This window comes from Diospyros lotus, chromosome 4 (genome assembly GCF_014633365.1).
Source record: "Diospyros lotus cultivar Yz01 chromosome 4, ASM1463336v1, whole genome shotgun sequence".
Classification (NCBI taxonomy): Eukaryota; Viridiplantae; Streptophyta; class Magnoliopsida; order Ericales; family Ebenaceae; genus Diospyros; species Diospyros lotus.
In genome coordinates, this window is record NC_068341.1 from 4,591,471 (window position 1) to 4,663,559 (window position 72,089).

The window sequence follows — 72,089 nt, forward strand, 5'->3', positions numbered from 1 at the left end:
AGTCCATGAAGAATTCAAATTTATGAAGAAATCAAACCCATGAAGAAATCAAGCCCATGAAAAATTAAAGTCCATGAAGAATTCAAACCCATGAAGAATTCAAGCCCATGAAGAATTAAGACCCAATTTGAGCAACTCATGGAAGATATTATTTGGAGAAGGCCCAAGGATTATTTTGAATCCTAATGAAGATTAAAAAACCAATTTATAGAAATCTATTTTTATTTTTTATGTGAGAGCTTTATTAGGTGTGTTTTTTAGCTAAAATCCATTTAACTATTAGGTGGATATTATAGCTAAAATCCATTTAACTTTATGAGTGCTTTATTAGGTATGTATTTTAGCTAAAATCTATTTAATATTAGGTGTGTATTATAGCTAAAATCCAATTAACTTTAAGTGTGTGAGTGCCCATTAGATATAATTATGTCTAATTGAATAATTAAAATTGTGTGGTTTGTATTGCATCTTGTGGCCTATAAATAGCTCACTTGATTGCATTTGTAAGTGTGATTATTATTCTTGAATCAAAATTTAGTTGTTTCCTTATAATTCTCTCTTTGAGAATTGTTCTTGTTCTTTACCCTTTTCTTTAGTATTTTCTCTTGTGATCTTACTTACTTCCTTTATTCTTTTAAATTCTTATGTCATTTATTATTACTTTATTATTTACCGCCTAAATGGCCGGTTAATTTATGCTTTTAAATTTCTGCAATTTTAATTCTTGTCATTTAATTATTCACCGCCTAAATGGCCGGTTAGTTTATGCCTTTAAATTTCTGTAATTTTAATTATTGTCATTTAAATGTTCATTGCCTAAATAGCCGGTTAGTTTCTACTATTTTAATTCCCGTCATTTAAATTATGTTATTCAAATTATGTCATTTAAATTTTTGTCAATTAATTTATAAATGGAGATGAGTAGCTAAATCTAATCTTGGGTTAAGGCAATGACAGTGTCCAACGCCAATGATTCCCAAAGAAAGCTGCGCTTTAAATGAGTAATATCAATTTAAATTTCAGTATGAGTGTGTCTTAATTATTGAGAAATCACTAGGTTTGAATTGGAGCGTAAGCCTAACTTAGAGCTTTCATGCTATGTATGAGAGTTACTAGAACTGGAAATGCTATCATACCCAAACCCGGATGATTAATTTAATTGTGTTTGTATATTAATTGTAATTGGATTTATGGTAGTTGCTTAAATTAGAATCCCGCATATCATGTATGGGGATTGCTTAAACTAGAACTATCATTATCTCTAATTGCATTTAATAACAAACCCTCATATTTGAAATTAAATTAATGTTGTTAATCTTTTATGCTAAAATTTGGGAATCAACGGGTTGGTACTGAAATTGTCTTAACTCAAGCACTATCCAAATTCATATTTTTTACGTTTAATGTTTATTTCAATTTTTGCCTTACTTTATTTTCTAGTATTTGTTGTCTAAAAAGAGCCATAAAAAACCTTGTTGCTAATTTGTCCAAATGCGTGTGCGTGTGTGTGACATTCTTTTTCTGTTGCCATAAATAAATCTCTCAGTGGACGAACTGGATTCATCCAGAAAATATAAATTTAAATTTGGACTACAACTGCACTCGTACACTGGCGAGTATAAACCTCTCAATAAAATAAAAAAAATATAAAAGTTTTATTATGATTTGTTTTTATTGTGTTTTAATTGCAGGGTGAGAGTACAGTCAAATTTTGGCGCCGTTGCCGGGGAGATTAAGGTAAAAACAAAAAGAACAAAAAAAAAATAAAAAAAATAAAAGAATAAGTATCTCCTAATAAAATCAGTAACTCTGTTTCTCTTTTACTTTATTTTTGTTTGTGCATTGTATATGAGACTGAGATCAGGTAGAATTCTTAAACAACATTTTGATATCATTTTGATTCTTTACCTGCAATTTGATTGTCAACTTTACACTCATGTCTCATGTCTCAATAAAATGAAATTTGGACTTTTCTTAAGGGCTAAAATGAAATTTCTCAAAAATAAGGGATGGGCTTGGTCGGTTGTCACTGCCATCGCTGGCGGCTCCTACCGACTGTCGGGAAGCTCTCTAGTGGGTGGCCCTCATGACGGTGAGTCGATTGGCTATGACCATTGGCCAAAATCAAGTAAGAATGGTATTTAAATTTTGGCTCAATGTTAACTGAGTGGCCGGATGATTTTTATCAATTTTTGGCTTTGAATTAGATCCATTGTGGCCGAAAGTGGATGGGTTAATGCTTGGGGTGTTCATTTTATCGATTCGTGGCCATTTCTGAGGTCCAATTTTGAGTATAAGTAGGGGTCGAAATTGAGAGTATTTTCTGTACCAAAATTCTGTAAAGGTGTCATTTTCTGGTTTCCACAAGACACTAAGGTGCATTTAATTGCATTTATTTTTTATGGAATATGGTTATTTTTCACCAACTTCAAACTTTTGTAGGGTTTGATTAGCTAAGGTGGTGTTCTCTTTGTGTTTCATTTTTGAGTTTTGAGTTTTGAATTCATTTTGAGTTTTGTGTTTTGAGTTTTTGTTTTGAGATTTTTAAAAACGCATTCTCTTTGTCAATCTGAGAAACTGTTTTTGAAAACTGAAAACGCGTTTACTTTAAAATTTTGAGAAAAAATATTTTATTCATAAAATAATTTTTAGTTAAATTAAAATAATTTAATGCTAGTATACTATTAAATACATTTTGAAATTAGTGAAATATTGTAATATTTTTTCCCATTACAAAAAAAAAAAAAAATACAATCAAGAAATAAAACAACTTTGGTAAAAATAGTAAATGGAGAAATAAAAATAAAAAATTAAGAAAATAAGAAAATATGATTGTTCATGATAAATAATATTACATTCAACAGTTCAATAACAAATGGATTACAATTACAAGTTTAAATAGTCATGATAGAAATCAAAACAGCTTGAACACTAAAGATTAAAATAAGTCTACATAATCATGTACGACTCCTTGAAAAGTCATTCCACATTTGTGTAACAATTTGATCCCTGACTTGTCCCATTTGAGTTGTTTGACTAGCATCAAATTGTATGGCTCCTTGATCTTGACTTGACTCCGGCATATCTTGAAATACCATATTCTCTGATGAAAACTCAGCAAACAAGTTATCTAAAGCATGCTCATGGCGAATATAATTATGTATTGCACAACATGCAGTAGGGATTTGTCTTTGCCTACTAAGTGGATAATTGGTAATTAATTTTAAAATAGGAAATCTTGCCTTTAAAACTCCAATACAACGTTCAATAATGTTACGACACGAGGAATGTCTATAATTGAACAGTTCTTCCTTTCCACGCGGTCTTCCTCGTCCAAGATAATCATGCAGATGATATCTTCGTCCTCGATAAGGGGCAAGAAAACCAGGCATGTTTGGATAACCAGAATCAACAAGGTAAAATTGATCTGCAAAAAAAAAAAAAAAAAAAGACCTAAATACCCAAATATTATAAAAATATTTGACAAATTATTTGAAATATTAGAATATACCTCCGCGTGGCATTGGAAAGTTGTTTGAAGTTCTTGTGACTGCATCAATGAATACTCGCGAATCATTAGCAGTGCCTTCCCATCCAGAATACACAAATGTGAACTTCATATCAAAATCACATGTCAACATCACATTTTGTGTTATATTAGTTTTCCTTCCACGGAAAGATGTTTGTCTTGATGTAGGTGCCCAAGCTGCAACATGTGTTCCATCTATTGCGCCTATGCAATCCTTAAAGTAAGGAAATTTGCGCAAAATCCGCTCATGTGGCACATTTTGATGTGTTGGACATATTATCTCTGTGCCAAGTGAACAAACAGCCCGTAATACTCGTTTAAACCACTTGTGTATCGTGTTGTTAGAATGTTGAAACCTATCACCAATAATACTATATCGTGTAGTGTGCCCTACAATCATCAAAAACATAGCTACGCCCTCCTCAACGCTCACTTTTTTTCCATCTTTCAACAGCTGCTTCTGTTTCAAAGTATCACAAAAATTCATAAACACATGTTTCTGCATACGAAAATTACGATAACACACATCCGGATGTCCATTTAGAATCTCTAATATGTACATTTTTCTCGTAAGTAATGACGTTCTACAAGGTACCCTGCCGATGACACTACTTTTGCTGGCAACAAAGCAATTAAACATTATTACATCCCCAAAATTTGCAACAATATCATCAGTAAATAAAAAATCATCATCACTCGCATCTTCGTCAGTTGAATCATTGGTATGCATATTACCAACCATATTTGATTCAGTTGACATCCTGTGTATAAATATATTTATAATCACCATCAATAGTCATATCATTCATCATTTATTATAATCAACATAAAGAAATAATTCAACATCAGCTAAAACGACAACAAAGCAATTAAGCATAATTAAATCCCCCAAATATAACAAGCATTCAATTCTAAATAAACTCAACATCAAACAGTTCCAGTTGAAACACAGTTCTACAACAATCAACATCAAACTATGAAGATAAAACAGTACTTAAAGCTAATGTAATAAAACATAGTACTTTCAGCTACAACATCACCAATGAAAATAACACGATATTAGAAATTACGCAATCAACCAACCAAGTCAAAGAAGCTCCAAGATAGGTCTTCTTCTAATTTCTGGCATCTTCACAAATGACACTCTAAAATCTGGATCCTTAAAAGCCTTTATCGCTTTCATATAAACCTCATTAGACACATCTTCCATATTGTTCAAGAGGTCTATGCAAACCACATTTGAATAAGGATCCAGACTAGTAGCTTCATTATCTGATTGATTGCATGATTTTCCTTGAAGCTTTGCAAGCTTTTCTTTTAGGTAAAGTGTCCTAAGTTCAGTTTCTTCATTCCTCATACTAACTGTAGATGACCATTGCGCCATACAAGCATCGAGTTTATCAGTTTTACTGATCTTAGGTTCCTTACGTCGACGTTTGCTAGATTCACCAATTTCTTCACGCCGACGAGTATTTGTAACTTCATCAGCATTCTCCACACGTACATGAATTCCTTTGTTCAAAAAATCATCTTCTAACTGCCTTTCTTCCTCTGATGTTGGAGGAAGCTGAGTGGAAGCATTACCTAATCCTCCAGTAGCTGTAGTCCCGCTAAATATCTCTCCAAGAGTTTCATAGTGCTTACATCCTTCTTTCTTGAATATTTTGTACTCGGACTTGTTAATCTACAATAGTAAAAATAAGACACATTATCACATTGTATAGCAAAAAAGGGTAAGATAGATATGATAAAAAATGATGGTGAAAATATTCTTTACTAAAAATATATACCGTATAAAAGTGTTGCCAAACTTCCTCTGGAGCATTAACTGTGTTGGTATTTGGATCCCATGTAACACCTGTATGTCCTAAAAGTTCAGAGAACAAGCGATGAACCTTACGTAAACGGTTCCATTTCCCCTTTAATCTATCTATGCCGTAATCCGTTTTTGTGAGGGTAATCATGGCTTGATTGATCTTGCCCCAATCGTCTTTCGTGAATGTAGAACATTGCAACATCCCTGATTTCACATTCTCGTAAAGAATACCAATAAATGCGTGTTCATTCTCATCGGACCACGACATTGGTTCCTTAGTCTTACCTCTGTGACCACCCATGTTCTATATTGAAGATAATAAAAAATATAAAGATAACACGAAAAATATACTCCAACTTACTAAAATATACTCCACAGGACATTAAAAATAATTCAACATCATAATTTGATAGACCCACATTTGGACCAAGGAAAAGAAAAACAAACACAAGAAAAAAAATGCAACACTAATAGCAAAAAGAAATAGGTAGTAATAATACCAAAATTAGAATCAATGTTATTTCTAACAATGTTAGAATAAAAAAGTCTATATGTTTTATTCTTCTTAATGAAATTTAATTAGTGGGGCAAAACAGTATATCAATTGTAAGCCTCTAAGGTTGTCACCTAGAAGGATTTAGGCAAATTCTGAAAAAGGCTAACAAACACTATTTAATTGATTAAACTCCATTGAGTAGCTAGCCAGTCAAAAGATAGAATCATGTGAACAACACAGACAATTCTAGAATAAGCAATTCAAAACCATAATACAGGAGGTGCAAAAATGAAATTATCAATTTACACATTGCTATTCAAATGCCTGTACCGCCTCCAATGCTTCAGATAATTGAGGCTGTTCTGAAAAATTCTGAATAGGAAGTATGTTTTCACATTTTCTAATAAAAAATGCTATACATGTTAAGCTTTATAATACACTAGGCAACTCAATTAGTATACTAAATGCAAAGGACATCCATAGCAATAAAAGTAATATTACAATGGTGACAGAAGGAATATGAGAAGAACTTAAATCACCTAATTTCTTTCTGATTTGATATGCATTTTCATTTATTGTAAGTGGCTTTCTTAGCTGTTAAAGCTATTTTTTTTTTCTCTTCTAGTAAATTACCTTCATATAAGTGAACCTGTATTAAGTTGAAGAATGGGTATTCCATTCTTTATTTCAGGAAAAATAGCAATCCATAATCTATGTTATCATGCTCTTCCTTCAATTTTAAGAGCTGGAGTATAGAAACTGTTACGCAATGGTTCATTTTGTTATATTCTACAAGCTTATTGGCATAGTGCAACAATAGTGTAGTGACAAAATGCTGAAAGATCTAAGTGCTATAAGGCCTTTGAGAGAGAAAACCCAAGAAGGTTTTCCCTGGTAAGATATTTCACCTCCTTTTAGAGACAGCTTGATACAATGTATGAGATAGAAGAAAATTGTCCAGTTTATCTGATTAGAAATTAAAGAGAAACATGCGTTCTTCCATAAAGCATCAAAATATGTTTTAAAGTGAAACACAAAGATGTTAAAAGACCCAAGAAGCACAAAGGCAACAAGGTCTTCTACAACCTAAGCACAAGGTACTACATAAAGTATAAGAAGTAATACATCACCGAAACATGCTGTTGGAAAAGATTTTAAGGAGAAATATATCAACAAGAACTTCTAAGAAAGATTTTTCACATATAATATTTTCACTAATTCAATTAACAGTCCATGAAGCCCAATTTTGCAGCCACTAGCTTCAAGCCTATTCAAACGTATCTTATAACTATAACTACAAGTTATCCCAAATTGCTTACAAGTCAAATATGTATTAATTCCAAACAAATATACAAAGTGGCATAGATTCCAAGTGACCTGCCAACAACAAACCAAAGCCCTGCCTGCAACTCCATATATATATATATATATATTACATTCTGAATATATTAAATACAGAATTACACTTAAAAAAATTGTCAATAAAAATCTCATCAATCATACCAATAATCATCAAACAAACTCAATCAACCCAACAACCATTCCAAAAATCTCATACAAACAATCACCAAACAAACTCAAACAACCCAACAGCTATTCCAAAAATCTCTAAAAGAATCAAGGAACACATCACATTTTTTAAATCTAAAACCCTACTTAGATCCGGATTTAAGCAAACTATCACAAAATTACTGAAATCGCTTAAATTAGAATACAAATCAAATTATGAACAAAATAATTGAAATAAGAATACAAAGCTTTTAACCTGAAGACCAAATTCGTAGGATGAAATGACGAACGGTGTAGGCGAACGGCTATGGGGAAAGAAGAAACAATCGGTGTAGGTGAAAGCAAGGCGTCGCTGATCTGGGTTGCTGGTGGCGACGACGTGCAGCGGCTGCGATGGCGGTGGAAGGTGCTGCGACGGCCAAAAAAGAAGAAAAGGGGTTGACGATGGCTGGAAGAGAGAAAGAGAGTCGCGATCGGCGACCAACAAGGAAAAGATGCGCAATCGATGGCCAAGATGGAGTCAAATCTGCTCAGATCTAGAAGAGGGAAAGAAATGGTGGTCAACGATAGCTGGGGGCGGTGATGCCTTGGCAGGTGCAGTCAACTATGGATGGGGGCGCTGATGCTGTGGCTGGCGCGATCGACGGATAGGAAAATCTGGGTTGCTGGAGCTTGGATGAGAAAAGAAAGATGGAGTGCTTGAGGGAAATGAGGAGGCAGAGAAGAGATGGAGTCTGGGAGATGGAGTTTGGGAAATGAGGAGGCAGTCACGTTTGCACTGTGTGAGAAGAAACACGGCTGTTTTCCGTGTTTTGAAATTTTAGCCGTGTTTTGGCTGAAAATAGCCAAAACGAGTTTTTTCTGTTTTGAATTTCCTTCACAAAATTTTTACTTGTTTTTTAAAATGTATTTTTAAAAATAACAAAAAAAACACGTTTTGAGTGTTTTGAAAAATTAAAAATAGAAAACGGCACGAAAACGACAAAGAGAACAGGGCCTAAGTTTTCCAAAGAAATTAAGGTCCAACTTTCGGTCAGTGAGGCACAGCGCCTCCCGCTTCTCTCCACCACGATTTCTCTAGGGTTTTAGTCTCCCATTCGAGCCGGCTTCGTCCCCTTCCTCTTCGTCGCCATCCACCGCCGAAGTCGAGCCCCTACTTGGGCTTCGTCGCCATCTCCGACTTCCTGTGAGTCGCCATCCACCGCCGAAGAAGACCATCTTCGACTTCCTGTGACTCGTTATCCACCGCCATCAATCTTGGACTTGGGCTTCGTCGCCATCTCCACAGATGACCAGCTCTGACTTCGTTTTCATCGCCATCTTCGCAGAAGACCATCTCTGATTTCGATTTTCAGACCACCGGCGCATCTGCATCTTCTTCCACGGTAAGGTTTCCGTCCTCGTTCTGTTCTTATTTCTGTAGATCCGGCGAGCGATCTTGGTCTTCGTCCACCGATCTTGGTTTTTCTCTCTGTTTCAGTAAGCGATCTTGGTCTTCGACCATCGATCTGGAGTCTTTGTCCACCGGAAGTCATCTTGTTATCTGTTTCAGCGAGCTATCTTCGTGTTCGCCATCTCCTCTGAAGTCGACCTCCGATTCCGACTTGCAGACCGCCGTTCATCCTCGTCGCCATCTTCGTCTACAGTAAGCTTTCGTCGCCATCTTGGGCAATTTGTCTCAAAATTCGTCTCTCGTTCTGTGTGTAGTAAGATGGGGGTACCAGAGGCAGAGAGCAGCGCCAGTGGCAGCTTAAGAGAAAGAAGAAGAGAAAGTTCCCATCAAAACCAACCTCCTCAACTCACTGATTTGTCTCCGTGGGGGCCGGCGCTGCGGCAGCTACCGCGGCCGGCGCCGCCCCTGCCGCCTCCTCCGCCGCCCCTGCCGCCGGGGCCGGCGCCGCCCCTGCAGCCGCCTCCCCGGCCGCCGTCGCCCCTGCCGCCGCCGCCCCGGCCGCCGTCGCCCCTGCCGCCGCCGCCCCGGCCGCCGTCGCCGCCGCTGCCTATGGAACACCTGCTGGAAAATGCCAGGAATTGTGTGAATGTGCATGGGGATACGTTGCGGCTTGAGGTTGATGAGCAACGCCCAGATCATCATCTGATCTCATTCGGTTTTGATGCACCGTGTGATGGGAGGTACGCAATTTTTGTACCATTTACGTTCATGTATCAATTAAATTTTTGTACCATTTACTTGTTCTGTATTTTGTGACTGGCACACTTGCCAAGTGGGAAGAAAAATTTTGTGAGATGACTATAAAGCCAGCCAGTCTTAAAGTGCCAGGCAGTTGGAAATATATTCTTTTAGGAGAAAAAGTAGTTTAAAAGCAAATCTCAAGATGAAAAAATAAAGAGAAAACCATCTAAAAATCTTCAGGCTACGTGCAAGTGCAAAAAAGAAAAAAAGAAGAGAGTTTTGCTGGAACTTTGAAGAGTGGGTTACATAGCTCATGGTGGCAGAGGTGTTAACGGGAAGCAGTGAGCACCAATAAGAAAATCCAGACCCCAACGAAGAACCTCAACCCCTGTCCAGTTCTGTGACCAAATGGAGAATAGATTACTGTTGATCAATTGAGGGGAGAAATGGATTGTAGAACTTTGTTGAAGAGACAAATGAGGACTAATAAATTAAATCTGCATTTATTTTAATTTATAATTGATTTTCAACTTTTTTTTTAACTTGTTTCATTGTCTAATTTGTTGGATAAATATCTGACAAACACAATACAAAACCTTACAGAATTCTCCGTGCTTCCATGAACAAATGGTTTGTGAATACTCCCATGAGCAAATGCCAATAGTATGAATAAATGCTTATACTCCAACGTTGGCAATGGTTTGTTCAGGTACTAAATGCAGATATAGTGATCGATACCAATGTCACCCCTCCAACATATGGTCCCTCCTCTAACAGGATTCTAGGCCATGACAGATGATGATTCTCTACCTTGATTCCTTCACTATAAATATGGAGTCCCAACCTCAATTGAGAGAGGGGATTGCGAAAGAATAAAGAAAATCCTTGCTGCTCCGTATATGATTTCCACTGCTGCTTGCTCTCTCTGAATTGCTTTAGCTCTCTTCTTTCTGGCTCTGATGGTTTTTGTGCATGGTTGTTGCATCATAATTTGTAGTAGGCCATCAACCAATTCAGGCTTCCTTTCACCATGTCTCACACTCGCTATACTTGGTTTTGTTGCTATTTGTATTGGTTTCATATTTTTTTGTGCTTTTTTTTTTTTTCCAAATTTTATATTTTTCAAGTGAAACTTGGGGATATACTGCTTTTATGGCCATCCTTGTTTTACTACTAGCTAGCCCTTGTTCTATTGGACCTTTGAGTTATTTACAGAAATAACAAGTTCAAATCACTCCAGGTTCAATATGCACACTTGCAGATGGTGTTGAAGTTTGGGTTACATCTGCTTTTGTTGCGCTCTTTGTTAGTATCATGTCTCTCTGGTCAATATTTTTAGACTTTTAACTTAACCTTTATCCCAATTCTTTAAATGAATGTTGTGTATATATTCAGCTGCATGATTGAAGTCATCATGTGTTGTCTCACTTTATCATTTACTTTCTTGTGGACATGATGAAACATTAGCTTCTATAAAACATAGAACAAAGAGAATATGGATTATTTTCAAGACCAGACTACATGACGTTAGGGATATTTATTTATGAAAGTAAATGTGCAGATAAATAAGCTTGCCAAAGATGACTTAATGCTATCCTGGATTTTGATTTTACTCTGGAAGGTGGGGCACTGCAATTGTACAAATGGGAGGATGTTGTTTTGAGAAAGAGACAAAAAAGTTAAATATTTTTTTCATGTGTATTAGGTATATATGCACTCTATTAGGTACAACTTTGGAAGCACAACGCACAAGTCTAAGCATGTGCGATACTATAAACTATAAAGCTAACAGACGTGTACTATTTCTGGAAATCATCAGTTGATAAGAAGAGTTCTATTCCTATTAGCTTGTACTTCTTTACTGCCCTCTTTCAATGAGAGAGTCTTTACAAATGAAAGCAAACTTTTTAGGAAAGAGTGAAGGTGGGATTAGCTACAGCATTGTCCTGTGGTACTGTAGAATGTAGCGTAGTCATGAACCGAGCAGCTGATAACATGGAAAACCCTTTCGTATTACTTTGCCTGGACTTGAATGTTTGTCATGGCTCTGTTAGATACCAGGTGACTCTGTTGTTCTTGCTTGTAATTGAGCAGCTTACAAGTTATTGTCTTGTTCTATCTTTGGAAAATATTTTTATGACTACTGTTTTAGATTCTTCTATTCTTCAAAATACAAAAGCAGCCACCCGAATTCAATCTTCTTGATTATGGTATAAAAACTCAAAAGCCATATTGAGTTTCAATGTTAATGTGTAAAAGAAGCATATTGAGAATTGCCCCAGTGGCAAACGCAGGTGGCCAAATTCAAGATAACACTTATAGGTGGACTAGCTATTGTTTCAAAAAACCATATAATTAACTATTCTGGTGGTGGGCTTTAGATAATCCTGTCCAGTGGAAGGTTTAAGCTTAAGAAAGGAACAGTACTGACGTTTCATGTTTAGCTATGTGACATCCTTACATTTGATAACTTTTTATTAATGACAGAAAGTTTGACTCCAGAAAACTAAATTAAGTAATACTGAATGACAGCTTCCTTGGGTTCTATTATAACTGATGAGTTGGACATTTTCTGACAGTTCTATCTATTTGGAGAAGTGTACATGCTATTGCCCGGGGGGGGAATATATTACTTGGGATCTGAAATCCTGAATTCACTTTGCATGATGTCTTCACTAAGTTGGAATTAGTTGGTGCCACATGCTGATCTTTTTATGTTTCTAATTTTGAAACATAAAAATATTTGACTTCTCTGAATGCGATTTACCATTTTTGCTGCTTAATATCATTTTATGGTTATTTCTGATGGACAGGTTTACCATTTTTTACTTTGCCAAGGAAAAGCCCAATTGTGAATTTATTCCAGTAATTTCTGAAGATTATTATGTGCCAGCTAAAGTCCCTTTTCAGGATGGGCTTGGCCAGAAATTCCGTCAACCTTCTGGAACTGGCATTGACTTGGGTTTCTTCGCATTGGAGGAACTTTCTACACCATCACTAGGAGAAGATGTGTTCCCTCTTGTAATCTTTGCTGAAACATTTGTGCCAAGTTCATCCCCCTGTATGCAAGTTATTCAAGCTGTTATTGACAAGAACGATGATAAGAATGCTTTTGATGTGAGAGTGATCAAACAGACGTTCTGGATTGATGGGTTTTCGTTTAAACGGGAAGAGATGTATGGAATCACAAATTCAACTGCAGAAAGCTTCAAAGATGGGGATTCAGGCACGTGTGTGATTTGCCTGGACAAACCTAATGATACAATTGTTCTTCCATGCGGACATATGGTGAGAGTCCATCTAAAAGTAATTGTTTTGTTATGAGTGGAAATCAAAGGTGTAATTGTGCAATGAACATAGTGATAATGGTCATGGATTCATCGTACAGGACAAGAAGCCAAGCTTTTGAGAGTGATAATGGGATAAGGGCAAGCTCATTGTCTTAAGTACATAATGTGGATTAGTTTAAACCTTGAACTCTCAAGATTACCCAAGACAATTGTAGATTAACTCAACCATGAACTGCCTTCAAGCTCACTATTAGTTGAGCTCCACCCTAAGGCATTTTGCCCATTCTTGCTGTGACTTTCCAATATGGACTTAGCATAGTTCAACTCACATAAAATTTGATGCTCCCCACACTAAGAGCATGGGTTTTCCTGTTCATAAGTCTCTCATTTCTTCTTTTGGTCGTTCCGTTCATTTCTAACTTGCTGTCTTTGCTGACTAATCAACTGTTGCTGAACTTGTGAAGCATGTATTTCAAATGGTTAATGGTATACTGGCATTTTTTTGTCAGTTTCTTGTCTGTTGCTTGAAAGTCTACTAGAAGTATACATTTTTAGCACTTAGAATATCTGTGTGGGTTAAATATGGGAGAAATGACTGATAAAATTTTCTTTTTGTAGAATAATCCGTACAGTCCCTAAAACACTTTGCTGATCCATTTTTTTGCCAGCAAGGACATGTACTGAAGAATCAATTGGGAGTAGGAGGGGGGGGGGGGGAGACTAGGTAGTCGATATTTAATGCTTACAGATTTTTTGTTTCTCATCATTTTTTTCTTTTTCATGATTAATGTTTCCTTTGTTCCCATGGCCTTTGTATCCTTTCCTTTAAATTTTACTTTTTGGGATTTTGTTTGTTGTGGTGTGGGAGTTATCAGGTTAATATTAATGTTGAAATTTTCAGGTTGGCACAACAATTGTGATATGCGGTCTCTGTCTTTTATTTCTTTTACATCAGTTGCTTATTTTTTGACAGGAGAGTTTCTTATTTTGCAGTGCATGTGCAGTGAATGTGTAGAAAAATGGAGGATATATAATGATACTTGCCCTATATGCCGTAAATGCATGGAAAAAGTCATAATCAACAATATTGATCAGTGAGTGATCCCTTCCTTTGTTCTGGATCCCATTGTATGATACTCTTTCAATATTCTTTTCTTCGTATCTAATCCTTTAATATATGTGCTTTCTGTTCTTTTAGTTGTTAAACATATCTTCGTTTCTGTCTGGTCTTTGATCACATGGCGCTGTATGCATAAGGGTGCACTTTGGCATGATTTTTTGCAAAAAAGAGTATGGTATTGGCACCCAGTTCGTTGATAAAGGTAGTTTTTATCTCCAGAAACCTCTCTCTGTCTCCTCTCTTGAAGTTCTCAAGAAATATGATCTGACTAAAGTGTTGAAACTCCTTACTTTCCCTTTAATTCTTCTTTTCCTTTCGACATAGAAAATGAATTCCGCCAGTCCTTGCTTGCAATTTCAGTTCATATAGTCTTTTATCCTTGAGCAAGATATTCAGTTGGATGGTGTACCCAGCAAAAAGAAACAAAAGAAAAAAGAGCTGGGTAAAAAATAGAAAAGAAAGAAAGAAAGAGGGCTGTGAGAGGATGCAGATTTTGGAAGCAAGAGAGAGAGGCAAATCCTATGCCTATAAAGGTGGATGAAGATTCCAGGTGATGGGAAGGAACTCTTTTCAATCTACTAACAGCGAAAAAGAAAAGAGGCACTGAGAATATTTGCCATGGGAGTTGGCAAAAGGAGGAGAGAACCTGAAAATCTTCTAGCATTGGCTGGAGAATGAATAGAGGATGCAGATTTCTAGAGTTATCCTTCAATTTTTTACTAATATGGTGAATTTTTTATTTTACAGTTTGGAAAGTCCTTCAACTATGGATTTTTAAACTCTTGTTAAGAATTATATTGACATCCATGAGAATGCAGCCTAGTCTAATCATTAGGCAAGTCTTAACAAGATTTCTCTTCCTTTCTGTTTTCTATTTGGTCTTCTTTATTAAGCCAAGCCTAGGGTGGAAGGATATCTGGGGTTTTCAGTATTCTATTTTTTGTATTCAGAGGAAAGATAAAAGTATGATGAATGAAAATGCCATAAAGCTTCATATCATCACATAATCCATTCTTTTGTCCCCGTTCTTAAGCATTCATTAATCAACGATTCTCCTGATTGATCAAATATAAGCCACACTTTTGTTTCTCTCTCTCACTCTCTTTTGAGTCTCTTGTTTTTACTTCCTTCTTTCCCTTTGGAGAAAAATATAAAGCCATGGCAACATGAAGGTTGAGAGCCCATGTGGGTGTGGATAATAACGCCTATACTTTTTAGGAATTATTTGTTAAAATTAGTAAGATAAGCCTTTATTAAGATAATTTATTTGTAAAGTTTAAGATAATTTATCCGAAAGTGAGGAAGGGATAAGTTTATCTTGAATGTTCAAGATAAGAATTGTGACATTTTTCAAAAAATTTAAGAATTACAATAGAAAATACTTTTGTAAATATACTTTTCAAATCTCATATTTTTTGATTTATATCTTGGTTAAAAAATACAACCCTTGAAAATAATAATGTTTTAAGTCATCATATGTAATCTTACAAAAGAATGAACTTGCTTGTTCCAAATAAAAACAAAAGATAAGGATATTAATCAAATTTATCAAAATAACAGTCAAGCCCTGGATAAAGAATTGGAAATGATCACGGCTTATTGGAGTTATTGTTTCTGCAAATTGCATTCATACATAGGTCCAAACCAACTGGCTGGTGAGATTTGACAGATCGGAGGAAGAAATATGATGAAAGATCTCTTTCTCCCTCTCTCTCTGTCCAGCTTTATATACTGCCATTGTCAATAATTTTTCATTCTTACAATTCTTTTTCATTTACTCTCAGACCCTTGTGGTTTTGTTGCTTACAACACTGACAGAGTTGGAGAAAATAACAAAATTGCACTGTGTTTCAAACTGTAGCATACTAATCAAATTCATTCAACCTTTCCCCAACCCTATCTTCGTTTTCTTCCTGGCCTCTATCCACACACTATTCTCCCCCCTATAATTGGGGGACAAAGCTGCAGAAGATGAAACATATGAGCCAACCTTTCAAACAATTATAGACACCAATCCTTAGAAGACGTACATTTCTCATGTTTGCTGTGCACTGCGAGAGACAAATAGACCTAGATTATAGGCCAGGCCTATTCTGCCATTGCCATGGGTAAATTAGTTTGTAAAAAATTATTATTATTATTATTATTATTTTTAATTGCTACAATATTTTCTGTACCAAAATTCTGTAAAGGTGCCCTTTTCTGGTTTCCACAAGACACTAAATTCTAAGGGCTACAGTAAAGAGGGGCTGCAAATGCCATGTGAGGATTGGTGGGAGAGAATAAAATGCAAGCTATATATAGGAAAAGGGCATTGTCAAAGATGTGCCCATAGCCAGCCAGAGAGCCTGAGTTTATCTCATTATCAATCACCTTCTAAATTCCATTTGATGCTTGTGTGAAGCTTGGCATATAAATGGCAATGCCACTCCACATTTGGCCCCTATTATAAAATGTTACGGTGGGTAAAGGTTGAAAAGAACATATCTTGATCTGCAATCAAGTTAGTTTATATAGTGATGAAGGTACCTTGCGTGTCGCTGACTGTCGTGGGAGGATAGAGGGTCGAGATGCACGATAATGTTGGGGATTATTCTCGAAGATCTTGGGTCTGATGAGGATCAATGTGCGAGTTATGTGGCATTGATGGAATCCGTTACTAGCGCAAGAATCTCGACTTAGATAGAAATGTTATTTGAGTTCATGGGCCAAGATCTAGCTTGGGGACTAGGTTAGGTGCCAAGTGGTGGGCCTGCTGCTTGGACACAATCCAATGGGTCAGTAAGGCTCAGAGCTCCCCAGGTCAGATATTCGCAAAGATAAATATTTGAGCTCGAAATGTAGCTGAGGTGGTGATAGCGTCCTAGTTTGCCTTGGTCTTCAGGCAAGCTGACTGGAGCCGAGTTTTCATGTAAATAAATTGAGGAAAGAGTACTCTCTTATAAATTTGAAAATTAGCGAACACAAGCTTATTGTTTTCAACTCTGACTCACGAGCAGGCCACCACCATTCACATTATACATTATCAGGAAAAGAGGGGTGGGTTTGGCTGCATAATAAAATAGAATGAGTAAAATGAAGAGATTGATGCACAAAGTCAAAGGGGGGTTTTTAAGAAAGAACAATCATTAGCTTACAGAGGAGAGAGAGTGTTGGGGGGGTGGGGGGGTTCAAACGTAGAGAGCATAACTCCTCAAACATCGTCCACTTGCTTCTAAGGACACAGTTAAATGGGCTGCTTTCCCATTACTATTAGTTGCAGGTGCGCGGCCTAGTGCCCAGCCAAGCTCACGCGCGGCCAAAAGTTCCTCGTGCTGGGACTTATTTTATACAAGTGTGACTAGGGTGTTTAGCTCCTCGTGTATAAATGGCCTTCGTCGAAAGAGAAAAACAGGTCGCATGCTCTGACATAGATTACAATTTCTTCTTTGTGTGGATAGTGTGGGTGACCTCGCGGCAGAAAGATTTAACTATTAAGACTCGATTTTTTCCTGCATGGGATAATTAAAAGGTTGGTTTTTATTTTTGATTTTTTTGTTTATGTGCAAAAAGATTATATATATTTGCGAATTAGATCCGATCTATTTGAGTTTGTCAAAGAGTTTGATTGATAAAAAAAAAAAAAAATAATTTTCGACTACGTTATGTTTTTTGAAACCCAACAGATCTACAAGAAGGCAAGTCTTTCAGTTTTATTAGCAAGTTCCATTGATATATATGTATATACACACATTTGGGTCTTTGGCCGAAAAGTTTAACCTAGTTCTATGAAGATCTTGCTGTCGGATCTTACTAGTTTTTGGATGTGTAGGTCGTTGGGGGTAAGCGTGTCAATGGTTGCCTTTGATCGTCGGAATCCACTGGCCACAGTGGTCCGTGGCGATTGGTAGTGCGCTTTCCATTTTGGCCGAAAAGTTGAAAGCCAGGTCTGCGAAGATTTGGCCGTTGGATTTGCTGGTTTTTGGATATGTTGGTCGTTGGGGGTAAGAGTGTCGGATGGTTGCCTCTGCCGAAAATCATTGATCACAGTGGGTCATGGCGATTGGCAGTGGGCTTCTCGTTTTGGCCGAAAACTTAAAAGCCAGATCTACAGAAATCCAAGTGTTAATTCTTGCCCATTTTTGTGTATGTTGACCCTCTTGTCTTGACGAATTAATGGTTGGCTTGATTGTAAATATTGTTGATAGTTGTTTGAATATATTATTGACTATAAGTTTATGTTTGTTTGAGTGTATTGTGAAACTTATTTATTGTTTCTATTTGTTTGTATTATGTTTTAATTATTTTTTATAATTTTTAATTAAAACTTATATTTATAAAAAATCTTTCTATTTTTTTTAATTTACCCTTTATCCCTTATTTTCGTTTTTTACTTTCTTTTTTTTAAATGTCGTTCCTTGGTTTTCTTTTCGTATCTAAAACTCGAACTAGGCCGAAACACAACTGGATCCACACCAGCCAAGTGTCAGCAGCTTTCATAATAATTCGGCAACGATTCCAAGTTCGAACCGAACCAATCTGGTTGTTTTTTCCTTTTACTATGTCTATCATTTATTTATTCTTTGGCTTTTGTTGAGTTTTTACATGGAAGATTAGTTCTAGAAGTTGAAGAGAAGAACCTGTTAGAATGAAGATGTTTTTTCTGACTGTATTTTATTCTAAGTTAGATTAGTTAACTTAGTTAACTTAGTTTTTTTATTATGAGGGGTATGTTAGTCTTTTGCATAGGCTAAGTTCTAAACCCTTGTAATGGTCTAAGTTAACGCTATCAAATAGGATGTATCTATAGGCAAAGTTTTTCACATTCAAAATGCAAGAAGGGCAGAAACTAAATAATCACATAGATGAGTTCAATAAAATATGTCTTGATTTATAGAACATAGATATTAACTATGATGAGGAAGATAAAGCCCTTGTATTATTGCATTCTTTTCCAAAAACATATGAAACCTTTGTTGATATATTAAAACATGGTAGGGAAAAGTTATCCCTAGAAGATGTTTTCGGAGCATTAAACTCCCAAGGAGTTGCAACGGAAAGTAGAAGGAAAATCTGCTGGAGATGTCCTTACTGCTAGAAGTAGGACTGAAAAGAGAGAGTTTAAATCAAAGGGGAAGTCCAGAAGCAAGTCCAAGAATGGTAAGAAACAGTTTAAGTGTTATCATTTCCATGAAGAGGGTCGTATTAAGAAATTCTGCCCTAAGAGAAAGAAAGACTTTAAGGAGAAATCAAATTCTGAAATTTCATCCTCTATATGTGAGTATGACTATGATAGTGCAGATGCATTAGTTGCATCTTGCCTAGAAGATATGGATTTGTGGTTTTTAGACTCAGGTTGTTCCTTTCACATGACATCCCATAGAGAATGGTTTTTAAACTATCAAGATATTGGTGGTGGAAAGGTGAGGTTAGGGGATAACCATGAGTGTATTATAAAAGGGATAGGAGACATAAAAGTAGAATGCATGATGGATTGATAAAAATATTAAAATCTGTTAGGTATGTTCCAGAATTAAAAAGGAACCTAATATCCCTAGGAGAATTGGATAAAAGTGGCCATTCCCATAAAGGGCATGGTGGATTCTTAAAGTTATCAATGGGATCCCTTATCTGCATGAAAGCAGCCCTTCACAATGGTATATATGTGCTGGAAGCAACCACTTTAAGTGGTGAGGCAGCAGTAGGTGAAAATAAAACCTATGATCAAGCAAAATTGTGGCATTATAGGATGGCTCACATCAGTGAGCAGGTCTTAGAGAACTGTCCAAACAAGGTATCCTAGGAGCTGAAAAATTAACGGATTTGGATCAATGTGAAACTTGTATTTTTGGTAAGTCTTCTAAAACAAAATTCCCTAAGAAAGCAAATCATATATTGAAAGCCCCTTTAGAATATATCCATTCTGATTTATGGGGCCCTAGTCAATCTTTAACACATGGTGGGGTAGGGTATTTTTGGTCAATCATAGATGACTTCTCTAGGATGGTTTGGGTATATACAATAAAATCAAAAGATGGAACTTTTGAAGCTTTTAAATCCTGAAAAACCTTAATAGAGAATCAAAAAGGTATGAAAATCAAGATTATTAGAAGTGACAATGGTCTTGAGTATTGCAACAAAGAATTTGCCCAAATGTGTAAAGAAAGTGGCATCCTTAGGCATCTAACAGTCCCCGGAAACCCCAAGCAAAATGGCCTAGCTGAGAGAATGAATAGGACTCTTTTAGAAAGGGTAAGATGCATGTTAATCCATGCTAGGTTGTCCAAATCATTTTGGGGAGAAGCTGTTACAACAGCTGCCTATGTAATAAATAGGTCTCCTTCAGCTGCAATAGGGTTTAAAGCACCCTATGAAATGTGGCATGGTCATAAGCCAAACTTAGCACATCTAAGGGTATTTGGCTGCATTGCTTATACTCATGTTAAGCAAGGGAAATTGGAGCCTAGAGCCAAGAAGTGTCTGTTCATAGGTTATCCCAATGGAGTAAAGGGATATAAGTTATGGGCCTTAGAAGAAGGATTGCCAAGGACTTTGGTCAGTAGGGATGTGACTTTCAGTGAGGATTCCTTCTTAAAGGATGATAAGGTAGATTTTCAAAAGGATAGGATAGTAAAAGGAAAGGCTGGTGAGATAGATCAGCGAGTCCAGGATGCTGCCATGCAAAATCCCATGGATCTGGCAGCAGATCAGCACACTGACAGTGCTGATTATCCTATGCAAATGGACCAACATGATGCCGATCCTTATTCTCCTACCTTAGAGAGCTTTCCGTAGAGTAGCAGTGATGATCCCTCAAGTTCTAAGAGGTTCCAGCCTTCTGGCAGTGCTGGACATTCAGGTTCGGATAGTTCCTCTAGTGTAGGTAGGTATAATGTGGCAAGGGATAGACAAGGGAGGGAGGTTAGACCTCCTATTAGGTATGGATACTCTGATTTAGTCTCATATGCACTGTTAAGCGCAACAGAGACATCTGGTGATGAACCTCTTACATATGAAGAGGCTATGAGATCAAAAGATTCCAAGCTATGGTTGGATGCAATGAGATCTGAAATGGATTCTCTAAATAAGAATAAAACTTGGGTTTTGGTTGATAGACCCTTAGGTAAAAGGGTAGTACGCTGTCAGTGGCTCTATAAGATTAAAGAGGGGGCAGGTAAGGAGCAAAAACCTAGGTATAAGGCTAGGTTAGTCTCAAGAGGATTCACCCAAGTGGCTGGGGTGGATTTTAATGAGGTTTTCTCACCGGTGGTGAGACATACCTCTATTAGAATCTTGCTTGCAATGATTGTCCATTTAAATTTAAATCTAGAGCAAATGGATGTGACCATCGCATTCCTCCATGGTGAGTTAGAAGAGGACATCCTAATGGATCAGCCTAAGGGATTTGAGGTAAGGGGTAAGAAGGAGCAAGTATGCTTGTTAAAGAAGTTCTTATATGGACTTAAGCAATCCCTTAGACAATGGTATCGAAAATTTGATACATTTATGATCAACCAAGGTTTTAAGAGAAGTGCCTTTGATTGTTGTGTCTATCTTAAGCATATTTCATCTAAAATTTCTATCTATATCTCCTTCTATATGTGAATGACATACTGATTGCTAGTCAATCAGATGTGGAGATTCATAGATTAAAGCTGAAATTAAATTCAGCCTTTGAGATGAAGGAGCTAGGAGAAGCTAGAAAGATTTTAGGGATTGAAATAGAAAGAAATAGACAAAAGAGGTTAATCAAGTTATCTCAAAAGGCATACTTAGAGAAATTGATTAAGAGATTTCAAATGCATGATGCAAAGGAGGTAAAGGTTCTTTTTGCACAACATTTTAAGCTATCCCACAACCAACCACCTACTAATAAGGAGAGCATAAGAGAAATGAGCAAGATACCTTACTCTAGTGCGGTAGGTAGTCTCATGTATTGTATGGTGTGTACCAGGTTGGACTTAGCTCATGCTATGAGTGTTGCTAGCAGGTTAATGGCTAATTCGGGTAAGGATCATTGGACTGTAGTAAAATGGATATTTAGATACCTCAAAGGATCAATAAACATGACTTTAGTTTATGGTGGAGCTTGTGTTGAAGATGAGCCTAATATACTAGGATTCACTGATGCTGACTATGCAGCAGACTTAGATAGGAGGAGGTCATCTACCGGTTATGTATTTAAGCTATGGAATGCTACCATAAGCTGGAAAACAAATTTGCAATCGGTAGTAGCTCTCTCAACCACTAAGGTCGAGTACATAGCAGTTACAGAAGCTATGAAGGAGAGCTTATGGTTAAGAGGTCTAGTGAGTGAACTCCTAGGTAGAAAGGTTAAGGCAATCTTAAATTGTGATAGCCAAAGTGCTATTCATTTGGCTAAAAATCAAGCACATCATCAAATAACTAAACACATCGATATTAGGTATCACTTTATCAGAGAAATCCTTGATAGGAAGGAAATAGATTTGGTTAAGGTAGCAGGTGAAGATAATGCTGCAGACATGTTTACTAAAGCAGTTCCAATGTCAAAATTACATCATTGTTTAAGGCTCTTACATATTTTTATTTGTGAATGATTAGTTGTTTTGTAGGTCCGAGAAGATATCAGATTGATGGAGCTGGATTCTAGAAGATAATCATGCAAAAATGGTGGAGATTTGTTGAGTTTTTGCATGGAAGATTAGTTCTAGAAGTTGAAGAGAAGAACCTGTTAGAATGAAGATGCTTTTACTGACTGTATTTTATTCTAAGTTAGATTAGTTAACTTAGTTATTTTATTATGAGGGGTATGTTAGTCTTTTGTAGAGGCTAAGTTCTAAACTCTTGTAATTGCTGCCTCCCTATAGTTTATAAATAGGAGGCGAGATCTTGCAGTCGGTCATAACACAAACCATTATGATTGTTCTCTATTTGCGAGTGATGCTGCCGAGAGAGAGAGAGAGAAAGGCTTAGAGATAAAGTTAGTCCTTGTATTCTCTTGAGAGTGCAGTGAGCTTGTGTGAGAGAGAGAAAGGAGGTTCTTGTATCTTGTTTCAACTGGTTTCTAGTGGATTTATCTCTCGGAGAGAAGGCTGGATATAGAATTGCACTTTGCAGTCCGAACCAGGATAATTCTGTGCTTGTTGGATGGTTTGATTGTTCTATCTTTCATTTCTTTACTGTTTTCAATTCTTGTTATCTATATTCTGTTGTTATCTTGATTTCCGGGTGAGGAGTGAAGAGAGATTGGCAAATCTAAGTCTTGAATCAGTTTCTAAGAGCTTCTAATCATAACAGCTTTCCTTCAAATACCTCTCTTCTCTTCTCTCAAGTTCCACCATCTTCAAATCAAATTTCGTCTCTCGTTCTGTGTGTAGTAAGATGGGGGTACCAGAGGCAGAGAGCAGCACCAGCGGCAGCTTAAGAGAAAGAAGAGGAATCAGTTCCCATCAAAACCAACCTCCTCAACTCACTGATTTGTCTCTGTGGGGGCCAGCGCTGCGGCAGCTACCGCGGCAGGCACTGCCACTGCCACGGCCGGCGCTGGCACCGCGGCTGCTGCCTATGGAACACCTGCTGGAAAAGGCTTGGAATTGTGTGAATGTGCATGGGGATACGTTGCGGCTTGAGGTTGATGAGCAGCGCCCGGATCATCATCTGATCTCATTCGGTTTTGATGCACCGTGTGATGGGAGGTACGCAATTTTTGTACCATTTACATTCATGTATCAATTAAATTCTTTTGGGGGTCTAGATGAATTGGTTGGTTGTGATATTCGTTGAACTGGGTCTGAATTGTGATGCAGCAATCTCATGTGGAATTTAAGATTTGGAGCATAGCTGGCATCTAGTTTTTTTATTTGGCACTGGTAAAAGGGTAACAAGCATAGGTATAAAACGTACCCAAGGGATTATCGGGAAACTTTTGTAGGCAACAAATTAGTGATGGAGAAACAATACCGCGATTAATGCCATTTAAGAGCAACGGCAGAGCATCGTCACCAGGAAATGCTAATATTCTACCTGTGGCACAAACTGGTAGGTTCACTTGAAATTATGATTCTTTTTGATTTCAAACCTATTAAGTTAGACACCCACGAAGTAGCGTCACCAGGAAATGCTAATATTCTACCTGTGGCACAAACTAGTAGGTTCACCTGAAATTATGATTCATTTTCATTTCAAACCTATGAGGTTAGACACCACAAAGTTTTCCGATCTTATTTCCTCGAGTAATTTTTACTAGGAGGGGAAAAATTAAATATAACATTCTTGTGGCTAGAAAGATAAATCATTTCCCTTGACAAAATACAAAATGTTTGGTGATCATGTTTTGAGAATGTGCTTTTGCATTATTAGTTTGTGGGAGGAGTAGATTAAATTGTGTTATTTTCTTAGATTCTTAATTGTTGAAGGATGATTAGTTTAGAAATATCTTAGATTTCAATGATGGTCTGTAAATTTACCTTTATCATCCTAGATTTGAAGAAGTGATGGTGCACCATCTGGTTTGATGTACTGGAATGATTACTTTCAAATGAAGAAGAAGGTGCAGCAGGAGGAGATATTTTGTTCTAAAATTCAGGTCCAAGGATTTAGAAAATGCTGTACATGTTGTCAACATATGGAGATGACAGTATCATAAATATCATCTATAACCACGTACCAAAAAAATGAAAAGAAAAAGAATGCATGGATAAGCAACCGTGGTGGTTGAATTTGCAGTCCAAGTAGGCTAGATAAATTTGTATTAATGAATTAATTCAAGGAATGTTGTAGGTTTGAAAAAATTATACTACCCTCACAATGATCGCAAATTGCAAAAGCAAAGATTGATGTTTGTAGGATTATATTGCGGTTACAAATGATGGGGGACCATCCAAGCAAATTTAAAATATGTGCTTGTAGGAGGAAATACCTGGTTAAATTAGAGTAAAGTTTTGTAGTCATGAGAGAGAGGAGTGATAACAGAGAAAGAATTCTGTATTGCTGGATGGAGTACAGGCTTGGTGTGAAGTAGGTTTATTGTTTCAATAATGACTGATGCCCCTATAAAGCTAACAGATGTCTACCATTTCTGGAAATCATCAGTTGATAAGAAGAGTTCTATTCCTATTAGCTTGTACTTCTTTACTGTCCTCTTTCAATGAGAGAGTCTTTACAAATGAAAGCAAACTTTTTAGGAAAGAGTGAAGGTGGGATTAGCTACAGCATTGTCCTGTGGTACTGTAGAATGTAGCGTAGTCATGAACCGAGCAGCTGATAACATGGAAAACCCTTTCGTATTACTTTGCCTGGACTTGAATGTTTGTCATGGCTCTGTTAGATACCAGGTGACTCTGTTGTTCTTGCTTGTAATTGAGCAGCTTACAAGTTATTGTCTTGTTCTATCTTTGGAAAATATTTTTATGACTACTGTTTTAGATTCTTCTATTCTTCAAAATACAAAAGCAGCCACCCGAATTCAATCTTCTTGATTATGGTATAAAAACTCAAAAGCCATATTGAGTTTCAATGTTAATGTGTAAAAGAAGCATATTGAGAATTGCCCCAGTGGCAAACGCAGGTGGCCAAATTCAAGATAACACTTATAGGTGGACTAGCTATTGTTTCAAAAAACCATATAATTAACTATTCTGGTGGTGGGCTTTAGATAATCCTGTCCAGTGGAAGGTTTAAGCTTAAGAAAGGAACAGTACTGACGTTTCATGTTTAGCTATGTGACATCCTTACATTTGATAACTTTTTATTAATGACAGAAAGTTTGACTCCAGAAAACTAAATTAAGTAATACTGAATGACAGCTTCCTTGGGTTCTATTATAACTGATGAGTTGGACATTTTCTGACAGTTCTATCTATTTGGAGAAGTGTACATGCTATTGCCCGGGGGGGAATATATTACTTGGGATCTGAAATCCTGAATTCACTTTGCATGATGTCTTCACTAAGTTGGAATTAGTTGGTGCCACATGCTGATCTTTTTATGTTTCTAATTTTGAAACATAAAAATATTTGACTTCTCTGAATGCGATTTACCATTTTTGCTGCTTAATATCATTTTATGGTTATTTCTGATGGACAGGTTTACCATTTTTTACTTTGCCAAGGAAAAGCCCAATTGTGAATTTATTCCAGTAATTTCTGAAGATTATTATGTGCCAGCTAAAGTCCCTTTTCAGGATGGGCTTGGCCAGAAATTCCGTCAACCTTCTGGAACTGGCATTGACTTGGGTTTCTTCGCATTGGAGGAACTTTCTACACCATCACTAGGAGAAGATGTGTTCCCTCTTGTAATCTTTGCTGAAACATTTGTGCCAAGTTCATCCCCCTGTATGCAAGTTATTCAAGCTGTTATTGACAAGAACGATGATAAGAATGCTTTTGATGTGAGAGTGATCAAACAGACGTTCTGGATTGATGGGTTTTCGTTTAAACGGGAAGAGATGTATGGAATCACAAATTCAACTGCAGAAAGCTTCAAAGATGGGGATTCAGGCACGTGTGTGATTTGCCTGGACAAACCTAATGATACAATTGTTCTTCCATGCGGACATATGGTGAGAGTCCATCTAAAAGTAATTGTTTTGTTATGAGTGGAAATCAAAGGTGTAATTGTGCAATGAACATAGTGATAATGGTCATGGATTCATCGTACAGGACAAGAAGCCAAGCTTTTGAGAGTGATAATGGGATAAGGGCAAGCTCATTGTCTTAAGTACATAATGTGGATTAGTTTAAACCTTGAACTCTCAAGATTACCCAAGACAATTGTAGATTAACTCAACCATGAACTGCCTTCAAGCTCACTATTAGTTGAGCTCCACCCTAAGGCATTTTGCCCATTCTTGCTGTGACTTTCCAATATGGACTTAGCATAGTTCAACTCACATAAAATTTGATGCTCCCCACACTAAGAGCATGGGTTTTCCTGTTCATAAGTCTCTCATTTCTTCTTTTGGTCGTTCCGTTCATTTCTAACTTGCTGTCTTTGCTGACTAATCAACTGTTGCTGAACTTGTGAAGCATGTATTTCAAATGGTTAATGGTATACTGGCATTTTTTTGTCAGTTTCTTGTCTGTTGCTTGAAAGTCTACTAGAAGTATACATTTTTAGCACTTAGAATATCTGTGTGGGTTAAATATGGGAGAAATGACTGATAAAATTTTCTTTTTGTAGAATAATCCGTACAGTCCCTAAAACACTTTGCTGATCCATTTTTTTGCCAGCAAGGACATGTACTGAAGAATCAATTGGGAGTAGGAGGGGGGGGGGGGGGGGGGGGGAGACTAGGTAGTCGATATTTAATGCTTACAGATTTTTTGTTTCTCATCATTTTTTTCTTTTTCATGATTAATGTTTCCTTTGTTCCCATGGTCTTTGTATCATTTCCTTTAAATTTTACTTTTTGGGATTTTGTTTGTTGTAGTTTGGGAGTTATCATGTTAATATTAATGTTGAAATTTTCAGGTTGGCACAACAATTGTGATATGCGGTCTCTGTCTTCTATTTCGTTTACATCAGTTGCTTATTTTTTGACAGGAGAGTTTCTTATTTTGCAGTGCATGTGCAGTGAATGTGTAGAAAAATGGAGGCTATATAATGATACTTGCCCTATATGCCGTAAATGCATGGAAAAAGTCGTAATCAACAATATTGATCAGTGAGTGATCAATGACGGCCGACAAACGTAATTCAGTCTCTGGCGAATGCTGTGGGTTCTACATAGTGCTCTGATAGACGCAAATAGTGTTTAAATATTACTTTATAATTATTTTAGTTCTGTTATGTGGATATGGATGTGGATGAGGATGAGGATGTTGGTTTTGTTAAGTGGATGATGTGGTGAATGTGATATTTTCATATGCTACCCTTGAAAATAATAATGTTCTAATTCATCATATGTAATCTTACAAAAGAATGAACTTGCTTGTTCCAAATAAAAACGAAAGATAAGGTTATTAATCAAATTTATCATAATAACAGTCAAGCTCTGGATGAAGAATTGGAAAGTTAGTGTTTCTGCAAGTTGCATTTATACACAGATCCAAATCAACTGGCTGGTGAGACTTGACAGATCGGTGGAAGAAATATGATGAAAGATCTCTCTCCCCCTCTCCAGCTTTATATACTGCCATTGCCAATAATTTTTCATCCTTACAGATTCCTTTGGATTGACTCGCAGACCCTTTTGGCCTTACTGATTCCTTTGGATTGACTCTCAGACCCTTGTGGCCTTATTGCTTTCAACACTGACAGGGTTGGAGAAAATAACAAAATTGCACTGTAACTGTAGCATGCTAATCAAATTCATTCAACCTTTTCCCAAGCCTATCTTCGTTTTCTTCCCGGCCTTTATCTACACACTATTCTCCCCCCTATAATTGGAGGACAAGGCTGCAGATGATGAAACATGTGAGCCAACCTTTCAAACAATTATAGATACCAATCCTTAGGAGATGTACATTTCTCAAGTCTCTTGTGCACTGCGAGAGACAAAGAGACCGAGACTATAGGCCAGGCCTATTCTGCCATTGCCATGGGTAAATTAATTTGTAAAAAATTATTATTATTATTATTATTATTATTATTGCCATGGGTAAATTAATTTGTAAAAAATTATTATTACTATTATTATTATTATTATTATTATTATTATTATTATTATTAATTGCTACAATATTTTCTGTACCAAAATTCTGTAAAGGTGCCATTTTCTTGTTTCCATGAGACACTAAATTCTAAGGGCTACAGTAAAGAGGGCCAGCAAATTCCATGTGAGGATTGGTGGGAGAGAATATAATGATAAAATTTAATAGCAGTTTCCTCTGATATGTTGATATGTTAGGACACAATTTAATAGCAGTTTTGGAAGAATATTTTGATTTATTCTTCATTCTGATATATATATATATATACGTATATTAATATAAAATTTTGATAAATAATTGTGTAAATTATTTATCAAAATTTAAATAATGTTAGGATACAGTTTAATAAAAATGTGCTATAATTGTATATAATTTATTAAAATGTAATGATAAAATTATTGTGTATAATTTATCAAAATGTAGTGATAAAATAATTGTGTATAATTTATTAATATATATTATATTAATGTAAAATTTAATACTAAAAATGAACAAATTTCAATGTAAAAAAGGTATTCTTTCTATGGAAAATGTCAATTATCTAGGAAAAATAATGATAATTAAATACCAAAAGCTAGAAAAAATGATTATTTTCATGAAAAATAATGGCAATCAAATATCAAAAGTTGGAAAAGTATAACAATTTTTAAGTAGAAAATTAAACCAATCAAACACTTTTAATTCACATTTTTTCTGCAATTTAATTCTAAATAATTCATTTACTTAGAAAATATTTTCTTTTCATACAAATTTTATACGCGCAATCAAATATATCCTAAATTCTAAGGGCTACAGTAAAGAGGGGCTGCAAATGCCATGTGAGAATTGGTGGGAGAGAATATAATGCAAGCTATATATAGGAAAACGACATTGTCAAAGATGTGCCCATAGCCAGCCAACCAGAGAGCCTGAGTTGATCTCATTATCAATCACCTTCTAAATTCCATGTGATGCTCGTGTGAAGCTTGGCATATAAATGGGAATGTCACTCCACATTTGGCCCCTATTATAAAATGTTAGACTGTGGGGAAGGGTTGAAAAGAACATATCTTAATCTGCAATTACGTTGGTTTATATAGAGATGAAGGTATCTTGCATGCCACCGACTGTCGTGGGAGGATGGAGGGCCGAGATGCACGGTAATGTTAGGGATCATTCTTAAGAATCTTGGATTTGATGAGGATATGAGTGAGATTTAGTAGAAAATTAAATAAAAAAAATGATAAAATAATAAAAGATAGTGGATCACTACAATTAAACTAAACTTAATTCAACCTCTATAAATAGAGAAAACTTGAAAGGTTGGAATACTTGAATTAGAAAAAGAAAGGTTATAAGAAAGAAGGATTTGAGAGTAAGAGAGAGATTTAAAAAAGAAAGAAAGAAAGAAAGAGATTGTGAGAAAAATTGAGCTTGTGAAAGAGATTTGGGAGGAAGGAGTAAGGAGTAAGGAAGAGGAATTTGGGCACATCAAAGACAAGCTTGAGAAAAGTGTTATAAGGTAAGTGTAAAATATCTAAAATAGATGGAAGTTGATAATATTTTCTTTTATCTTATAATGTTTAATTTTTTTTTTTAAAATTTCAAAAAAAAAATCAGGTGTTTTATTTTATGAATTATTATGGAAGAAATTTATGGAAAATATGGAAATAAATATTTACTTGGTAATTTTTGGGATAAAGGGAATTCTTGGAAAATAGAAGAAAAATAGGAAAAAATTATGAAAAATTCCCATAAAATTTTAGAAGATTAGAAATATTGTTTCATGAATTTTCATGGAGAAAAATTTAAAAAAAATGCTTGGGGAAGTATTTATTTTGGAGTTATTGAGGAGATAATGGGGAGAAATTTAAGCGATTGAGGAAAATTTGAGGAAAATAAGTTTTAATACCCCTTGAATAAATATGATGTCCAGGGATCATTGAGACTAAAGTTTGAGTATAACTAGAAGTCTAGTGCGAAAGTCAAGGCTAGCACGTTTTTGAGATTAAAGCACATTTCTCGAGAATCAAGCAGATTTTCAAAGGTAAGCTAGTATTTCTCAAATCTAATTTGTCTATGAAAGGTAATTTCTAAAATGTGTCATATGATTTGATAGTATGCTTATATGTTAAAAATGATGTATGTTTCAAAGTATGTTTCGGCATGTTGACATGAAATGATGTGTGCGTATGTCATGTAGATGCATTTACATAATATGATGATGATATGCATATGTTCACATGTAATCCATCATTGCTCATGCATCGCATATGTTTGAGAGTACAGGTGGGCATCGCTGCTTTACTAAGGGTGCACCCATACACCTCGGCCTGAAAAGAGCTGGTCGTAAAAAATAGTAAGTGGCATATGAAGTATGGATGCCCGTCGGCTCAAACAGGCCAAATGTCAGGACATTATGCATTTACATTCATTCATGAATATTATACTCTTACTTAGATGGCCAATCATCTAATTGGGCGATGCCCCTGGAATATTTAATGTTCCAGATGGAAGTCATAATAGAAACGAAGGAAATGAAGGCATGTGATGGCACTCGTTGAAGTGCGTAAATGTATCGGTTATGCATATAACTTGTCATGTTTATGTCCTACTATGTTATCCATAATGTTGATTATGATATTTCGGCATGTAATATTAAGGGATGATCATGATTATGTTTAAACACTAGTACGTTTGAGAATGATGTTATGATTTTATTATGAATATAAATCTACGATTCTGATGTTAAAAGCTTGTTAAGTAGTAGGTTACGATCTATCATGTTTCCGCTATTAGCTATGCTTACCCTAATGAGGAGAATGAGAGAAAGAAAATATATATATATATATATATATGAGGTAGAATTGGTAAAGTAATTATTAATTAATAAACGTCGGGGTAAGAAACGCTTTGAGAGGAACGGGGCGTTACAGTTGGTATCAGAGAGAACTATAAAAACTTGGGAAATATCATCAGGAATTCATGAACTCGAGGTTTAGAAAAAAAAAAAAAAACTTAGATTTAGAAATCCTTATTTAGAAATTCGGGGATGGATGATTGAAGTCATAAAAGCTACTAGATTTAAGTGTGGTATAGTGAAAGTGCATGTTTAGGAAAGTTCTGGCTAAGGAAAGACTTGGTATTTAAGTGTGTCCGTTTGTGACCCATCTTTCTTCCCTGGGAGCTTACCTGGTGTACTATTCACGATCAAACACTAATATAGTATACAGCTACTATTCTCAATAAATAGTGGAAGCACTAATAAAGTTTTGTGTTGAGTCGACAGGATGTCAAGAAACTTTTTGGAACATGTGCTAACTCACCATTGAAAACATCGCCTTAACACAAGGGAACAAAACCCTGATGGTCTCTATGCATACTTAGCTCAAATTGAGGGCATTATCGAGGATGTGCCACCTAGTTACCAGCTATGGCCTGACTTAGCCCAATTCCAAATAGATTTCCTTATTGATGCATTAGAGGGAGAGCTGAAAACCATTGCTGAATGGGTCCAGCAAAATGGAATCTTTCATTTATGTTATTACTTCTGTGAGGGGATTCGTTAACGTTTGGCAGAACTGTACGAGGAAGAGCCTTGGGAGGAACCTGAGGAAGACGAGAAAGATTTTAGCGTGGACGGAGAGGAAGAGAAAGAGGACATTTTGGAAATAGAAATCGAGAATCACCTTCCAGAATTCGATAGTTCTGATGATGAGATGGAACTAGAAGAGTATATGAGTGACCTCGAGGGACCTTCTTGGGAGTCCGAAGACGAGGAAAATGTCTGGATATGGAAGTCGGCTAGTTTCAAATAAGAGAATCGTTGGAGTGTTTTTTTTTAATTTCCCTAATGGACTATGTAATGAATATGTATTTCCTTATGAGATAATGAAAGTTGCTTAAGTTAAGCCTTGGTAGATGCTAAGTTCCTGTAGTCTAATAAGAAATGTTATTTTCAGATGGTGCACACTCGAAGAATGTTGACCGTAGGACCACACAACCATCAAGACGACGACATTGAAGGGCGTGCTAGCGACGTTCCTGAGAGTAATGCAAGCCAAGAAAATTTGGGAACAAATGGAAGGCGGTTAGATCAAATGAAGAGGATTATGGGGAACATGATAGGGTTCATGCAAGGAACCCAAACCCAGGATGGTCAAGTGACCAATATGCTCGACCTGTACCGCCGTCAACACTCTCCCACCTTCCAGGGAAGACTTGGAGCGGATCCTAGCGAAGGAGAATTTTGGATCGAACAAACCGAGAAATTGCTTGATCACCTCCATTATGGTGACGAGGAAAGGGTTAACTGCGCCACCTTCATGCTTTAAGACGAAGCGGATAGGTGGTGGAAAAGAGTTAAGAGGGCGATGACATCGCAAGCTAGAGCATCGTACGTCACATGGGACCGATTTAAAGAACTCTTCAATGAAAAGTACTTCCCATTGAGTTTGAGAATGAAGAAGGAAAAGGAGTTCATGGAACTAAGGCAAACTGGGGACATGACCATCGCTCAGTACGAGGATACCTTCAATCGGTTAATTAAATAAATGCCCATATACGAGGGAGATGAAAGAATTAAAGCCCAAAAGTTTTTAGGAGGATTAAATCTCAGGCTTTAGAGAGCCTTGAGCAATGTAGGCACTCAGTCCTATGCTGAAGTAGTACAACAAGCCGTCACTGCTGAGGCTAACTTGGGATGGAGTGAAGCCATTCAAGGAGCAAGCCAGCAGGGCAACAACTCTAGGCCAGGGAAAGAAAAGAAGCTGGACCCCAAAGGGTCTCAATTCAAGCCTAGCAAGTAATGCCCACGATGCTAGAAGTAACACCCTGGGAAGCCGTGTCGTCAGGGAATGAAAGGTTGCTACAACTGCGGGGGGAAGGACATTTCAGTTGGAATTGTCCCAAGAGAAGACTCACCTGTTACAATTGCCAACAAACGGGACATCTTTCAAAGGACTGTCCCAAGAAAGGAATCATCTGTTACAACTGCCAACAACCAGGACATTTCGCAACGGACTGCACAAAGCCGCGACAAGCTAGACAGCCTCAGGGACCACCAGAAAATGCTAAGGTGTGGCAAGGAAGGGTATTCAACCTGACACAGCAAGATACGGCAGAGGACCCGACCGTAATTCAAGGTACCATGTTCATTTCTGATTTTCCTATGCATGTTCTGATAGACTCCGGAGCATCTCATTCATTCATATCACATGTGTTAGCTAAAGAGCTAGGGAAGAACCTGAACAAATGAATTGTCGTATGATTGTAGCAACCCTTATGAGGAAGTCTCAAGAAACATCGTCGGGGTACCAAAATAAGTCAATCCAAATAGGAGATGTTGAATTCCTAGTAGACCTAATCCTACTAGAAATTTTGGATTTCGATGTAATCTTAGGAATGGATTTCCTAGGGAAATACAATGCCTCGATAGATTGTAAATCCAAAACAGCCAGTCTTGAAATTAGAGACTCGATTGTCAAGTTTCGAGGGTAAGGAAGGGTAAATGAAAAGAAGTGGATCTCAGCCTTGAAGGCAGAGAAATTATTACAAAATGGGGCATACGGGTATCTGGCCCATATCAAGGAAAAGAAAGAAGATCTTTTAAAAATAGAGGAGGTGTGGATGGTTAATGAATTCGGAGATGTATTTTCGGAGGAGCTACCTGGGTTACCACCGCAGAGAGAGATCGAATTTTCCATAGAAAAAATGCCAGGGGTAAGTCCAGTTTCTATACCTCCTTATAAAATAGCTCCCGCAGAATTGAGAGAGTTAAAAATTCAATTTCAAGAATTGTTGGACAAAGGGTTCATCAGACCTAGCATGTCTCCATGGGGAGCACCGGAACTTTTTGTTAGGAAAAAGGATGGGAGCTTAAGGATGTGCATAAATTATCGGCAGCTGAACAAAATAACCATTAAAAATAAGTACCCGTTGCCCAGAATAGATGAGTTGTTCGACCAATTGCAAGGAGCTAAGGTTTTTTCGAAGATTGATCTGAGATCAGCGTACTACCGACTGAGAATCAAGATAGATGACGTGCCCAAGACGGCTTTCCATTCATGATATGGACATTACGAATTTATGGTTATGCCTTTTGGGCTAACCAATGCCCCAACAGCTTTTATGGATACCATGAACCGAATTTTCAGGCCATTTTTGGACAAGTTTGTGATCATGTTCATAGATGACATACTGATTTATTCTCCTTCAAAGGAAGAACACGAATTGCATTTAAAGGTAGTGTTGCAAACATTGCGAGAACATAAGCTTTATGCCAAATTCTCTAAATGTGAATTATGGTTAAGCCAAGTGACATTTCTAGGGCATGTCATATCAGCCGAAGGAATATCGGTCGACTCAGCAAAGATAACGGCTGTAAAGAATTGGAAGCAACCTCGATCTGTTACAAAAATTAAGAGCTTCTTAGGGTTGGCTGGTTACTACAGAAAGTTTGTAGAAGGATTTTCCAAGATCTCTACAGCCCTCACCAAGTTAACCCATAAAGGAGTAAAGTTTGATTGGAACGAGCAGTGCGAGACGAGCTTTCAGATGCTCAAGGATAAGCTCACAACCGCACCGGTGCTAGCTATGCCAGACGAGTCAGGAGGCTATGTGGTGTATGCCGATGCCTCGAAGAATGGCTTGGGATGTGTGTTGATGGAGCACGGTAAAGTTATTGCCTACGGATCCCGACAGCTTAAGAATCACGAGCGAAATTACCTGACCCACGATTTGGAGTTAGCAGGTGTAGTGTTCGCACTAAAAATTTGGAGGCACTACTTATACGGTGAGAAGTTTGAAATTTTCACTGATCACAAGAGTTTACAGTATGTGTTCTCTCAGAAAGATTTGAACATGAGGCAACGACGATGGATGGAGTTTTTGAAAGATTATGACTGTACTATCCAGTACCATCCAGGTAAAGCTAATAGTGTGGCTGATGCCTTAAGTAGAAAAGAAACCGCTTGTATGGCTGGATTAATGTTATCTGAATGGAAGCTAGTCGAGGATTTTAGCTTAATGACAGTGGGGGGTAGTTTCTCAAGGAAATTCTTCTTAGTAGCTAGCTTAACCTTGTAACCAGATTTGATGGATCAGATACGACAGGCCTATTCAAAAGATCCCCGAATTAGACTATGGGTTGATGAGTGCGGTCAGGTAAAGAAACCAGAATTTAAGGTAAAAGAAAATATCATTCGATTTCAAGGAAGGGTATATGTACCTCGGGTGAAGGAATTACGACAAGTGATTTTGGGAGAAGCTCACCGATTTGGGTACTCGATACATCCTGGTGCCACAAAAATGTACCAAGATTTGAAGTCAATATATTGGTGGCCTGGAATGAAGAAAAGCGTGGCAAGATACGTCAGACAATGCGATACGTGCCAGAGAATCAAGATCGAGCATCAGAAACTAGGTGGAAGTTTACAACCGTTAGAAATCCCGGAATGGAAATGGGAACACATCACAATGGATTTTGTGACGGGGTTGCCAAAGAGCCCTAAGGGAAGTGATGCCATATGGGTAATTGTTGACAGACTAACTAAGTCTGCTCACTTCCTAGCAATGAAAGTAGGTCAACCAATCAACAAGCTAGCTCAATAGTATCTCAATGAAATTTTTAGATTGCATGGGGTACCTGTAAGTATTATCTCAGATTGCAACCCAAGATTCACTTCGAGATTTTGGGAAAGCTTGCAAAAGTGTTTAGGCACTCAACTTAGGCTAAGTACGGCCTATCATCCCCAGACTGACGGTCAGTCAGAAATGACCATTCAGACCTTGGAAGACATGTTGCGGGCCTGTGCTGTAGATTTTTCAGGAAGCTGAGAAGAGCATCTACCGTTGGTAGAGTTCGCCTACAATAACAGTTATCATAGTAGCATTGGTATGGCTCCTTACGAAGCATTGTATGGTCGAAAGTGTAGGTCTCCATTATGTTGGACCGAAGTGGGTGAACGTCAAATGTTGGGACCCGAGATAGTTCAGCAAACGTCTGAGAAAATAAAGATCATTCGAGAAATAATCAAAGAAGCTCAGAGTTGCTAGAAATCTTATGCGGACACTAGAAGAAGGACTTTGGAATTTCAAGTTGGAAACAAGGTGTACTTGAAGTTATCTCCCCTTAGAATGGTCACTCGAAGCAACAAGAAGAAAGGTAAGTTGAGTCCCAAGTATATAGGTCCGTATGATATATTGGAGAGAATTGGGCAGTTGCTTATCGACTAGCCTTACCTATGGCCTTATCCAACCTTCATGATGTATTCCACATATCGTAGCTCCGAAAGCACGAGCTGGATGCCTTTCAAGTAATGCCATCAGAAGCAGTCGAGGTTCAAGAAAATCTTTCCTACCTAGAGAGGCCCGTTAAGATTTTGGATCGAAAAGAGCAAGTCTTGAGGAACAAGTCAATACTGCTAGTACAAATTTTGTGGAGAAACCCAATAAGTGAAGAGTTGACTTGGGAACGGGAAGAAGATATGAAGACCAATTTTCTATTTTTGTTTGAGGAGTCTTTAGATAGAATGATCAAAAAATAAACAAATTTTGAGAACGAAATTTTTATAAGGAGAGGAGAATGTAATATCCTAGTATTTTGAGAATAATAATTATTATTATTATTTTTTTTGTATTTAAAATATTTTTACTTTCATTGGAGATTATAATTGAGAAAACTAATGGACTAAGATGAAAAAAAAAAAAAGAAAGACTAAGTAAATGGGCTTAAAGTTAATGGACTAAGTTAAAAAAAAAAAAAATAAGTAAATGGGCTTATAGTTAGTGGACTAAGTTGAGAAATGAAAGGCTAAGTAAGTGGGCTTAGAGTTAGTAGAGTGGGCTTAAATTTATGGACTAAATGAAAGAATAGTCCATTCAAAATAGGATTTAATTGAAAAATAATTAAAATAAAAAATAATCAAAGATAATGAGTGAATTAATGGAGAATGTGGGAGACAAAATATGGTGTGAATAAATAATCAAAGACAATGGGTGAATTAATGGAGAAATGTGGGAGACAAAATATGGTGTGGACAAATAATAAAAAATAAAGGATGAATTAAAGGATAAATGTGGGAGACAAAGTAGAGTGTGGCCAAATAATCAAAAATAATGGGTGAATTAATGGAGAAATGTGAAAGATAAAATAGTGTATGGACAAACAATTAAAGATTATGAGTGAGATTTAGTGAAAAATTAAATAAAAAAATGATAAAATAATAAAAGATAGTGGATCACTACAATTAAAATAAACTTAATTCAACCTCTATAAATAGAGAAAACTTGAAACGTTAGAAGACTTGAATTATAAAGAGAAAGGTTATAAGAAATAAGGATTTGAGAGTAAGAGAGAGATTTGAAAAAGAAAGAAAGAAAGAAAGAGATTGTGAGAAAAATTGAGCTTGTGAAAGAGATTTGGGAGGAAGGAGTTAGGAAGAGGAATTTGGGCACATCAAAGACAAGCTTGAGGAAAGTGTTACAAGGTAAGTGTAAAATATCTCAAATAAATGGAAGTTGATAATATTTTCTTTTATCTTATTATGTTAAATTTTTTTTTGAAAAATTTCAAAAAAAAATCAGGTGTTTTATTTTATGAATTATTATGGAAGAAATTTATGGAAAATATGGAAAGAAATATTTACTTGATAATTTTTGGGATAAAGGGAATTCTTGGAAAATAGAAGAAAAATAGGAAAAAATTATGAAAAATTCCCATAAAATTTTAGAAGATTAGAAATGTTGTTTTATGAATTTTCATGGAGAAAAATTAAAAAAAAATTCTTAGGGAAGTATTTATTTTGGAGTTATTGAGGAAATAATGGGGAGAAATTTAAGCGATTGAGGAAAATTTGAGGAAAATAAGTTTTAATACCCCTTGAATAAATATGATGTCCAGGGATCATTGAGACTAAAGTTTGAGTATAACTAGAAGTCTAGTGCGAAAGTCAAGGCTAGCACGTTTTTGAGATTAAAGCACATTTCTCGAGACTCAAGCCGATTTTCAAAGGTAAGCTAGTATTTCTCAAACCTAATTTGTCTATGAAAGGTAATTTCTAAAATGTGTCATATGATTTGATAGTATGCTTATATGTTAAAAACGATGTATGTTTCAAAGTATGTTTCGGCATGTTGACATGAAATGATGTGTGCGTATGTCACGTAGATGCATTTACATAATATGATGATGATATGCATATGTTCACATGTAATCCATCATTGCTCATGCATCGCATATGTTTGAGAGTACAGGTGGGCATCGTTGCTTTACTAAGAGTGCACCCATACACCTCGGCCTGAAAAAAGCTGGTCGTAAAAAATGGTAAGTGGCATATGAAGTATGGATGCCCGTCGGCTCAAACAGGCCAAATGTCAAGACATTATGCATTTACATTCATTCATGAATATTATACTCTTACTTAGATGACCGGTCATCTAATTGGGCGATGCCCCTGGAACATTTAATGTTCCAGATGGAAGTCATAACAGAAACGAAGGAAATGAAGGCATGTGATGGCACTCGTTAAAGTGCGTAAATGTATCGGTTATGCATATAAACTGTCATGTTTATTTCCTACTATGTTATCCATAATGTTGATTATGATATTTCGGCATGTAATATTAAGGGATGATCATGATTATGTTTAAACACTAGTACGTTTGAGAATGATGTTATGATTTTATTATGAATATGAATCTACGATTCTGATGTTAAAAGCTTGTTAAGTAGTAGGTTACGATCTATCATGTTTCCGCTATTAGCTATGCTTACTCTAATGAGGAGAATCAGAGAAAGAAATATATATATATATATATATATGAGGTAGAATTGGTAAAGTAATTATTAATTAATAAACGTCGGGGTAAGAAACGCTTCGAGAGGAACGGGGCGTTACAATACCAAACTATCATTTTTCTTTTGTTGTTTGTTGATTAGGGAATTTTTTCTTAAAATTTCATTATAATTATACTCTTATTTTGATTTTAAAATTGATTTTAATTGAATAGTTATGTGCAATTTGTAGTTATATACATATTTAGAGGGAAATAAAATTTAAAGAGGAATTAGGGGTTGTCGACGTTCGAAAATTGTCAACCAAGATTCCTCAGCCCATACTGATTTGGTAATCACGAATATGAGGGGAAGAGAACCAACAACGAATAATACACAAGAGTTTTTTACGTGATTTGGCCAGAATGATGTCTAGTCCACTACTGTTCTCTGATCATTTCTTTTTCAGAGTCATAGTATGTATTCCTTTTTTATCCTGCCTGTACAATAGCTTTTGATCCCTTATTTATAGTGTGGGATATAGACAATTTACACAAAGTTTAAAGTAGTGGGGTCATGTCGTGAGGGACAATATGTCATTGTCTCCATAAAACAAGGAGTAAAAGTTCCGCACCATGTGGGGACTGGCTTTTCACGGATAAGGGCAGGTAGACATCAGGTCCGGTTATTTTATTTTGTGGTCTTCTTTGCGAGTTGATCGGGTTGATCAGCGAGTTGGAGCCATTATTGGGAGCTCGCTCGTTATCATAATTGGAGCTCGCGTTTTAGTAATTATGTGACCTCGTTGAGATAGCTTCGCCTTGGGCCCATTGGACTTGGAAAGGTTGGGCCTTATCATTGGATCATTTTTCCCGTAACAGTCCACACGATAGCCCAAGGTGGTTCAGAAAATGTCTATAACACTAGCCCTCTAGCTCACGATGTGACCTTCGGAGCACGAACTAATGTATGCCGGTCAGATTGGGCATCGCCAGTTGTTAATTCAACTGTTGGACTTCTGCCCAATCATTTCAAATTGCATCTTTGGGTCTCTTCTGAGGCGTCATTAATGCGCACATTCCCCGTAACCGCTTAATCATTATGTCTGTGGGCCTTATACTTTCGTTCACCGCCGTTGGATCTAGGGCAGCTTGTTGGTTTCTTCATCCGACGGTGGAGTGCCCCAAATTATAAAAGCATGAGAAGATTTCTTCCACTCTTTTTATCGTGTCATTTTGAAAACATTCTTTGCATTCTCAAACTTCTTCTTCTCTCTCTCTCGACTCCAAAACTCTATTGTCGACAGTTCCAAAGTTTCTCCGCCCGTTGCCTTTGCTTTCTAGCTGGTTCATCTCCTCAACTCTTGTAGTAATTGATCAAGAACGGTAAGTTTCCTGCATTCTTTTAGTTTATTTCATTTCTACTGCCATTCTTCCCGTCGATTCTGTCTCCATGCCTTGCCTCTATACGTCTCCTAGCGTCAGTTTCCATCTATTTTAGGAGGTTTAATAGGTTTAGAAACCCAGCTCTCCTTTCTTTCGAGTCACACCCTGTTACCTCTGTCCCTAGGAACTTTAGTTCGCGAGGGCCGATTCGTTCTCAGCGACATAATACATTATCTTTTTTATCTTTTCATTGTAGATGACTACATCAGGTCAGAAGCGCCACAACCACAGGGCAGAGGATGATGACACCTCTAGCTCTTCGGAGCATAGAGAAATGACGCTGCCGCGGACTGCTCAGAATGTGGCTTCGTCTGATTCGGAGATCGTTGAGAAAGTTCCTTAGCGTACTACCCTCGCAATAGCCCAGCGAGCTACCGAGGAACGTGCAACTCGTGAGATCTTCAAGCATTATCCTTCAAGGCTGACAGTCGGTGAGCTGACGTCGTGCGCTTCCACTTACTGCCTTTCCTGTGGCACTCGTCTAATGGTCCATTCTCCTGGTGACCACGCATGTGATACCCAAGAACTTTGGGTTATTATTTTAAAATAAAAAAATGAGAAATTTAGGGAAAATAGGTATCTGAAAAGCCCAAAAAATTTACCAAATCAACTGAAGGGAGAACCTTGAAGCTTAAATACCCAAGAAAATAAGAACGCCTTTAACGAGCTTTTCGAGGCATGATTTTTAAGACCGAAAGAAATCGAATCAGAAACCATTTTCGGTACAACTATTGATCGGGTTGAAAAAAATCAAATTATCGTAGGAGACGCTTTGGGAAACTCCGGTTTATCGAGTAGGACAACCCCTCGGAAGTTTCGGGAAGAAACCAAGAGGTTTAAAGCCAAAACAAAAATTCGGGCCTAAGTATAATTTTTAAAAATTGCTAGAAGGGGTCAAAATGACATTTTTTTAAAGTTTCAAGGGAGAAATGGAAAGATTAGGACTTAAGGGACCAAATGGAAATATTCAAAAGTTGAGTGATTTTTGTGAAAGATGGTTAAAATAGAAAAAAACCAAAGTAGTGGGGAAAAAGTGCAAAAAAATAAAAATCTTGACCATGGAATCCGACCAAGCCACGAGGGGTCGCCGAAAGGCTCTGGGTTTGCATGGGCGGTGGTTAGGGAAGGCCAAGGAGTGATGATGAGCCGACAGTGGCCATCGGAGTGGCCGGATTTTTGAAAAATTCGACCAAGAAAGCTGGCAGCGATGACGAGCCCTGCAACTTGCTTTTTCAGTTGATTATTGATGTCTTTAGGTCAATCCATGGGAGGTGAGGACGTCTAAGGCAATGGGTAAGGCGGCTAAGGCCATTTCGAGCTTTAACTTTGCCTATAAATAGAGCACATTGATGGCCAAAAATTTTAGAGAATGAGAGCTCAAATCGAAGGCGTTTTCGAACAAATTGAGAGGCAATGATGGAGGGCTTTTGTTGCCCATAGGGTGGAGAGCATTTCTGGAAAATTTGGCTAGCAACGGAGCAGAAACGAAGGATATCCGAGGGTTCATCAGAAACCTAGACGGTCCGCCTGGCCGAGACTTCGAGCCTCCGGTTGAGCCACTTCCTGACCTCTTTTCAAGCTGATTCAGGTACCCCAAGGATCGATTGAATTTGTAGTTTAACAAGGTGCAAAAATCCTTTTTTTTTGGCAAGTTATCACCGGAGAAGATGATTGGCGCGTGGGTTTCATACGCTAGTCTCATTCGCTCTAACATGCGTTGGCGCGTGCGGGCTTGGTTTTTTCTGCAATTTTCTTTAAAAAAAATGCTTGGAAAAATATTTTAGGATTTTCCATGGAAAAAGATTTGAAAAAAAATTGATGTAGGTATTTATTTTGGATTATTAGATAAATTAATTGGAGAAAAATAGAGAAAATGGCAAGAAAAATGAGGAAAAATAGTTTTTATTGATGATTTAAATAAATATCTTGTCTAGAGTGCCTTGGAATTTGAGGTGAAACAATTGGTGTGAATTTCATGTTTGGCACGAAAAATGAGGCAAGTTACACGCTTTTCGAGGTATCCCAATTTTTTGTGAAATGTGAGTGGTTTTGTCCCTATAACTCGTATACGACATGAATACCTTTCTATGCATGATATTTACGTATGTTATGATTATTTTCGTTATATTTGTTCATATACTGTTGCATGGGAAGTCGTGATGTATGCATAACGCGATATTATTGTCATATTGAAACTTATGCATGGGAGTGGGATGTCACCCTAAGAGTGTAGCCATAATTCTCTAAAAGCAATTGATGGAACAACGTTAGGCTTATCTTGTAGAGGTTCGAGATTCTGTCTAGAGTTCCGTGCCGAGCTAGTGGGCCAAGGAAGTTACACTAGGGTATCTGTTTATAAATGTCCATGCATCATTTATTCATTCATACTTATCTAACCCTCATTTAGAAGATTTCATCTTTTAATATTAGACTATGTCCTTGGAATATTCCACATTCCAGGCGAGGCAAGTAGTCAGAAGGGCAAGGAGGTAATCGAGATATGATCGCAACATAATTTTTATGGGTCCCATGTGGGACTAGGGCCATATATTTCATTTGGCTATATTATGTAGATTTTAAATAAAAGCTTGTGAGGGTGTGTTGGGTAAACGATGTTTATAAACCCATGTTATGTTTTCGAGGTTTCATGCAGGTTCTGACCTTGCTTCTGTTTATATTTTGAAATGTATCATTCCTTCGCTATGTTTGGGAGTGTTATACATAAAGGTTATGTTGAGGATTTATTGTTAATTTAATTTTGATGTATGAAAAAAAAGAAAAAAAATTCTAGCATATATTTAATGCCTTGGAAGGCGGGGTGTTACAACGCAGCTTTTCCTCCTACTGGGTTCATTGCCATCAGCCCCCAACACTTAGAATTTGGTTTTAGGTTTCCACTCCAGCCCTACCTCATAGACATTTTGAAAGACCTTAAGCTCGCTTCTTTCCAATTGACCCCCAACTCATACGCCAAGATAACCTCAATTTCCCTTCTTTTCAAAAAGAACCGACTTCCTCTTCCAACCCCTAGAATACTGAGGTACCTTTACTCTTTCAAAGGTACCAAGGACGTGTTGTATTATATGGCAGCTCATTCTTCAGATTGCAAGAAAGTCTTGCCTCGAGGGAAGGCCAAGGGCAAGTCCAATGTAAGGGACTATAAGTCCCAATGGTTCTACATTTCCTATTCTTCTCTTCAAGATCTTCATAACTTTAGCTTCGTTCTTATGCCGAGTAAGCAGTTTTCCAGTTTGCACTTGCAACACCCATTTATTTGTTATCATTTTTTCATTTTTTTACAGTTGTTTTTCCAATTTTGCAGACGTCGCTGGTGGGTAGCCCGAGTTAACTATCTCCGAGCCACAATATCTTCAAGCAGTTTCGAAAGCGAAGACTGATGAAGATGACAGCGAGTTCTGCAAATCTCTACTTTGCGACTACCAGCTCGCTCCCCCTTTCGGAATCAAGGACTCAAGAAGAACGACATTGGAGTTTGTGGCCAAATGTAGATAAGGTCAGTCTTTGACGAGTTAAATTTTGATGGGAGCCTAGTTAGGGAGAGTAGTGCTCGCGGAGAAGTCACGGTTGCGACATTGCCTACAATATCGGAAGCAATGAAGCTGCAGCTCGAACGACCCGACTCTTCCGCGATTTCTGGCTTGCCCAAGGTCATTTGCGTGTCTTCTTTTCTTGTAAAAGTCCAAGGGGCGAGAGCTAGTACTGAGGCGGCCGACTCGAGTTGTGACCTTGTTACTCCACCTAGTTCTGAACCCGCATCGACTGCCGCGGCTCCTGCAGGTACCTCTTTGTAACGGGGGAAACCATAGTTGCCTCGAATCGCGGGAAGTCCGTGGTTCGCGGGGGGGTCCTAGTGCAGGGAATAAAAGGAAAATTCCCCCTACCACGCAGGCCATCCAACATGCCCAGGTAGATAAGCAGAAGAAGACAGCTATTCCTGACGGGCCCAGTGGATCCGAGGTTGCGGCCGGAGAGACGTACTTCGCCCCACTTCTCGATAGCTTGGATATGGTTCTTGGTAATTATACCAAGAACTTTGACAAGAGGGAAGTATCGGGCAAAGCGCTTGACGACTACGTCGCTCGCCACAGTCTTTTGGTAAGGTTCTTTCCTTATTCTCGTACTTCTTGTTTCATCTTTTTTTCAAATGTACTGACCTCTCAAATCTCATAGGCTTCTCTGGGAGTCTTCAAGCAGAAAGATGAGAGAGCTCGGGCCATCAAAGAGAAGGAGAAGCTTGAGGCTATTGTCGAGGTGCTGAGGAGGGATAAGAAAAAGCTGGAGGAGAACCTAGCTTTCTTGACCAATGAATCCAAGAAGTACCGGATCAAGGCTAAGGGTATGGAGGACTAAGTGAGGAAGGCTGAGGGAGCCAAAAGGACTACGTGAGGAAGGCTGAGGGAGCCAAAAAGGAGGTCAAGAACGAGTTGTATCGCCAGAAGCAGTTGTACGATACGGCCTGTTCCCAAGCCACTTCAAAATTAAATAAGGCTGAGGCTGAGCTGGCTGCAACGCGAAGCGACTTGGATCAGACCAAGCAGCGAGCTGAAGTGGCAAAAAAAGAGATTGAACAACTGAAGGTCGACGTCGAGGTTTGGGTCGCAAAGGAGAGCAAGGAGGTTGAATTTGATGTTTGCAGTGCGTTTGTTTACACTTTATGGAAGGCACGCCCAGATCTCGACTTTTCCTGCTTCAGGGAGGAAACAGTGAAGAAATATGTTACTGATGCTGCGAGCTCCAGAGTTATCACTGTCGAGCTCGAACCCGATCAGGTCGTGGTCGATCTCTCAGCTGAAGAAGCTGACAATCTGACTCCTCAAGATGTGGCTGGTCCGAGCCCAGCTTCTCCAGATCATTAGGATTTTTTCTTTTTCCTGTTTCACTTGGATTTAAATAGCAATACATTCTTCTTCTTCAATGAAATTTCTTTGCTTATTCATTCTTTGCTGTGAACTGAAAGCCGAACACAAAGACGAACTTAAATTCAATTAATACAAGAACACTTTTAGCTCGCAACTGATAAATCTTAAAACTAAGTAACTTCAGATAACATGTTAAGTAAGATATCGTTAGTTCGAGTCGTATGTCCAATAGGTCATGATCTAAGCTAACATACGATAACTCAATGATCGTTAAATTAATTTGCATTTTTTCGTCAAGTTATACGTCCAGGTAGATCATAATTTGATCCCAGCTAACGTATCATGACTTTTAAGGGCTTTAGCGAGGTCAAGATGAACACCCAGGTAGGTCACAATCCATGACTTTTGTCAAAATAAGAGAACCCCAGCTAGTGAACTATGACTTATAAGTTTTTTTTTTTTTTTTTTTTTTCTGAGGTGTTAGCTCAAGAGATCCCAAACTGTGACACTCTAGTCAAGATGAATGGGTTCTAGTTTGCTAATTATGATCTAGGGCAAAGACTAAGATGAATGCTCAGATAAGCCGCAAACCATGACACGTCAGCCAAGTTGAATGGGGCCCAGCTCGCAAACCATAGACTTTTAACCCCAAATTAGAATTATTTCTTGCCACTTAACATTCAACAAAAAGTGGGAATAATAAGTGTTAATAGCAATGATAATAAGTTCAATTTGTTAACGGAGCGATGTTAGTATAAGTAGAACATCAGTAAAAAATTATACAAAGAGAAGACGTCGCTTATCGGAAATATGGTTTGAGATGCTTCACGTTCCAAGCTCATGGGAGAATAACTCCATTTATATCTGCCAGGTTATATGTTTTGTTGCTAGGTTCTCCTTGATAATGTAAGGGCCTTCCCAATTCGGTCCTAGTGCTCTGTCGCTGGCCTTTCGAGCTCCAGGAAGAATAAGGCGTAGCACAAGGTCTCCGACACTATAGCGCCGGACTCGGACTTTTCGGTTATAATACCTCGCGATCTGTTGTTGATAGATAGCCACCCTTATGCGAGCTGACTTCCTTGCTTTGTCGAGTGAATCAAGGTTTGCGACCAGTAGTTGGTTGTTGTCCTCGGGGTTGAAGGTGGCTCTTTGTTGATTGATCACTTCATTTTTCGCATGGATCATCACCTCAGATCCATAGACCACAGAGAAATAAGTTTCTCTCGTTGTAGTTCGAGCTATTGTTTGGTAAGCCCAAAGTACCGTTTGCAGTTCGTCCGCTCTAGCCCTCTTTCTATCTTCGAGCTTTGTCTTGAGAATTTGTGTTATTATTTTGTTAATAGCTTCTACCTGGCCATTAGCTTGAGGATGATCCACTGCTGAAAAACTCTTCTGGATCCCCAATGACTTGCAGAACTGGATGAACTGCTCACTGGTGAACTGGGTCCCATTGTCAGCAATTATTTGCTGGGGAACTCCAAACTTGCAAATGATATTACTCCAAACAAACCTCTCTACTTTTGTTGTGAATATTTGTGCAAGCGCCTTCATTTATGCCCATTTGGTGAAGTAATCAATCACAATTATAGCGTGCTTGCATCCACCGCGAGCTGTTAGAAGTGGGCCAATTAGATCCATGCCTTAAATCGCGAAAGGCTACGAGCTGCTCATCTGCTGCAGATAAGCTAGTGGAGCTCTTGGGATCTTCAAGAACCTTTGGCATGTGTTGCACTTCTTCACTAGGTTCATAGCGTCTTGCTTCATCGTGGGCCAATATAAGCCTTGGCGAAGTGCCTTTTGAGCTAGGGATAGCCCCCTGGCGTGATTTCCATAGTGACTCACATGGATTTCCTTGAGTACCATCTAATAATTGGGATAATCGAGGCATCTTAGCAACAGGGTAGTGAACCCCATTTTGTAGAGCATATTGTCATGAATGCAGTATATGGTCGCCTGAGCTCACACACGACGCGCTTCTATTCTATCATCTGGTAACCTTCCCTCTTATAGGTAGTCAATAATGGGCTTCATCCATGAATCTAGGGCAAGCATTATTGCTAGAACTTAGCGAGGATTCTTTGTACTTGGTGCTGTTAAGAACTTTATTGGAATGGCTTCCAAGGAATCTGCATCGTGAGCTAATGCCAAGCGAGCTAGAGCGTCGGCCTGTGAATTTTGGTTCCTTGGTATCTGGATCACTTCGCACCTCTTAAAGGTACACATTAAGTCCCGAACGTTCTGAAGATAAGTCACCATCTTTGAATCTTTTACCTGATATTTACCTCGTATTTGGCATACCACGACTTGAGAATCACTAAACACCGTTAACCGTTATGCCTTCATTTTCCTAGCCAGTTGTAGCCCTGCCAACAGTGCCTCGTACTCTGCTTCATTGTTGGTCGCCTTAAACCTGAACCTTTGATGGGTACGAAATCTTATGATGCTCTGGGCTTATTAGGAGCACCCTAGCTCTAGCTCCAGCTTCAGCTCCATGCTCGCTAGAGGATCCGTCCACGTATAACTCTTAGATCGGACTCTCTAAAAACCGAGGCTCTTCTTTTGCTGGCCCCGTGAACTCGGTAATAATGTTTGCTAACACTTGTCCTTTTATGGCCGATCATGGTTTATACTCTATGTTGAAATGAGCCAGCTTGATGGCCCACTTAAGTAGCCGGCCTGATGAATCGGGCTTTTATAGGATTTGTTTTAATGGGTATTTCGTTAGCACATCAATCCGATGGGCTTGGAAGTAAGGGCGCAACTTCCTAGATGCTACCACGACGCAGTAGACGAGCTTCTCTATTGGGGTATATCTAGTTTCCGCATCCAACAACCTGTGGCTTACGTAATACACCAGGTACTGTACTCTATCTTCTTCTCGGACTAGCGCGACACTGATAACGTATTGAGACACTCCCAAATAGGTTATCAGCTTCTCCCCTTCTTTCACCTTGGACATCAGCGGGGTTCGCCCCATATATTTTGTTAGTTGTTGAAAGGCGACCTCTCATTCTTCTGTTAATTGAAAATTTTTAGCCTGTTTTAACATATTAAAGAATTGAATGCATTTATCGGAGGCCTTGGACACAAACCTGCTGAGAGCGGCGATCTGGCCGTTAAGGCTCTACACTTCTTTTATCTTGGTTGGCGACCTCATCTTGAGTAGAGCTAAGATCTTTTCTGGGTTTACCTCGATCCCCTTCTCGTTCACCATGAAGCCCAAAAACTTCCCAGAAGCTACGCTAAATGTACACTCGAGTGGATTTAACTTCATCTGATATTTTCTCAAGATTTGGAACATTTCTTCCAGGTCGCGAACGTGGTTGTTAACTTGTTGGGACTTCATCAGCATATCATCCACATAGACCTCCATGGTCCTCCCGATTAGGTCTTTAAACATCATGTTAAAAAAGCACTGGTAGGTCGCTCTAGCATTTTTCAGCCTGAAAAACATCACCTTATAACAGTACAACCCTCGATCTATGATGAACAAGGTGTGCTCCTCGTCTTCAGGTTTCATGGGAATTTGGTTGTACCATGAGTAGGCATCCATGAAACTAAGGAGTTGGTGACTGGTCGTTGCATCCACGAGCTGGTCTATTTTGGGTAGGGAAAAACTGTCTTTTGGGTATGCTTTATTCAAATCGGTGAAATCCACACAGGTTCTCCATTTCCCATTCTTCTTTTTCACTAGAACTGGATTAGCCACCCAGACCAGGTAATGTGATTCTCTGATGAAATTATTCGCTAGCAATTTGTCCACTTTTTCTTTCAGGGCTGCATAACGTTCCGCAGTCATAGGCCTTTTCTTTTGACGAATTGGCTTGTGATCGGGATCTATGTTTAGTCGTGTACCATCACGTCCGGGTTTATCCCCATTATGTCTTCATGGTTCCATGAGAACACATCCAGATTTGCTTTGAGAAAATCAGTCAGTTGAGTCCTTACCTCGAGAATAGGGTTTTTACCCAGCTTGAGATACCTCTCAGTATCTGTGCTACCAACCACAACATCCTCCAGTTCGCTTATAAGGCCTATAGCTCGGTCACAATCCACCTTGCGTGGATCTAGATCGTGACTGACTCCTTTCTCACTCACACCTCGTGTCGACGTTCAATTTCGGCCGACCGTGATTCGTTTTGGGCCGCGGTGAGTCAATCCAAAAATACCGAGAAGGAAGGAAACCCCCCCCCCCAAAAAAAATTCCAAGCGTGTACACCAGAATCTTTTACGTGGTTCGGCCAGAACGATGCCTAGTCCACGACCGCCGTCTGATTATTCTCTCAGAGTGGCGGTATCTGATTATTCTTTCTGTTCTTGCCCCTCATGGTCTCTTTGCCTCTCATTTATATTGAGGGGCTTTTACAATTCAGATAACATATAAAAATACAGTGATTGTATAATGGGGGACAAACAGTTCTTATGGCCTTCACAAGACCGGGAGTGGGATCCTCATTACGAGGGGCATGGGCTGTTACAGATAAAGTGATCGGACCCTACCTCTGACTTCTCAGCAGCTTTGCCACTCATGCGAGCTGGAGGTTTTAGGCCAGCGACCTGGATGGTCCAGCGATCTGGAGGATATTTCAGGAGCTCGTTAGTCGATTGCTTGGAGCTCGTTGGGGGATTATCGGGAGCTCGCCATATGCCCGCTTTACGAGTTCTGGATTTTTGGTGGAGGCTAGACTTTCCTTGACGAGGCCGTCCGGGCCTTCTTGGCCTTGGGTGATTGGGCCGGTCTATCGGACTGAGTCTGGCCCATGCGGGGTGATGCGGGAAATACATATAACACCTCGCAAGTTATTTTGTGAGACAATGTTGACTTTCTTTCCTTTGAATCCCATTTTCAACGCCTTTTCATAACAGCATCTCACCGAATATTGCTTGCCTCTCATGCATCCAATCCCATTCGAGGTTGAGAATTTAGCGGTCAACGCTTTGGTCAAGATGACCAGTTCAAGTCGTTCATAGTGGGTTTCCCCATGACGATGTTGTATGCCAAGGGGCAGTCAATGATTAGGAAGTCTGTCATTATGGTAGACTGATGGTCTGGGTCCCCAATCATAAGTGGGAGCCTGATGCGTCCTGCGGGGATCACCGCGTCTCCAGTAAATTCATAAAGTGGCTTTGGGGATGCCCTTAGTTGGTTTTACTCCAGGCCCATTTGATTGAAGCAACCTCTATATATTACATTCACCGAGCTACTTGTGTCAACCATGATCCTTCGTATTTCGATGTTTCCGATTTGAGCTTGGATTACCAGGGCGTCATTGTGAGGCCTATGCACCTCTCTTGTATCTTCTTCCGAAAAGACGATGTCACTAGGGGTTGTTCTGGCTTTCTTCGACGGCATTCCCTGTTCGCTATACCTGGTAAGTAGGAGGTGACCGGCCTTCCGCACATAACATTCATGCGACCTATTTGAGGTCCATGTAATATGAGGTCCATCGTGAATGGTGAAGATAGTTCTTATCGCAGATGCCTGATCCTGCTCGGGAGCTTGGCAAGGTTTTGGTTGGATTGGATGCTAGGGCTGTTGATCATTCGGCCGTACCACATAATCGTGCAAGCGACCTTTCCTGATTAGTTTTTCAATCTCATCCTTCAATGCCCAGCACTTAGAGGTGTTGTGTCCTGCCTCGTTGTGGTAAGCGCAGAACTTGTCATTGTTCTTGTACTTATCGAGGGTCCGAATGGGACTAGGCCTCCCAAAATTTTATTTTCCCTTCTCTGCCGAAAAAATCCTATCTCGCGTGTCTGACAAGACATTGTAGTGTTTATAGCGACCTTGGTGTGGAGGTCGCTCGCTTCTTTATTCATTCATTACTTTTTTAGCGATTTGGTCGTTGAGGTTTTGACCTTGGTCGCCCTTTTCGTGGTCACCATTGCCTCGCTTCTTACTCTGGTTATTACTCCCATTTGCATCCTTCTGGTTGCTAGGCTTTTTCTAGCCAAAAGCTTCCTCCCACCTGATCTCTTTCGCAGCTCGCTCATAGAATTCACCCAAGTCCTTTACAGGGGACTTATAAATGCTCTCGTAGAGCTTCCCGTTTTTGCGAAGTTCTGCGGATATCACGGTTAGAATGCTCTTGTCTGAGGGGTTCTTGACGTTATTGACCTCATGCCTAAACCTCTCTCTATATTCCTTCAAAGATTCACTAGATCGTTGGAAAACTGTAGCGACGTGACATGTTGGAGCGAGCTGCTTCCTTAGCGACATGTATTGGCTGATGAATCTTCTTCGGCATTCTTCCCAACTACAAATACAACGGGGAGGAAGGCTTATTAACCATGTCTGAGGTATATCCCCTAAGGTCGCGGGGAATACCCGGCATTTGGCAAGCGAGCTTGAAGTCTGCAAGTCTATTTGGACGTTAAAGGCATCTAGATGGTCGTAGTGGTCACCATCTCCGTTGTACTAAGGGATGTTTGGGACCTTAAATCTGCGTGGGAGAGGCTCGAATTCTACTTCTCTTGAAAATAAGGTCATTTCATCACATTCCCACTTCCGATCATGAGCTCCATGTTGCGCCTCCAATTGTCGGACCCTCTGCAATAACTCCTCCAAAGTTGGATTTTGGTCTAGAGATTGCTTGGGGGAGACCGCCTTTCCCATCTACTACCTCGATCTGGTGAATAGCAAGCTCTGGGCTGATGTTGTCTCCTATTCCCTGGTGAGTTACAATGAGTGGCGCGTCCTAGGCTAATCCTAGCTGAGTTCTTTCCTGGGCGTGGATTCCCACGTCGTCGGCTCTCTTCATGAACCTCATCACGGCGATCTTCAAAACGATTTGCTCTCGTCCTCAAGTTCGTGGGGGTAAGCCTCCCATCCCTTTCCCTGAGATCCATGTTCCTCTAATCTCCCGGACCATGAGTTCGAGGAATGCGCGGATCCAGCTCGTTGAGAAGTCTATCTACCTTTTTTTTCTTCTGGAACGGGCCTTTCGTCTCGTGGTTGTAAGATACCTCTTGGTGGTGCGTTCTGCATCCGATTTTGGACGACCTGGTTTGGCCTTGTACTAATGTCCTTACTGTATCCGCGAGCTACCTGACCGTATTCTCCAGCGTCTCTTGACACTGTTGCCAGGCTGGGGTCGCCTCTATCCCTGGAGCAGGGGTCACAGTTTGACAAGGAACCTGCGAGGGGATTCCTGAGGTAGTTCCAACCAACGGGGGAATGGAAGTGGGTGCAGCGGTCACAATTGTGCCCCTGTTAAGTGGGATTTCTGGCGGCCGATTAGCATGATCTTCGGATTGATTGGCCGCCACTTCTGAACTTCTTGTATGTCTTTCCCTTGCCATTGACATTGACTAGGACGAGGGACCTTCATGTAGCACCAAAATGTCGATATTCGGAAATTGTCTACCTAGATTAGTCGGCCCATACTGATCTGGTAATCATGAATATGAGGGGAAAAAAACCAATAACGAACAATACACGAGTTTTTTACGTGGTTCGGCCAAAATGATGTCTAGTCCACTATTGTTCTCTGATCATTTCTTTTTCAGAGTCACAGTATGTATTCATTTTTTATCTTGCCTGTACAATAGCTTTTGATCCCCTATTTATAGTGTGGGATACAGACAATTTACACAAAGTCTAAAGTAGTGGGGTCATGTTGTGAGGGACAATATGTCATTATCTCCATAAAATATGGAGTAAAAGTTCCGCACCATGTAGGGACTGCCTTTCCAAGGATAAGGGCAGGTAAACATCAGATTCGGTTATTCTATTTTGTGGTCTTCTTTGCGAGCTGATCGGGTTGACCAGCGAGCTGGAGCCATTATCGGGAGTTCGCTCGTTATCGTAATCGGAGCTCGCATTTTAGTAATTATGTGACTTCGCTGAGATAGCTTCGGCCTTGGACCTATTGGACTTGGAAAGGTTGGGCCTCATCATTGGATCATTCTGCCCATAACAGTCCACACGATAGCCCAAGGCGGTTCAGAAAATAACAGGGGTGAATTAGAATTTTAAAAAAAAAGAAAAGGTATTCCCCTTTAGTTTTTGACAAAAGAAATTAAAATGAAAAGAATATATAATATATTATAATACATAAACATAATACATACTCATTTAAATGCATGCGTGAAGCATATAGTATAATATATAATATAAACACATATATATAATATATAATAACATATTACAATTAAATTGCATGCAGCCGTGAACAGTGGACTTGGAGACTAAATTGCAATTGAAGCCCACATGTGCAAGCCCAGCCGCATGTAATGTTTGAAGTCCAAGTTGAGGCAGCCCGTGAAGGCCCACTGATCCGATTTAAAGACTCAAACGTAGCCCAATTTTAAGTCCAAAATATGAAAACCCAGCCCAACCACATGCAATGTCAATTTGGTAATTAAAATGGAGATTGGAGGGCTTTCAATGGCTTTAAGCATACGGTCCCTAGGCTGTAAATCCACTCAACTGCAAGGGCAATTTAGTTGTGTGAAATATATATATATGTATATATATGCACTACTCTCAGCAGCAAGGGATACGCATAGTGAGGAGAGGAATTACGGGACAGAAGGCGCTGAGTGAGGGATTCTCGGAATAGCACAGTGAGAGGGAGCGCGGCCAGCCCATCTTGACGTGCTGGGACTTATTTTAAACCCTATTGTGACTAGGGTTTTCAGCTCCTCGAGTATAAAAGGGCCATTAATGGTCTTCGCCAAAAGGGGAAAAAAGACCGCATGCTCTTTGACATGGATTAAAGTTTCTTCTTTGCGTGGATCCCCCTGAAGAGGGTGGGTGACACTCGCGCACAAAGATTTAACTACAAAGATGCATTTTTTTCTTGCGTCGGATAAGTAAGCGGATGGTTTTTATTTTTGATTCTTTAGTTTATGTGCAAAATGATTATATATATTTGCAAATTAGATCCGATCTATTTGGGTTTGTCAAAGAGTTCGATTGAGTTCTTTGAAACCCAGCAGATCTACAAGGGGTAAGTCTTTCAGTTTTATTAGCAAGATCTATTGATATATACGTATATACGCGCATTTGGGTCCTTGGCCGGAAAGTTTAACCTAGATCTTCGAAGATCTGGCCGTCGGATCTTGCTAGTTTTTGGATATGTTGGTCGCTGGGGGTAAGAGTGTCAGGTGGCTGCCTCTGATCGCCGGAATCCACCGGCCGCAGTGGCCCGTGGGGATTGGTAGTGCGCTTACCGTTTTGGGCGAGAACTTAAAAGCTAGGTCTACGATGATTTGGCCGTCGAATCTTGCTGGTTTTTGGATATGTTGGTCGTTGGGGGTAAGAGTGTAGGGTGGTTGCTTCTGATCGCCGGAAACCACCGGCCGCAGTGGGTCGTGGCGTTTGGCAGTGGACTTTCCGTTTTGGCCGAAAACTAAAAAGCCAGATCTATGGAAATCCAAGTGGTAGATCTGGCCCATTTTGTGTATACCTCTTGGCTTGGCGTTTTTAGTGGTTGGCTTGATTGTAAATACTGGTGATTTGTGTTTCAATATATTATTGATTTTATGTTTATAGTGAAAGTTATTTATTGTTTATATTTGTATTATATTTGAATTATTTTTTATAATTTTTAATTAAAAATTATATTTATAATTTTGTTTATAAATATAATTATATTTATAAACACAACTGGATCCACATCACCCAAGTCTCAGCAGCTTCCATAACAATTCAGCAACGATTCTATGTTCGAGCCGAACCAATCTGGTAGATTTTTCCTTTTACTACGTCTATCGTGTATTTCTTCTTCGACTTTCCTTCAAACCCCTCTCCTCTTCTCTCAAATTCCACCATCTTCAAATCAAAATGCTGCTCCCTGGTTTCTCCATTGGCGGCTGCGGCGGAGTCAAATCAGTGAGTTGAGAATGAGAACAATACACGGTCAATTCACTGATGAGAACTGTGTATTATTCTTCTTCTCAACCCACTGATTTGTCTCTGCCGCCGCTGCCTCCACCTCCTCTGCCGCCACAGCGTCTGATGAGCAGTTGTGTGAATGTGCATAAGGATACGTTGCTGCTTGAGGTTGATGAGCAGAACCCAGATCGTCATCTGATCTCATTCGTTTTTGATGCAGTGTTTGATGGGAGGTACGTAATTTCTGTACCATTTACGTTCATGTATAAATTAAATTCTTTTGGGGGTCTAGATGAATTGGTTGGTTATGCTATTCGTTGGACTGGGTCCGGATTGTGATGCAGCAATGTCATGTGTGATTTAAGATTTGGAGCATAGCTGTCATGTAGTTTTTTTAATTTTCTTTTTTTATTTGGCACTGGTAAAAGGGTAACAAGCATAGGTATGAAACGTATCAAAGGGATTATGATGTAGGATGAGAATTGTCCCACATCAGCTGTTCAGCCTGCAATCAGGCCCCTTATATGTGGGTGTGCCCTCCCCCTGGTAATTGCAGTTTTCAAGGGTGCATGCCCCTGCATCATTTGGTATCAGAGCGAGATTTGATTCGTGGCACTCCACCCAAATGGTTTAGCGTGAGGATTACGCCATGTTCGAGCTGAACCAATCTGGTAGATTTTTCCTTTTACTACGTCTATCGTGTATTTCTTCTTCGACTTTCCTTCAAACCCCTCTCCTCTTCTCTCAAATTTCACCATCTTTAAATCAAAATGCTGCTCCCTGGTTTCTCCATTGGTGGCTGCGGTGGAGTCAAATCAGTGAGTTGAGAATGAGAAAAATACACGGTCAATTCACTGATGAGAACTGTGTATTATTCTTCTTCTCAACTCACTGAGTTGTCTCTGCCGCCGCTGCCTCCGCCTCCTCTGCCGCCACAGCGTCTGATGAGCAGTTGTGTGAATGTGCATAAGGATACGTTGCTGCTTGAGGTTGATGAGCAGAACCCAGATCGTCATCTGATCTCATTCGTTTTTGATGCAGTGTTTGATGGGAGGTATGTAATTTTTGTACCATTTACGTTCATGTATAAATTAAATTCTTTTGGGGGTCTAGATGAATTGGTTGGTTATGCTATTCGTTGAACTGGGTCTGGATTGTGATGCACCAATGTCATGTGGGATTTAAGATTTGGAGCATATCTGGCATGTAGTTTTTTTAATTTTCTTTTTTTATTTGGCACTGGTAAAAGGGTAACAAGCATAGGTATGAAACGTATCCAAGGGATTATGATGTAGGATGAGAATTGTCTCACATCAGCTGTTCAGCCTGCAATCAGGCCCCTTATATGTGGGTGTGCCCTCCCCCTGGTAATTGAAGTTTTCAAGGGTGCATGCCCCTGCATCATTTGGTATCCGAGCGAGATTTGATTCGTGGCACTCCACCCAAATGGTTTAACGTGAGGATTACGCTGGCCGGGTGAGTTTGTCGGTCGATTGGCATGAGGGTTCCACTGTCGAGTTGGTAGCTTTCTGCATGGCAATGTGATGCAGCAATGCCATGTGGGATTTAAGATTTGGAGCATAGCTGGCATCTAGTTTATTTAATTTTCTTTTTTTATTTGGCACTGGTAAAAGGGTAACAAGCATATGTATGAAACGTACCCAAGGGATTACCAGGAAACTTTTGTAGGCAACAAATTAGTGATGGAGAAACAATACCATGATTAATGCCATTTAAGAGCAACCGGAGGAGAAGGGTCACCCGGAAATGCTAATATTCTACATGTGGCACAAACTGGTAGGTTCACTTAAAATTATGATTCATTTTCATTTCAAACCTATGAAGTTGGACACCCCAAAGTTTTCCGATCTTATTTCCTCGAGTAATTCTTACTAGGGAGGGGAAAAATCAAATATAACATTCTTGCGGCTAGAAAGATAAATCATTTCCCAAGAAAAAATACAAAATGTTTGGTGATCATGTTTGAGAATGTGCTTTTGCATTATTAGTTTGTGGGAGGAGTAGATTAAATTGTGTTATTTTCTTAGATTCTTAATTGTTGAAAGATGATTAGTTTAGAAATATCTTAGATTTCAATGACAGTCTGTAAATTTACATTTAACATCCTAGATTTGAAGAAGTGATGGTGCACCATGTTCTTGTTCTGGTTTGATGTACTGGAATGATTACTTCCAAATGAAGAAGAAGATGCAGCAGGAGGAGGAGATATTTTGTTTAAAATTCAGGTCCAAGGATTTAGAAAGTGCTGTACTTGATGTCAACATATGGAGATGACAGTATCATAAATATTATCTATAACCACTTACCAAAAAAATGAAAAGAAAAGGAATGCATTGATAAGCAACTATGGTTATTGAATTTGCAGTCCAAGCAGACTATATAAATTTGTATTAATGAATTAATTCAAGGAATGTTGTAGGTTCGAAAAAATTATATTACCCTCACAATGATCACAAATTGCAAAAGCTAAGATTGATGTTTTTAGGATTATATTGCGGTTACACATGGTTGGGGACTATCCGAGCAAATTTAAAATATGTGCTTCTAGTAGGAAATACATGGTTAAATTGAGTTGAATAATATTGGGGACGGTTGCTGGTAAGTTGGCAGAGGAAAATCTACAGGGAATTAAGACAGATTAAGCATGGAGGTTGATGGAACCAAAAAGGAAGGTTTGGTAACCCCTAGAGAGAGGAGTGGTAACAGAGGGAGAATTTTGTGTTTGTTGATGGATAGGGTAAAGTTTTGTAAGGAGTGATAACAGAGAAAGAATTCTGTATTGCTGGATGGAGTAAAGGCTTGTTGTGAAGTAGGTTTATTGTTTCAATAATGACTGATGCTCCTGTTTGTCATAGAGAATTTAGGCTTGAATCTTGTGTCCAAGGAATGTGAGCACTATATTGTAGCCTAACACTCTAATGGTGGGGGCCGGAGGTGGGGGGCGATGGTGATCAAGGATATAGTGGTGGCAATGACACCTATTATGTTGAGATATGGGAAAGTGGGCATAACGCAGCAAAATCTACGTAATAGTTGGACTCACTCTCTCTAGTGATAGATCAAGACTGACTCCATTAAAGGAGGAAAGGGGAAGCCTTAAGAAACTAGTAGAGGCCCATCCTCCAATTCATAAGTCCCTTCAAGTCTTGTTAGTTAAAAGCCTCGCCTAAGCATAGGTTGTTGGATTTACCTCGTGAACAAGTAATTTCTAGAGTGTAATTAAGAATGTTCGAGGAAACGGACATAAAAACCTTGTATTTTCATGGAGAAGGGGTAGTACATGAAGAATAGAGTGCTCAAGAAGAGCGTTTCATTAATTTAGCCATTGAGGTACAGTGGGTGTTCTCTTGTGAGGATCTTAGATGATGAACAGTACACCTTTTCCCTGACCAAGCTGCAGGGGTGCTGCAAGCTGTCAGGCTCGGGTATGAAGATATACTTCCTTTCGTATTTATGGAAGGAAGAGATATAGGCGGGAAAGATTGAGAGGGAGAGATAGAGAGAGAGATTAAGAAATGGGTGAGAGAAGAGTGAATTGAGAAATGAGAGGGAAATGAATTTGTGGTATAATTTTCCCATAATTCCCCATCCTCAACCTATCTGCATTTATAGAAGAATTACACGGCTTGGTGCGGTCGTTAGGAAACTAGCCCTAGCGTGCGCCATTTGAATTATTCCCTACTGATTTATTACAATACTGCCATTATACCTTATAATTATAGCTATACCCTTGGTTTATGACAATTCCCTCATTTTAAAACCTTTCCTGTCTCCAAGAAATTACAATAGACTTATCATCCTAGGGAAGCGTTGCAGAAGGCGAGGGAGATACTCCCATGTGGTGTTGTCCGGATGTAGGTGAGACCATTGCACTAGGACTAGAGTCAATAAAGCCGTGTCATTGTAGACCACCCGTTTATCTAACACTGCCACTGGTTCACCTTCTTTCTCGATGTCTTCCAAGGGTATGGGTTGTGTATTACTGGCGTTGTTTGCTGGTCCAATGGATCTCTTCAGAATGGAAATAAAGCCGTTGCAGTAGACTTCCCTCATTTTAAAACATTTCTCGTCTCCAAGAAATTACAGTAGACTTGTCATCCTAGGGAAGCGTTGCAGAAGGTCAGGGAGATACTCCCATGTGGTGTTGTCCGGATGTAGGTGAGATCATTGCACTAGGACTTTAGTCAATAAAGCCGTGTCATTGTAGACCACCCGTTTGTCTAACACTGCCATTGGTTCACCTTCTTTCTCGATGTCTTCCAAGGGTATGGGTTGTGTATTACTGGCGTTGTTTGCTGGTCCAATGGATCTCTTCAGAATGGAAATGTGGAACACTGGATGAAGGCCCACACCCTTAGGCAACTGGAGACGATAAGCGATCGGGCCTACCTTTGCCAAAATCTTGAATGGCGCATAGAATTTAGGACTGAGCTTAGAGATTGGCTCCTTGTGGAAGAGGTGTTGTTGGAACCTTTTAACCTTTAAGTAGACCTCATCTCCTTTTTCAAATTGTCTCTTTGTACGATGTTTATCCGCCAACTGCTTCATTCGTGGTCTTGCTAGGGCCAATTCCTACTTAATGGTCAGTAGAGCGTCCTGTTTGGCCTTAAGGTATTGATCGACGAATGTTTCCTAAGGAGGATAATGCATTACAGCAGGAATGATGGGAGGCAGATACCCAAATAGAGCTTCGAAAGGAGTTCTTTTGTGTGTTGTATGGTAATTGGTGTTATACCACCATTGGGCCTAAGCTACCCATCTACTCCAACCCCTTAGCTTGGAAATACACAAGCATCTAAAATAAGTTTCGAGACATTGGTTGACTCTTTTGGTCTGCCCATCTATCTTAGGGTGGTAGGTAGAAGAGAGATGAAGCTTAATGCCTAGTCCTTGAATAAGGACTTCCAAAATTGGCTAGTAAATATCTTATCATGATCAGAAATTATCGTCTTAGGCAACCCATGTATTTTGAAAACTGAGTCCATTAGTTTCCTTACTACTTCAATGGCTGTGAACGGGTGAGCCAACGTGATGAAGTAGTTGAATTTAGTTAACTTGTCCACTACAACCAATAGAGTGTCAGCACCCTTAGATTTTGGTAAGCCTTTAATAAAGTCCATTGAAATAAGTTCCCAGGCCTGTGACGGTATTTCCAAAGGTTGTAGGAGGCCGAGATAAGGAATCTGCTCATGTTTGCACCTTTGACAGGTAGTGTATTCCATGACAAATTTGGTCACATCCTTCTTTAACCCTTTCCAGTAAAAGAGTTGTCGGACCCGCTGATAGGTTACATTGAGCCCTGAATGCCCACCTATAAGGGAGTCACGTAGGCTCTGGAGTATCTTCTTCTTCAACTGTTCGTTTTCCCCAATAACCACTTTGTTTTGGAACCTCAATAAATCCCCTTTAAATTGGTAGTTAGGGTTAATAGTTGCATGCACTAAAATCTTAGTAAGTAGCTCTTTGATCCAAGGAGTTTGGTCATAATTGTAGGTAATGCCTTGCATCCAATCTGGAACCAAGGCTAATATGGCCTGACAAGAGGCTGTCACATCTCTCCTTGACAAGGCATCGGTTACCCTGTTTTCCTTTCCTTTGTGGTATAGAATAATGAAGTCAAATCCTATGAGTTTGGTAATCCCCTTCCTTTGTAATTGGTTATGTACTCTTTGTTGGGATAAAAATTTAAGACTCGTGGTCTGTCTTGATGGTGAATTTTTTGCCCTCTAGGTAATATCTCCATTTTTCTACAGCTATTAAAATTGCTAACAACTCCTTGTCATATATACTTAGGCCCATGTGTCTGAGAGGCCAATGTTTGACTTAGATAGGCCACTGGTCACCCTTCTTGGCTAAGCACAACCCCTATACCGGTGTCATAAGTATTCGTTTCCAGAATAAACTCCTTAGAAAAATCTGGTAGAGCCGGTGTTGGGGCTTGTGTCATGGCGGCTTTAAGGGATTCAAATGCTTCCTTTGCTTTCAATCCCCAACCGAAGTTATTCTTCTTTAGCAAAGTGGTCAGTGCCTTGTTAATCATGCCATACCCTTTTATAAAGCGTCTATAAAACCCGTTAAGGCTTAGGAATCCTCTTAGTTCCTTCAGGGTTTTAGGCCGGGGCCAGGCCTTCATAGCTTCAATTTTGTGAGGATCGATACTAACTCCTTGGCCAGATATGATATGACCCAAGTATTCAACCTTCATTTCTACGAATGAGCATTTAGACCTTTTCACATACACCTTATGGAATCTAAGGATCTAAAATGCCAGTTTGAGGTGGGATAAATGCTGGTCTAAGGTGGAACTATAAATGAGAATGTCATCGAAAAAATCGACACGAATTTGTAATGTCGTTGATGGGTTCTAAAAGCGGTCTTAGGGTAATTAGCTGGGTTCATTCGGATTTGGTTGTATCTTGAGGTCAAGTCAAACTTAGAAAAAATGGGTGCGCCTTTTAATTTGTCTAAGAGGTCTTCAATAATGGGTATAGGAAATTGATTCTTGATGGTTAATGAGTTGAGTTGCCTATAATCCACACAAAACCTCCAAATGCTATCTTTTTTTTTTAATTAGGAGGACTGGTGAGGCATATAGACTTTGGTTTGGTTGTATCAGGTTTTTGGACAACATTTCTTTTATAAGTTTTTCTATTTTTGCATTTTGTATAGGAGAATATCGGTAGGCTTTTAAATTTACTGGTTCACTGTTGGGTTTAAGGTAAATGGAATGGTCAATGATTCGATGAGGTGGAAGGGTTTGGGGTGTGGCAAACAGATCCTCAAATTCCATTAACAAATTGTGAATGGGTGTAGGGATGTGTACCTTACTATCCTTCATTATCAAGGAAATGTCCCTGTGTGCAACCAACTTTTGTTCTCCCGTTGCTGTTACCCCAACGTCTGTAGCATAAATTGAATGTAGTTATCCCGCAATGATACTTCTTTGTTCTAGTAGCTTTTGAATTCTTTTCCCTGAAATAGCCCTACACTCCCCAGTTTCTTGACTTCCCTATAAAGCAACCTGTTGGCCCTCCAAGTTAAAGGTCATTTCTAGAGTATTAAAATCAAACACCAAGGGGCTCACTGTCTTCATCCAATCTATCCCCAACACAACATAACACCTACCTAACTTGAGTATTCTCAAATCGGCCCAGAATTCTCGCACATTCATTAGCCACTTGAAACCCATACATTTGAGTCAGCTATAAGGACTGATAGAGGGGGAGTCTCTTGTAGGTCGCACTGCAGGCTGTGGGTTGTCTCATCTAGGAAACTATGAGTGCTCTCACTATCTATCAACACTACTATTTTCCTTTTTCGGGCCAACCCTTTCACCTCAATGACCCTACCCGCTGCTTGGCCCTGCAAGGCATGCATTGAGATCTCACCCCTTTCGTTTTCCTCAGGCACATTCTCATTCCTGTCACTACCAGCTTCATCCTTCTCTACTTCCTTATGTCCTTCCATAGTAAGGAGGGGTTTCTTACACTAGTGACCGTGTCCATACTTTTCTCCGCAACGGAAACATAGGCTTAACTGTCGCTTTTGGTCTACCGATAGGTTTCTTAGCTGTACTGTAGGTTGGGTGACCTCATTGGTGGGTCCTCTTCTTGGCCCTTGGAAATTATTACCCCTGTGATACCCCTCGCAGGTGTGATCCTCCCTGTTGTTTTTAGATGACAACTTATGTCTTCTAGCGTAGGTTTCCATCGATAGCTCGTGTAAGCGAGCTTGCTCAATTGCTTGTGCCATTGTTGTGGGGTACAACATCTTAACTATCGGTCTAATTAACTCTTCCAGCCCGCTAATAAAACTTGAAACAAAATATTCCTTATCTAGGTAGGGATGTGACAATGAGAGTAAGGACCTTAATTTTTCAAATCTGGTTTGGTATTCTTCCACTGTTCCATTCTATTTTAATTTGTTTAACTCCTCAATTACATCAGATCCGGTCTTATCTCCAAACCTTTGGCACAGTTGATTAACAAACTCTGGCCAACTCAGATCCAACCTTCCATGACTCCAATTTTGGAACCACGCATCTACTACATCATCTAAGTAAGAAGCAACCATACATACCTTATCACTTTCAGCCATTCGATGTTGATAAAACTTCCATTCACATCAGCGTATCCACTACCTCGGCCTGTCCCGATCAAAGGCCGAAATCTCCATCCTTAAACCCCGACCAGCTAAATTGATACCTCCATAATACCTTGGATTCGCACCATCTCCTAGTTCCGATGGTTCTCCCCCCACTGTGGCTCTTGAGGTTGCGATTGAGTCATCGACGCAGTCAGGATTGGTGCCGACGTTGACATTGGGGGAAAATTCATTGGCAAACTGACATTCGGCTGCCGAGCAAACATGCTCAAGGCTGTCGTCAATTGCTGATTGAGTTCAGAGAATTATTCTCGAATTCTGTTCACAGCGCCATCTAATGCGGTCGTGCATTCCGATCTACTTTGGTGGATTGCTTCTTGATTGTTCCGAAGTCCCAACTCCATGGTCTCCAATCTATCATCCACCTGCTCCTGATGCTGTCACAATCCCAACTCGATAACGTCCAATCTAATTTTCATTTGCTTCGCTCGTGTTCCGTCGACCATCACTACTGTTAGGTCGCGAGCTCTGATACCAATTGTCAGGCTTGGGTATGAAGATATGCTTCTTTCCGTGATTCTAGAAGGAAGGGATATATGAGGGAAAGATTGAGAGGGAGAGAGAGATTAAGAGACGGGTGAGAGAAGAGTGAATTGAGAAATGAGTGGGAAAGGAATGTGTGGTATAATATTCACATAATTTTCCATCCTAACTTATCTGCATTTATAGAAGAATTACACGGCTTGGCATGGTCGTTAGGAAACTAGCCCCAGCGCACGCCACTTGAATTATTCCCCACTGATTTATTACAAAACTGCCATTATATCTTCTAATTATAGCTATACCCTTGGTCTATAACACAAGTATCCATCAATAAGTTGACAATATGGATTGCTCAAGCAGAGAGTTCTGTCAATATGTCATGATTGTTAAAGGGCTTGGGCAGAGAGTGCAAATTGGCCAAGCTGAGGATCTGCCAAGAGCATATTTAACAATGGCCCATGGGATCGCGAGGTGGTTTCATTGCTGGTTGCCAGTAAATTGTAAATTCTTAATCTCACGTCTTTATATAGGGTTCACACCATTGATGGTGAGTTTTTACTAATATTACTAAAAAAGCAGAGAAACTAATAAAAATAAAAAAGGAAAAGAGAAAATGCTCCATGGTGAACATTTAATTGTATACACATGTAGAGGAGTACTTGTTCTGTATTTTGTGACCGACACACTTGCCAAGTTGAAAGAAAAATTTTGTGAGATGACTATAAAGCCAGCCAGTCTTAAAGTGCCAGGCAGTTGGAAATATATTCTTTTAGGAGAAAATGTAGTTTAAAAGCAAATCTCAGGATGAAAAAATTTAGAGCAAGGAATACAAGTTAAGAGAAAACCATCTAAAACTCTTCAGGTTACGTGCAAGTGCAAAAAAAAAAAAAAAAAAAAAAAGGAAGGAAGAGAGTAGTTTTACTAGAGCTTTGAAGAGCCCAAACATAGCTCATGAGCAGTGAGCATCAATAAGAAATACCAGACCCTAACGAAGAACCTCAACCCCAGTAATGTGCAAAAGAATTTAGGTTTCGAGAAAATACGTGCCCTCTATGCCGTCAACCCGTCATGAAGCTCTTTGTGGTGGCTCCCTTCGTTCTGGATTAGTATGGTACTCTTTCAATTTTTAACTATGGATTTTCAAACTCTTGTTAAGAATTATATTTTCAAGTCTTTTCCAGATTTTTATTCCTTTCTGTTTTCTATTTTGATTTCTTGTTCTGGTTTGATGTACTGGAATGATTACTTCCAAATGAAGAAGAAGATGCAGCAGGAGGAGGAGATATTTTGTTCTAAAATTCAGGTCCAAGGATTTAGAAAATGTTGTCAACATATGGAGATGACAGTATCATAAATATTATCTATAACCACTTACCAAAAAAATGAAAAGAAAAAGAATGCATGGATAAGCAACTATGGTTATTGAATTTGCAGTCTAAGTAGGCTAGATAAATTTGTATTAATGAATTAATTCAAGGAATGTTGTAGGTTCGAAAAAATTATACTACCCTCACAATGATCACAAATTGCAAAAGAAAAGATTGATGTTTGTAGCATTATATTGCGGTTACAAATGATTGGGGACCATCCAAGCAAATTTAAAATATGTGCTTCTAGTAGGAAATACATGGTTAAATTGAGATGAATAATATTGTGGAAGGTAGCTGGTAAGTTGGCGGAGGAAAATCTACAGGGAATTAAGACATAGATTAAGCGTGGATGTTGATGGAACCGAAAAGGAAGGCTTGGTAATCCCTAGAGAGAGGAGTGGTAACAGTGGTAACAAAACCTTACAGAATTCTCCGTGCTTCCATGAACAAATAGTTAGTGAATACTCCCATGATCAAATGCCAATAGTACGAATAAATGCTTGTACTCAAACGTTGGCAATGGTTTGTTCAGGCACCAAATGCATATATAGGGATCGATACCAATGCCACCCCTCCAACATATGGTCACTCCTCTAACAGGATTTTAGGCCATGACTTGTGGTCAATTGGCCGTTAGATTAGGTGTCGGGTGGTTGTCTCTAATAATCAAAAAACACTGATCACAGTGGCTGCTGGCAACTAGTAGTGTGGTTTTTAATTGTGCCTGAAAATTAAAAATCAGATCTACAAAAATCTAACCGTTAAATCTCACACATTTTTGTATATGTTAACTCCCTTAACTTGTTGTTTCTAATAGTAGGCTTTGATCATAGGAATTCAGCCTCTGACGAATGCAGTAGGGAAAGGGTTGTAGACGATGAATGTAATATTTAATTATGAGTTTGTATCACAGAGGTTGATTGGATATGTTGTATTTTGAATATTGTGAAAGTTAAAATAAAATTATTTTTCAAAATTTGAATGTAAAAAAATTGAATTGGTTTGTATTTGATTTGTGGAAGTTTGAAGTTAAATAATTAGGTTTAATTAAAAATTGAATGATAAATATTTATTGTTAAATAATTAGGTTTAATTATAGTTTCATTGATAGAAAGTCAGCTTACCATAATAAAAGTCAAAAGTTAAGTTTTATTTCCTGAAGCAATTAGCCTTGACAGGAGGATAAGTGACAGAAAAACAAACAACAAAAGAAAAATGATAGTTTGGTATGATTTATTGTGATAGTCTCACTACATTATTCAAAAACACCAGAAATAATCTTTCATCACTTAGAAAGTAATTTAATCTGCAACTTTGTACCAGAAGTAGGCAGTTTAGAAATAATATCCATTGAGTTTTCATTATTGAGATATCCACTTCTCAGAACTTCTCCACACCTTCCTTCTCAGTTGGTATCATTTTATTGAGCAGCATTAGTGGTGCGTCATGCTTTGACTTTGAGGGAACATTTTCTATAAAACACCAAATAAATTTGCTTGGTCATCATATACCCATTAACTTGAAAATCATATCACTTTTGATAAAATTTGTCAAGAAATTCTTGCAAAAACCACCTCTTTATTTGCTTATTGATTTACCTCTTCAGTTACCATTTTATAGAAAAAAATATAGCTCTATTGTATACTTTATGTGGTCTCGTTTTCTATGGTTTTTCTATATAAGTAGGTAAAGTTTCAAAGATGCAATGCACATTCAGTGATGTTCTTTAATTTATTAAAATAATTAATGACAACTTAAAAATCATCTTGATATTTATTAACAATGAAAAGATAATAATTCTTACGAGTAAAATTATATTTAATTTATTTTTAATATATATAAAATAAATAAATAAAATTGAACAAATTAAAATTACTAAATGATATATTGATTTTTTTAAATAAATTAAAACTTAACATAAAAAATATAATAAACAAATCATGTCTCTCTCAATACTGTCTTGCAATCTGTCTCTCTCAGCATCGTCTTTAGCCTTTTTCACGTGGCATTCACCAACAAGTGAATCTCGTTTGTCAGCCTTGTCACATAGGCTCAATTATTTATTTTCTTCGCAAACGAAACCCCAAACTTCTTTCTCAATATCTGGATGCACATACAACACAATAACAAAACAAGTCATATTTTTTTACAAACAAAACAAATCATGTTCTTTAATTTTCATTTTAACAACCAAATCATCATCATCGTCACTATAAAAAAAACAACATAAACAAACAAAAAAAAACTAAAACACAAGAAAAAGAAAATATATAAATATATATGTACGTACGTATGTATGTATACGCAAAAACAACCCAAATTAGTCACAACCGATGCCACTAGCGGGCACTAGTGACCACCGCCAGTTGAAGATTCCCTTGATCAGAGTCTACTGCTAGAAACACCAAGTCAAAGAGCTTAACATACACAAAAGTAGACCAAATTTAACGGTTGTATTTTCATAAATTTGATTTTTAATTTTCGGTTACAACTTAAAAATGCACTGCTAGTGTCACCAGCCACTATGGCCATTTGTTTCTAGCGATCAAAGGCAATCGCCCGATGCCTTTGTCCCTATCGACCAACATACCCAAAAATTAGCAAGATCTAATAGCCAAATCTCCTTAGATTTAAGCTTAAACTTTCGACCAATCCCAACACTCATGTAAACGCACTGTCAGTCACCACCAACCACCGTGGCCAATGGTTTCCAGCAATCAAAGGAAACCACCCAACACCCTTATCCCTATCGACCAACATACCCAAAAACAAGCAATATCCAACAACCGAATCTCTATAGATATAAGTTTAAACTTTCGACCAAACCCCAATTGTAAACACACTGCCAGTCCCCACTTGCCATCGTGGCAGGTCGTTTCTAGTGATCTGAGGCAATCACCCGACACCCTCATCCTCATCGACTTACATACCTAAAAACTAGCAAGATCCAACGACCAAATCTTCATAGATCTAAGTTTAAACTTTCAGTCAAACTCAAATCGTAAGTATATACTTATATCATGGACATTTGCTAAAAATTATAAAGACTTATCTCCTTGTAAATTGAGACTAGAACGAGAACGTCGGAGACGCTATGAAATAGGACGAGCATAAGGGAGAAATGAGATCGTGGGAAACACGAGTGAGAGTGTGAGAGTTTCAGCGTGGGCGAGAGTAAGAAAAGGGGGCTAGAAATTTGAAATAATTGATTTTTCGACTGCTCTTCATATCGTGATATTTTAGAGTCGATAAAATATGAGATATCATACTATCTCGTGGAATGGCATTGAGAGTCGCCAAATAGCATTACTTTAATGTGATGGGTGGTGGCTTGCCCCCGAGACTCAAGGGAGTTGAAAACAATCAACTTGTGTTCGCTAATTTTCAATTTTACATGAAAAGCAAGAAAGAGGGGAGGCGGGCGGGTGATGTTGCTGCATCTTCTTCTTCATTTGGAAGTAATCATTCCAATACTTCAAACCAGAACAAGAACATGGTGCACCATCACTTCTTCAAATCTAGGATGATAGTAAATTTACAGACCATCATTGAAATCTAAGATATTTCTAAACTAATCATCTTTCAACAATTAAGAATCTAAGAAAATAACACAATTTAATCTACTCCTCCCACAAACTAATAATGCAAAAGCACATTCTCAAACATGATCACCAAACATTTTGTATTTTTTCTTGGGAAATGATTTATCTTTCTAGCCACAAGAATGTTATATTTGATTTTTCCCCTCCTAGTAAAAATTACTCGAGGAAATAAGATCGGAAAACTTTGGGGCATCCAACTTCATAGGTTTGAAATGAAAATGAATCATAATTTCAAGTGAACCCACCAGTTTGTGCCACAGGTAGAATATTAGCATTTCCTGGTGACCCTGCTCTGCCGTTGCTCTTAAATGGCATTAATCATGGTATTGTTTCTCCATCACTAATTTGTTGCCTACAAAAGTTTCCTGGTAATCCCTTGGATACGTTTCATACATATGCTTGTTACCCTTTTATCAATGCCAAATAAAAAAAAAAAAAAAAACTAGATGCCAGCTATGCTCCAAATCTTAAATCCCACATGACATTGCTGCATCACAATCCAGACCCAGTTCAACGAATAGCATAAGCAACCAATTCATCTAGACCCCCAAAAGAATTTAATTTATACATGAACGTAAATGGTACAAAAATTACGTACGTCCCATCAAACAATGCATCAAAAACGAATGAGATCCGATGATGATCTGAGTTCTGCTCATTAACCTCAAGCCGCAACGTATCCTTATGCACATTCACATCATTCCTGACCTTCTTGGCCTGCTGGTGTTCCACATGCGGCGGAGGCGGCGGCAGTGGCGAACCAGTCATCGGAGGAGGCGGCCGAATTCCAGGAGCCAAGGCTGTGGTAAGCATGGTACGGGCCAAAATTCGCCCGCCCCGCCATGGGATTGCCGTAATTGCCTGCACTGTACCCACCAGAGTAGTAGTAGGAAGAGTGAACCAGAGGAGGAGGAGGCGGCGGAGGGTGCGCAGGATAAGGGTAGGAAGACGGAGCAGGATAGGGGTCACATGAAGAAAATGAAGCAATGAGATGAGAAGGAGGGGGGTTTTGATGGTAATTGTTGTTTCTTCTTCTTCTGTTGTTGCTGCTGCTCCATGATATCCCCATCTTACTACACACAGAGAACGAGAGACGAATTTTGATTTGAAGACGGTGGACGTCTAAAACCATGATGAAACAACCCCCCGCCCCTTTTCCTGAGACTGTTTAATGTGAAGGGTGGCAGCCTGCCCCTGAGACTCTGTTAATTGAGAATTATTTCATGAATCTTGAAGATAAAGTTTAATTGATTAGGAAGTTGATAAGTTCTCTGGATGCATGTATTAAGTCTCTTAGGAATTTGAGTTATTATTAATATTCTAGTCCACATTCATAGCATTAATATATTACGTTACTAGTATATAAATGGCTTTGTAACTCTCATTTGATTGCAATGGAAAGATGTTTATGTTTTAACAGAGAAATCTGGCAGAGTTGTATTTTCTCATTTTTGCTTGGTGTATTTGCCAACATATTTCATTTTTAATTGACAAGTGGTATCAGAGCTGTATTCTTGAGGGATCTGTTCATTTAACTCCAAAATGTCTTCAAGTGAGCAAATTGGGTCTGGTCCTCCAAGGTTTGACGGTAACAACTACCATTTATGGGCTTTCAGGATGGAAGCATATCTCGAAGCCCTCAATCTATGGGAAGTAGTGGAGCTTGATTCTAATCCACCTCCTCTACCTGCAAATCCTACTCTCAATCAAATTAAAATTCATGATGAGGCAAAGCAAAGGAAACCAAAAGCTTTGACCTGCATTCACTAGGCTGTCTATGAGGCAGTTTTCACAAGAATTATCAATATTAAGTCTCCAAAGGAAGTGTGGGACAAACTGAAGCTGGAATTTGAAGGCAACGACAGAGTGAAGTCTGTCAATTTAAGAACTTTAAGGAGGGAATTTGATCTCATGAAAATGAAGGAAGGAGAAAGTGTTAAAGAATATACTTCCAGGCTACTTGATGTGGCAAACAAGATCAGATTTTTGGGCCAAGATTTTCCAAATGAAAATATTATTGAAAAAATTCTTGTCAGCCTACCAATGAAGTATGAATCGAAGATTTCAGCCATTGAAGAGTCTATTGATCCCAAGACTCTTGGTATTTTAGAACTGATCAGTAGGCTCTATGCCTTTGAAAAAAGGCTAAGCATTAGAGATGAAGAAGATGATGTCGAAGGAGCATTCCAAGCAAGGGACAAAGGCAAGCAAGACAAAAGATATGGCAAGAAACCTGCAAAAGGAAGTTCAGACAAAGGGAAAGGCGTGCAGATTTCTGCAGATTCAGACAAAAAGTCAAGCTATCCACCATGCAAACATTGCACTAGAACAAACCACAAAGAGGAAGATTGCAGATATAAAGGCAAGCCTCCCATTCAATGTAGGTTTTGCAACAAGGTGGGCCATTTTGAAAAACATTGCAGACTGAAAAAAGCTCAAGGCAAAGGGGGGGCAACTCAACAAGCAAATATCACAGAAGAAGAAGAAAATGAGCCTGAAGTAAAGGTATTTCTTGCCTCGCAATTATCTGAAACTGATTCTCATACATGGCTGGTTGATAGTGGTTGCACAAGTCATATGGCAAAGAAGGAGAGTCTATTTCATAGCCTGGACAAGTCTGTAAAGATCAAAGTCAGACTTGGAAATGGTCAATTTGTTGAAGCTGCTGGAAGGGGAACTATTTTGGTTCAAACCAAGGTTGGGCCAAGATATATTAATCAGGTTCTTTATGTCCCCTCACTCTCTCATAACCTCCTAAGTGTGCCTCAAATGCTAGTGAATGGTTATTCAGTTCTTTTCAAAGGAAATACATGTTACATCTATGATAAAGAAGGCTCTTTAACTACAAGGATGCCTATGATTAACAAGTCCTTCATGTTAAATTTTAATATCCAAAAGGAAGATGCATGTAATGTAACTGTTGATGAATCCAAGTTGTGGCATTGTAGATTTGGTCATTTTCACTATAATGCTCTTTCTAAATTATGTAAGGAAGGCATGGCAAGAAATATGCCAGATGTAATGA

At 38.7% G+C, this 72,089-nt stretch overlaps 3 protein-coding genes across 3 annotated transcripts; 1 reads left to right on the top strand and 2 right to left on the bottom strand.

Moving 5' to 3' along the window:
- Nucleotides 1-2,957: 2,957 nt before the first annotated feature.
- On the bottom strand, nucleotides 2,958-4,289 carry LOC127799174 (protein ALP1-like). Its single transcript, XM_052332935.1, has 4 exons — nucleotides 4,125-4,289; nucleotides 3,512-3,989; nucleotides 3,278-3,427; nucleotides 2,958-3,103 (listed from the first exon to the last, which is right to left on the bottom strand). The coding sequence occupies exons 1-4, from the start codon at nucleotides 4,287-4,289 to the stop codon at nucleotides 2,958-2,960; spliced, it is 939 nt and encodes a 312-aa protein (XP_052188895.1).
- Nucleotides 4,290-4,616: 327 nt separating this feature from the next.
- On the bottom strand, nucleotides 4,617-5,646 carry LOC127799175 (uncharacterized protein At2g29880-like). Its single transcript, XM_052332937.1, has 2 exons — nucleotides 5,320-5,646; nucleotides 4,617-5,213 (listed from the first exon to the last, which is right to left on the bottom strand). The coding sequence occupies exons 1-2, from the start codon at nucleotides 5,644-5,646 to the stop codon at nucleotides 4,617-4,619; spliced, it is 924 nt and encodes a 307-aa protein (XP_052188897.1).
- Nucleotides 5,647-8,833: 3,187 nt separating this feature from the next.
- On the top strand, nucleotides 8,834-27,807 carry LOC127799950 (uncharacterized). The gene is made up of 7 exons (XM_052334255.1): nucleotides 8,834-9,263; nucleotides 9,324-9,483; nucleotides 12,298-12,772; nucleotides 13,768-13,868; nucleotides 23,233-23,550; nucleotides 25,940-26,414; nucleotides 27,418-27,807. Exons 1-7 carry the CDS (start codon nucleotides 9,062-9,064, stop codon nucleotides 27,520-27,522), a joined length of 1,836 nt encoding a protein of 611 aa, XP_052190215.1. The 5' UTR covers nucleotides 8,834-9,061; the 3' UTR covers nucleotides 27,523-27,807.
- Nucleotides 27,808-72,089: the final 44,282 nt, after the last annotated feature.

Coding starts and splice junctions, on each gene's coding strand:
- LOC127799174 (XM_052332935.1), bottom strand. CDS start 4,289: ATGTCAACTGAATCAAATATGGTTGGTAATATGCATACCAATGATTCA. Junction 3,428..3,511: donor CTTTCCAATGCCACGCGGAG/GTATATTCTAAT, acceptor TTTTTTTTGCAG/ATCAATTTTACCTTGTTGAT. Junction 3,104..3,277: donor TTATAGACATTCCTCGTGTC/GTAACATTATTG, acceptor AGTTTTCATCAG/AGAATATGGTATTTCAAGAT.
- LOC127799175 (XM_052332937.1), bottom strand. CDS start 5,646: ATGGGTGGTCACAGAGGTAAGACTAAGGAACCAATGTCGTGGTCCGAT. Junction 5,214..5,319: donor TTTGGCAACACTTTTATACG/GTATATATTTTT, acceptor TTACTATTGTAG/ATTAACAAGTCCGAGTACAA.
- LOC127799950 (XM_052334255.1), top strand. CDS start 9,062: ATGGGGGTACCAGAGGCAGAGAGCAGCGCCAGTGGCAGCTTAAGAGAA. Junction 12,773..13,767: donor TTCTTCCATGCGGACATATG/GTGAGAGTCCAT, acceptor CTTATTTTGCAG/TGCATGTGCAGTGAATGTGT. Junction 23,551..25,939: donor GATGCACCGTGTGATGGGAG/GTACGCAATTTT, acceptor TCTGATGGACAG/GTTTACCATTTTTTACTTTG.